The 72089-nt window shown below is 36.4% G+C and overlaps 1 protein-coding gene across 1 annotated transcript; it reads left to right on the top strand.

Annotated features, from left to right (window-relative positions):
• The first annotated feature begins 28539 nt into the window (after positions 1 to 28539).
• Positions 28540 to 51752, top strand: LOC131079276 (protein LEAD-SENSITIVE 1). Its single transcript, XM_058017186.2, has 2 exons — positions 28540 to 28877; positions 50673 to 51752. The coding sequence occupies exons 1-2, from the start codon at positions 28784 to 28786 to the stop codon at positions 51347 to 51349; spliced, it is 771 nt and encodes a 256-aa protein (XP_057873169.1). The 5' UTR covers positions 28540 to 28783; the 3' UTR covers positions 51350 to 51752.
• The last annotated feature ends 20337 nt before the right edge of the window (positions 51753 to 72089 follow it).

Below are 72089 nucleotides of genomic sequence, written 5' to 3'. Positions count from 1 at the left end.
CAAACATTTATTTTTTGGTACCAAGTTTTCCAATATTAAATATTTTTCCCATGTACAACCCACACATAAAATATCTAACCAATGTTATATACAACTTTAGAAGTGGACCCAAATAAACATGTATTCTATCTAAACATGTCTGCTAAGATGCAATGAAAATAAATAATTGTTTGATTTAGTTACAATATTTTTTTACAACAAAAAAATTGATTGTAGATATCTATATTAAAAAGTAATGACAACAATGGTCAAAACACATTTAATTCTAGATAAGTAAACTTTTCCTTTGGATTTCTATAGTGTCGTGTGAGCTTCAAATAATGTTGATGTAATGAATTGACTTTTTCCTAGGGCAAAGGAGGCCTCGGGGGGCCTATTTTATTGCATGCTTGTAATCAATGCAAACATTCTTTTCTATCATAGATAAGATTTTGGCACTTTCACTTATTAATAGTAAATTTATAAGACAAAAATTGAATAATTATTTATATGGTCCATTCATTTTGATTGTAACACATTGAATAATTGAATTTTATGACATTCAAAATTTATAAAATCAAAAATCTTAAGCAAAAGCCAAATCACAAACTCATTATTCTAATAATATTGATCTAAACCAATTAACATACAATATACCTTATTAGCAAGAATTGATCAATAATACATTTTCTGAAAAGAAATTTGCTTAAACAATCAAAACTTATAAATACTATAATTTTTTAACATTTTTTTTCTCATTTAAAAAATACATATTTCAATACAAAGGAAGTCTACATTCTCTCTAATAATTTTCCCATAACTATTTATGTAAAACTTTATCATTATTCATTAAGCAAGTGACATAATATTGTAAAAATATATTTTTAATTAATTAATAGTAAGACAAAAGTTGAAAAAATACTTAACAACATATTTTTATTATTTTTTCTATTTACATATCACTTTCTCACATATCGAGCTGGATTCTTCCTTTGGAAAGCGGCCCCTCCAATTTGCAGATATGTGCTATAACAAACGCAAGCGAATAGGAAAAGGGACAAATACCAGAAGATGAGTTAAGTGTTTCATTTTGCGCGCAACGATTACAGGATGCGCAGGAATAATTCCGAAGGGAACTGACAGAAAAACCGGTGATTAAAAAGGCGCCAGAAAATTTTCCCGACCGTAACGTGAGACAAATTTCCGGTGGGGAGCTTCCCCACAGGGAATAGCCTATCGGCTAATTACAGAATTAATCTTTCGAATCCCTTTCACTTTCCTGTATGTTTTGTATTTCCAATGAATCAAAACCTTTTGGTTAGAACATTATGAGTATAAATCTCATCTAACATATGGCATATGTCAATATTCATATAGATGGGCTATTTGCCTCTTCCACATAGTTCTTGTCAGAATGTATGTTTCTGCAAAAGTTTGATAGAATCTACAACTGTGTATATCGTATTTGAGATCTCATCCATAACATGAATCATTTATGTAGATGGGGGCAGATCATTGATGTAGACTATCATGTGATAGAAATTAATTGCATCATCGAATTTGTCCTTCAAAAGGTATGGTACATCCAAGACTGGCATACGTGTTCACATTCTTTGAACAAAGGTCCAATACTCATCATACAATTTGATTGCTTGAGGGTGTTTATCCACTGCTGAGACAAATGCAATATCTTCGTATCTGAGAGGAGCCTCAATGAGTGACAGGAAAAAATCTCCCTTACCACATATCATGGGGATCTGCTCATTTGTGCTTTGAATATAACTATGGATGGTTTGCATTGGCCTCTGTGATGCCTATATAATATTCAAGATGTTTTTATGAGTGCGAACTAGTGTAGAGCTTTGGAATGATAAATCTGAAAAAAATTGAATTTGGCCAGTTACAAATAGGAGCTAACACTATGGAACATTTTGCTTGCCGTCAGTATTTATTTTAGGATGTAACTTTTGATGAATGGTCCAAGGATGTGGTGTATTATCTCTTGCAAAATCGTTGTCCTGATGGAACAACAAGAACACAATGTTGAGCCTTGAAAATTAAGAGTGGTTCATATATGATCAAGGGTGGCAAGATGTATAAGAGGAATTATCACGGGTTGTATTTGAGCTATTTGGACAAAGATGATGCTTCAACGGTGTTACGTGACTTCCCTGATAAGTATGGTACTGGACATGTGTTAGCAGAAGCCACAACACATCAGATATTGAGGTTAGGTTATTATTGGCCAAATTTGTTCAAAGACACCCACAAACATGTTTGGTCATGCCATGTATGTCAAAAGAGTGCAACTAAAGGAATGTTGTCATGCCCCTACAACCTGTTACCTGTATAGTTGAATAAGTAGTGTATTTTCTCCCTACTAGTGTGCACTATTGGTTTTAGTGTTCTTTACTTTGTTTATTTTTGCTTGGATATTTGAATAAGGTATTTCCTCCCTACATTTCATGTCTTATGTTAAATTTGAAACCTTATGTATAAATTGTTAATGTTTGTTTGATTCACATTTTTGCTGAAGTTTGAAGAAGATGCCCTAATTGGGGATCGAGGATAGTCATACCCCTAACCCCTGAACCTCATGAACACTTAGAATTTTGTTTTCAATACCTATTTCAGGGATCAAGGATGGAACACCCCCGACCCATAAAGCCTATTCAACCACAATCCATGTAGTGCCAAGGATCAGATGTGTTGCTACCCCTCATAGTGCTTACCGATTGGGGATTGGGGATAGCAATACCTTTGACCCCCAACACATACACCCACTCACTATAAAGTGAAGATTAGAGGTAGAAATACCCCCTACCCCGAAAGGCACTAGACATGCTTTAATGTAGGGATCGGGGGTGTTGCTATCCCCAACCACAAAATATGCAAGGTCAAAGAATAATTTAAGGCACTGATTCGACTAGTTTTAATGGTTCAATTGATTGTTTATTTAGTTTCTTTCTTTCAATAAGGTTCTTTCATCAAATTTTCTTTGTCACTTTCTTTAATTCAATAAAGCTCCTAATTCAAGTTATTTTGAGTGTAGATTTGGTGGTGCCTCAACAAAAGGTGGTAGCAATGAATTACAATTTTAATAGATACCTTCCTCCCACAAAGTTACATTCACTGGACATGGAGATTATTGATCATACTGACATCAACCATGTAGATCTCAAGGAGTTATTGTTGAAAATGGCTAGGCCAAGTGGAAGAACTATTTGGGCTATGCCATTGGTATGTTTAGTATTGGTTCAAGCGGTTGGATTTCCTTTGGCACTACAATCTTCAAACTTGATCTTAGCATGTGCAACAAACTATAACTCAAATGAACAAAGAGTCTATAGTCCTTTAGAAGATGTCTTCTTGGACATTTCTCTTGATGCCATTTGTTACCCCCTATCTTTGTACTCATTGATTTTTCTTACATTGGTATATTTGTGTCGAGATAATGTGTGTTTAATTCAGCATAGTTAATTTTCTTAAGTTGTCATCTTTCTACTTTAAGTCTGTCTTGGCCAATGCGTCTTTATGTCTAAGTGTTCACATCTTCGAACCTTTTGTTTGAACATGGAGTTTAGTTCAAGAGTTCATCGGTTCATTGAGTCTTTGTGTGTATTATGCCTTAGTTGCGGCAAGTCTAACTTGTGCAGAAAAGTTCGTGCGGAGAATGAACTTGAACCTTTGAACCTTCATTGATTCAAGAGTTCAAGCTTCAAAGTCAATGCGCAGGAGAATGCAAAAGAAAAATAATTAATGAAGCATACCGTGGGCGAAGTCTGTAATTTTGAACCTTCTGATTAAATCTCGTGGTTCAAGGTTCAACAGTTCAACGGTTCATTCTATTGTCAAAATTTTGTGGGAAATGGAGTTTTTCAGGTGAAACTTATGAATTTTTCTTCTACGTTTAACCTACAAACCAACATAAAAAGGTTCAACGGTTCAATCTGACAGTCCAATTTGTGCACATAGATTCACCAACCCAAAAATACAGTAAAAAGAAAAGTTGCAAATTTTCAAAATATAAAGACAACCCACCTAATAATTGGTCTTAAATTCTCCCAAATTTAATTTTGTGACCATACAAGCTCATATGATGTATTATTTTAATATTTTCTCATTACAACAATATCGTTGACAGGTTCAATTTACAAAGGAAGTACCCTAATTTGGTGAGATGTTAAAAAATGGTTTAAAACCCACTTGTAATTTTAAATATCATAAGTGCTCACAAATTTTCATGGCTCCACGATTCTCGGTTAATCCGTGGTGAATTTAATAAAAAGATGCTGCAGGAAAAATTAAAACTTTCTCAGTTATTTATGTGCAGCAATTTAAAATTTTAATAATGTTTTAAATCAGTTTGAAAGCAACAATTTCATAGGAAGGTGAAAGATTACAAAGAAATATTTTGTAATTAATATTCTTTTCCAAGAATCAGTTACTGAAAATCTCATTGAAAAAGAGAATAAGATATATATGTAATGAAAACAAAGAGCAGAGGATTCTTTTCTTTTCTTTTCTCTTGTAAAAAAAGGAGAGGGCAACGTAGTTTTCTGGACTACACAGTTTTATTTTACAGAGGTGTTGAGTCTATGAGCCCACATTTTGGCATTGATAAAATAAAGAAGATTTTGTTGATCTGTGCATCTGTCAATATTATTTTTTATTACCATGAGCTTTGTTTCTCTTGTAATTACCATTCATTGTCTTTTCTGTTACATCAAACTGTGTATATGCATTTGATTCTGAAACTTTGATTTCAAAAATAATTTGTATATTGGAAAGAAATTTGTTGTTAGCTCTTTGCTTGAGCATTCTGATCCCCCTTGTCCTTTGAGGCATGAGCGAGACTCGATCAGAGTCCACGACATTTTGATTCTATTGGAAAGGGTATTTTCGTGGGTGCGGCTAATTAAACTGTGTTTTACTTATCTTCATTCACTTCATTTTAAATCAGTTTTTCACATCTACTTGCATGGTTATGGGTAGATGTTAGTTTGCCTTTATTGCTTTATGGTTAAAAGGATATTCATAAAACATACATTTTATCTAATGAAGGGAGTCGTACCTTCATATCAAAATTCAGAGAGTACTTGCAAATGCCATTGCAAGTGACTCAATTGTTGGTTCTTTTTTTTTGTCTTTCAATTTGGGCATTGGGAGTCAAGTTTGGAGGTATTTTAAGGAAGACAAATATGTTAACCAACACCATTGAAGATGCACTTCATATTGTCTAGAAGCATGACACATGTGCAAAGGTGAAGGTTGAACATGGACAATAGTACTATCATGCTGAAAATGACCCCATGGAATACATTAATCAGAACTTTATGGAGAAGTCAAAGAAGTTGAATCAACTCGAGAAGATGAAGATCATCCACTGACCCTATTTGCATATTGATGCCAGAGATTACGCCACCCTTCTTAGCAGAGTGGCAGGCCTTCCAAATACCAATGAGTTTTAGCCATGGATGTTGTTCATAAAAACTATCCTCATAAGGAAAGAGTACATAGACTGGTGAAGAATGATAAGTGATAATATTGGAGCAATTTCTAAGAGTAAAGATAGACCCAAAATTCTATATGACCTCATATGTAGTCTACTTGATTTCTGATCAGGCCACTTACCCAAGACTAAGGAGAGAAGGATTCCTTACAAATCCAAATACACGTATATAATCATTATCCTCAATTCCAACTTGAGATAAGTAGAAAGAATCACTATATTGTCAATTATTTCTTTGTATTTGTAGTAATAAGGTCCCTAGAAGGGGATTATGGTAAAAGTTTGTCTCCAAAGGCTTCAAAAGAGATTCATCATTTTGGTAGCTATTTCATTCAGTTTATAACTTTCACCTATATTCAGGTTGTAGGGTGTATCATTCCTCCATATAAGATGCCCTAATATCCATGTGATAGGTTGGTTGTTTTGGAATTATGTAGAAGGATTGTAGATACACATAAATTGGTTAGCATAAGCCCTGCTTCCAACTAACTATAAGAATAGGAGCACACTCATGCTTAGAGATGAAATATGCCCAAAGTATATAGTTGGAGCTATTTGAAGTCTCCTTGAGACAATTGAAGATAGAACGCAACAAGTTTGATCCAGTTGGTACATTTAGTAAGGTTATGGGCTCACATTTCAAACATGAATCAGATATTGAAGATCATTGGGCAAATTGTGTTGATGACTAGGAGGTTAGTGTTAGGGAATTTTTTTGGAATGGACCTTAATTTGGTACAACAATAAAAGGAATTGTGGATATTATGTGAGGTAAGAAAACTATATTGTGAGAATAAGTTACATCCATTGTTTAATGACACAAGGATTTTTTATATTCCCATTCACAATGTTGATCCTAATTGTAGGGAGTTAGAAGATATGAATGGGCAGGAAAGACATGTGAAACATTATACTAATGAATGAATAAGACATCTGTATGATATGTTTCCCATTCCACAAGTTGAAACCCAAATGCAACAAGGAGAGAGCACTTCAAATAATAAGAAAGGTCTCACTTCGTCAAGAAGGCCACCACCTCCTCCTTTGAACCCTACTAGACATGCAAGGCCCTATGTAGAGCTGGTTCCATCAAAGTTGCATAAACAAATGAAAGAGAAGAAAGAAACTCAAGAGACCTCTTCTTCTAGTACTCCTTAATCTGGAAAGAGAAAATAAGCTCCTTCTAACCCTGGTGTACCACCTTCATCTTCCATCCACTAGAGAACTATATTGACTACGGCAAAATATTGAGGAAAGGCCCTAAAGGATCCCCTCCTATAAGAGTAATCAAAGATTGGCCAGAGGAAGAAGATGAGGAAGACCTTTGACCCTAATTGCAAAGAAAGAAGAGAATAGGGCTTGAGGTTCCAATTTAGAATCCAAATGATCAAGCACATCAAGCTTCTACAGTAATTCCTTTTGTACAACAAACCATTTCCCTTCAAGGAGAAGGCCCTTAACCATCTTCTTCAGTAGATGTGCCACATGAACATATATCAAAACAACAACTACCCCAAGGTAGCATCCAAATAGAAGTTAATATAGAGGCTAAAGTTGAGAAGGGAAGTGAGATAGAATAGGAAACACATATCGTTGATGAAGGACTAAGGGTTGAAGAGGATCTCCCTCAAGAAAATGTTCTTATTGAAGAACCTCTACAAGTGGACACTGGAATTCCAACAAGTCAAGTCTAATCATAGCCTCCTAGTGCCATTGCAAAGACTGAAATGTTTGATAAGGCTATTGAAGATGCATTTATTTCCATGCTAGGTAGGGATCTTGAGGAAGATAGAGAACAAACACAAGATGACCCAACATATTGAGTAACAACAAATTAATGAGCCTTTACCACATGAAGAGCAAGAATTTCTTCATGAGTAGCATGAGAAAGAGGAAGTATCAATGTCAATTGATTAATATCAGTAGAAAACACATGCACTACATCAATGGAAAAGCAAGAACATAATGAGGAGTTAGAGGTGCTTTCACATGATAAGGTGTAGGAAGAAGTTAACAACCCTATGATGAGGAGATTTGTTAATATGTGGGAGGTCAAAATGAAGAACATATTGATGATGCAAGAGATCAAGAAAGAGAGGACCAAACTCAAAATAATATAGGACAACAACAAATGGAAACAATTGATATAGTGGGTAAGTGCACAAAGATGGTGGTCAAAAAGGGGGGTATAAGTGGACACTTTTTTCTGAAATCAGGTGAACCTAAACTTGGAGGAAATATTTGAAAGTCATACACTCAAGATATGAAGATAATCAAAGAAACAATATTGTATTACTCTGAATCTAGTTTCCAAAATACTAAACTTTTTCAAAATTGGATAAGATTAAGGGGGTCAAATCCTTCGCGCATGAAAAATAGACCCTGATTTTTTCAAAAAAACATAATATAGTGTTTGACATGCGCATCAAAAAAGTCATATTTAGATTTAGTATTTTGACAAATCCTTTGGTGGAAAGATAGTTAAGAGTGAGCACTAGGAGATGTGTATTTTTTTGTAATTTTTTGTTGAGTATTTTTTTTTTATGATTTTTTCGATCGAGCACATCCTGAAAATTAGGTACCTGTTCGTGCGTGAAGCATAAGTTGCACTAGAAAAATCGAAAAATACAATTTTTTTTTTTAAATTGTAAAGAATCAAGTTCACTACAATAATATATAATTTTTTTAAAATTTGGATAATTATATCAAAAGTTATTAAAAAAATGGTGCACGTATGTCTGTGAGAACTATGCAGACACTAGTAAAAGAAATCCAATAATAATATGTTATTGTTGTTCAAATTTTAAAAAAATTATATGGTTAGAAAGCTCAGAAGATGGGTTAAAATATGGTGGAAATTTTAGAAAGACCCACTTAAGGATGTGTAAACCTAATGATGACAAAGTCGAGAAACCAAGTTGATAAAATAAAACACGCCAAAAAGGAGGGAAATGGAGGGAAATCAAACTTCCAAACCGTAGCTTTGTCATCCAGGCCTATTTCCAAGCCTAAACAAACAAAAGCGCGTACGGGGTACCTATGGTATAAAAAGTGTGTACGAGGTACTTATGGTGTAAGAAGCTCATACGTTCTATCTTAACTATAAAAAGCACATACGCGCTATTTGTACTATAAATAGCGCATACGGGCTAAGTTTGTTAAAATTTTGGTAGTGTGTATAATATGTTATTGTATATATATGTGTGTGTGTGTGTGTGTGTGTGTGTGTACATATAATATGTGTATATACATATAATATATAATTTATATATAATATAAAAAATAAAAAATATATAATATTTATATATATGGATATAATAATATATAATATATTAAATATATATACACACATATGTGTGTATGTATGTGTATTGTCTCCCTCTCTCTCTCTCTCTCTCTCTCTCTCTCTCTCTCTCTCTCTCTCTCTCTCTCTCTCTCTCTCTCTCTCTCTCTCTCCTCTCCCTCTAATATATCTTCTTTTTGTTTGCATATATATAAGGTGATAAGAAGATTGACAAGGTGGTCGGTTTTCTTTTTTTTTCTAAAGAAGATAGGATATAAAGTAGAACTTTTGAAGAAAATGTGCGTATTGGTTTCTTTGGATCATGTGGATGTATTGGTTGGATAATATTTATGGGTCGTAGAGTGTACTAAGGGGTCATATGGTGTATTATGACCCCTTAGGTGTCGTTATGGGTCATATGGTGTTCTATGATCCCTTAGGGCTCCATATGGTGTCGTTATGGGTCATATGGTGTCCTAAAGGGTCATATGGTATTCTATGACCCCTTAGGATACCGTATGATCCCTTACATGTCATTAGAGGTCATATTATTTCCTAAGAGGTCATATGGTGTCCTATGACCCCTTAGGACACCATATGACCCCTTAACACACCATACGACCCATAATGACACCATATGGTGTCCTAAGGGGTCATAGATGCCATATGACCCCTCAGGACACCATACAACCCATAACAACACCATATGGTTTCCTAAAGGGTCATTTGGTGTTTTATGACCCCTTAGGACACTATTTGGCATCATTATAGGTCCTATGGTGTGCTAAGGGATCATATAGTGTCCTATGACCCCTTAGGATACCATATGACCCCTTAGATGTCGTTAGGGGTCATATTGTGTTCTAAGGGTCATATGGTGTCCTATGACCCATTAGGACACCATATGGTATCGTTATGTGTGTTACGTTGTCATATGACCCCTAGGACACCTTATGACCACTTAGGACACCATATGATGTCATTAGGGGTCATATGGTGTCCTAAGGGGTCATATGGTCTCCTACGACCCCTTAGGACACTATTTGACCCCTTAGGACTCCAAATGGTGTCATTATGGGTCGTATGGTGTCCTAAGAGGTCATATAGTGTTTTATGACCCCTTAGGACACCGTTTGGTGTCATTATGGGTTGTATGGTGTGCTAAGGGGTCATATGGTGTCTTATGACCCCTTAGGACTCCATATGACCTCTTACATGTCGTTATGGGTCATGTATGGTGTCCTAACGGGTCATATGGTGTTCTGTGATCCCTTAGGACACCATATTATCCCTTAGGACTCCATATGGTGTCTTAAAGGGTCATATGGTATTCTATGACCTCTTAGGACACCATATGATCCCTTAGGTGTCATTATAGGTCACATTGTTTCCTAAGAGGTCATATGGTGTTCTATGACCCCTTAGGACACCATATGACCCCTTAAGACACCATACGACCCATAACGACATCATATGGTGTCCTAAGGGGTCATAGGATGCCATATGACCCCTCAAGATACCATACGACCCATAACAACACCATATGGTGCCCTAAAGGGTCATATGGTGTTCTATGACCCCTTAGGATACTATTTGGCATCATTATAGATCCTATGGTGTTCTAATGGATTATATAGTGTCATATGACCCCTTAGGATACCATATGACCCCTTAGATGTTGTTAGGGATCGTATTGTGTTCTAAGGGTCATATGGTGTCCTATGAGCCATTAGGACACCATATGGTATTGTTATGTGTCTTATGTTGTCGTATGACCCCTAGGACACCTTATGACCACTTAGGACACCATATGGTGTCATTAGGGGTCATATAGTGTCCTAAGGGGTCATATGGTCTCCTACGACCCCCTAGGACACTATTTGACCCCTTAGGACTCCATATGGTGTCATTATGGTTCGTATGGTGTCCTAAGAGGTCATATAGTGTTGTATGACCCCTTAGGACACCATTTGGTGTCATTATGGGTTGTATGGTGTGCTAAGGGGTCATATGGTGTCTTATAACCCCTTAGGACTCCATATGACCTCTTACGTGTCGTTATGGGTCATATGGTATTCTATGATCCCTTAGGACATCATATGATCCCTTAGGACTCCATATGGTGTCATTATGGGTCGTATGGTGTCCTAAAGGGTCATATGGTATTCTATGACCTCCTAGGACACCATATGATCCCTTAGGTGTCATTAGAGGTCATATTGTTTCCTAAGAGGTCATATGGTGTCCTATGACCCACTAGGACACCATATGACCCCTTAACACACCATACGACCCATAACAACATCATATGGTGTCCTAAGGGGTCACAGGATGCCATATGACCCCTCGGGATACCATACGACCCATAACACCACCATATGGTGCCCAAAAGGGTCATATGGTGTTCTATGACCCCTTAAGACACTATTTGGAATCATTATAGGTCCTATGGTATTCTAAGGGATCATATAGTGTCCTATGACCCCTTAGATGTTGTTAGGGGTCATATTGTGTTCTAAGGGTCATATGGTGTCCAATGACCCATTGGACACCATATGGTATCTTTATGTGTCTTATGGTGTCATATGACCACTAGGACACCTTATGACCACTTAGGACACCATATGGTGTCATTAGGGGTCATATGGTGTCCTAAGGGGTCATATGGTCTCCTACAACCCCTTAGGACACTATTTGACCCCTTAGAACTCCATATGGTTTCGTTATCGGTCGTATGGTGTCCTAAGAGGTCATATAGTGTTTTATGATCCCTTAGGATACCATTTGGTGTCATTATGGGTTGTATTGTGTGCTAAGGGGTCATATGGTTCTTATGACCCCTTAGGACTCCATATGACCTCTTATGTGTTGTTATGGGTCATATGGTGTCCTAAGGAGTCATATGGTGTCTTATGACCCCTTAGGACACATGCATGGATCCCTAGGATACCATATGACCCCTGAGAATACCTTTTGACCCTAGAGAGGGAGAGAGGGGGAGGAGAGGGAGGCAATGGGAGAGAGATACACCTAAGAAAGGAGGAGAGTGAGATAGAGACTAAGAGGGAGAGACAAGAGATAAATGAGAGAGATAAATGTGTGTGTGTGTGTGTGTGTGTGTGTGTGTGTGTGTGTGTGAGAGAGAGAGAGAGAGAGAGAGAGAGAGGGGGGGGGGAGGTATAGAGAGATCTAAGAGGTGGATAGAGGGATTGGGAGAGAAAGAGAGACCTAAGAGGTGAAGGGAGGAAAGGTGAGAGAGAGAGAAAGAGAGGGCAAGAGATAGAGAGAGTCTGAGTGAGAGGGAAGAAGGGGTGGAAGGATATTACAAGAGACTAGAGAGAGAGAGGTGTGAAGAGAGGGAGAGAGGGAGAGAGTTAGAAAGAGAGGTAATGAGAAAGGGAGAGAGGGAGGGAGAGGGGAGAGGGAGAGAATGAGAGAGAGACACCTGAGAGAAGGAGAGAGTGAGATAGAGAGAACGAGGATGAGAGGGAGAGACTTCATAGATAAATAATGGGGGAGAGAGGGAGAGAGAGAGAGAGAGAGAGAGAGAGAGAGAGAGAGAGAGAGAGAGAGAGAGAGAGAGAGAGAGAGAGAGCTAAGTGAAAAATAGAAAGGGAGGTGGGGAGGTAGGGAGAGAGTGGGAAAGAGATACACTTGACAGAGGAGGAGAGTGAGATAGAGAGATAGAGGCAGATAGGGAGAGAGACTTAAGAGAGAAATAATGGGAGAGAGAGAGAGAGAGATAAAGGTTGATAGCCAGAGATGTGATAGAGAGAAGGAGAGAGACTTGAGAGAAAGAGAAATGGAGCGAGAGGGGGAGAGAGAAAGAGAGTTAGAGGGAAAGAAATCCTTGACAAAGGAAGAGAAAGTGAGGGGGAGGGAGAGGGAGAGAATGAGAGAGAGAGACACTTAAGAGAGGGGGAGAGAGTGAGAGATAGAGATATTTGAGAGAGGGAGAGAAAGAGAGGGATATATGAAAGAGAGAAAGAGGGTGAGGGAGATGAGAAATAGACAAAGAGATACCCGAGAGAGGGAAGAAAGTAGAGAGGGGGATGCCTAAGATAAAAAAAGGTACGGGTTAAGGAAGAGAGAGGGGGAATGTAGGGAAGAGATGAGAGACATAATGTTGATATGAGCATGTTGATTACCGAAATTTGACTAAGTCTGAAATTTATAAGAATACTCAAAAAACTAGAATCTGCATTATAACTCTTAGAGAGCTAGAACCACTCTCAAACATCCTAACAATCTATACATAAAATATAACTTAAAGTATAAGAAACTTAAATGCTATATTTTATGTATATATCCTACTGAAAAACCTCATGGAATGGTAAGTGAATTGCTTTTTATTGACAGACAGAACCATGTACGTAGTTAGTATTCTTTAAACCGCGTACGCGGTTAGTATGTTTTAAACCGCGCATGCAGTTTAGCTTTGGTTAGGCTCGGAAAAATGAGCCTAAACGCATATGGGGTTCTTTAAATTTGAAATACCCCGTGTGCGTTTTGGTGTTTTTCATGTTTTTTTTTTGGTGTGTCCACTTTTCTGACCACCATCTTTGTGCATTTACCCTAGACTCTACTCCTACTTGGTTGGGTAGAACCTTCACATGTGGCAAGAAAAAGTACAAGGAAGTTGAAGAATTCAATTTACAATACTAGAGAAAACCTTTCAAACCCTTGAACTAAATAAGTGTGCTATAAAGCTCTTAGTGGTTACTATTGATGCATACAGGCATCAAAAGACCCAAATAGTTGTGCCTATTGTAGACAAACTTGAAAATGAAATGGGGCCTAAAGACTACCAAATTCAAGAAGTGGATTTGGGACAACAAAATAAGGAAGGAGAGAGGCATTTTTTGCACCAAGCAACAAACATAATATTCAGAAGAATGGATAAATAAGAAGAAACTAAAGAGGAATTAAAAGTTTATAATATTGAATTGAAGAAGTACATCATTTAATTCCTCAAGCCTATTGATGCAAGAGCTCTGTCAACAATTATAAAAGTACTTTGACACAAGGGTTGTTAGGAATAAGTTCTAGAGGGGATTCCTTCATTGTACCAACATTGGGTTGGAGTGAAATTGGAAAACTTGGAGATAAAATCATTCGACAAGTCTTGTTTGATTATGATTATCTACAAATTCAATTGACTATTCTGCATGGCTTATTATCCAAAGAGGAAAAGGAAGGAATAAGTATAGATGATTCAATTCTCCTATGGATGATTATCTTTCTACACTCTAGTTGGTGAAAAACACATATGAGTAACTACTACATGATAAAGGGGTTTTATCAGAGGATTTAGATAGGTATACTGTGGTGGAGTGGATTCGAGCAAAAAAGGTGGTAGTTCAAGAATACAAGAAGGCTAAGGATAGGGTTATAGAACAAATTAATGTCACCAATTCTTTCCTATCTTGTGCCAAGGAATTTATTGAGGGTCTTCAGGTACTCTTCCAAACGATAAATTGGAACTTGACAGTGCTCAGCTTATTATACAAAATTTCAAGGACAAAATGTATAAATATTTCTCCCCATAAATAACTTAAGAATTGATGGTGACGAAACAACATATAGAAATAATGAAGGTCAATCTTCTTCAATTTGAAGATAGAAAGAAAAAATCTGTCAAAAATTTGGTAATTAAATTGAAGTATACAAAAAGGCATAGCATAGAAGAATTGCATAATATGGTGGTTAGTTTCAATTAGCATTTTCTTGAGAAGGTGGTAAATTTGTAAGGTCAAGAATATACTTCAAATTTTGACAAAATACAAGTGTGCACAAGTGGAAGACAACCAGTTGAAATAAGAATACTGTCTTTTAGTTACACTACTAGTTAGCTCCCATTTTTGTGTGGGTCAAATGAGCATAATAAGGGATGTTTGTTTTTTTCTTTGTTTTTCACATCCAAAGAACTCCAACAACACCTAGTTAAGTGTGGTCAATAGAAAAAAAAGGAACCCACATTTTTAATGCAAACTTGCAAGAAAGAGAACAACAATTAATGGGAGCTCAAAATGGTAGAAGAGGCATCATTTTTCTTTAGATTTGGCTGCCCGAATTAATTGTGTACCTATTGCATGAAGTTTAGGGAGCTATAGCTTTAGTTTTGGAGTATTTTTAAGGTGTTTTCTTGTTGTTTTTAATAAATTTTAGGTCTAAGTCTTGCTCAAAAACCCTAATTTCAAGTTTACAAATATGTAATTGTAAACTCTTATTTTGAATGTAAAAAGGGTTGGATGATTGATACATACATTCTTGAGAGATATTTATAAAACTTTGGTGTGAATTTTTTGTTTTTGAAGTGTGGATGAAGTATATTAATATTTCAATATCTCTCTTTGTGTTGATGATTCAAACAAATTTATTAGATTTATTCGATTGATGATTCATTCGCAAAGATAACTTAGCTATATCAAAATTTGGAAAGCATGTTATGAATTCCAAAAATTATTCTTCATTTCATTCCTTAGATTATTACATCATGTTTGTTCTATATTGTGTTAATCTAATTTATGCAAATATAGTTTTAATTGACGTGGTTTAATTGTCAAATGCTATGAATGGTATTTTGATTAACACTGTCTAGTAGATTTGATTTTTGAGTTATTTGCTTAACCCTCATCTTTTGCAATTTATTTCATTATAATGATTAGTGTAGAACGTTAGAATAGATTCATTGTTATCAGTCTATTGTTGTGCATTGTTGCTGCTAGGATATGTTGTTGTCATTGATGTCAACACATTCTTGTGAATTACTCAGGTGATTGTAGATTGGGAAGATCTTATGATCTGGTTTTGCAGTTTTGGTGCTTTGCAGAGTTTGGTATTTCCTCCGATATATTCTGGTGTGATCAGGTTTTGTGCTGATACTTTGGGATATTGTTTGGGATGGTCTTGTGTATCTTCATTTCATATGGTTCTTGATTTGGTGCTCCACAAGATATCTTTCTTCATGACAGTTGTTGATTGGCTATTTTCTTGAGTTGCAGATGTTGATAAATGAAGATTTGATAAGTGGTGTTGGTGCAGTTGTTTTTGATGATTACAACATACTTTCAGGTGTTTCATGATCATGTCCTATTTGTTTTGTCTATTTTAATTGATCGTTGTGTGAGTTTTTGGTGACTTTGATGAACCGATGATGACTTTCGTGTTATGTGGTATTCCTGGTGGTGTAGCGTGTTGCGGTTGATCTTGGCGTGATTTTTCAGTGGTGATGCACGTTTGGGAATTTGAATTAGGTCCATGTTATGTATTGTAAATCATTATATTGGTTTGGTATTCAATCTTTGTATTGTGTGATGTAATTTTATAATTGTGAGTTGAGGGTTAGGGTTTAGCCGACCTTGTTGTCAAGGTTGATGAATTGTATAAATAGGTGATGTTTTCATGTAATTTAGGTATTGAGGTTGTGTCTGCATTATCAAAGAGTGGTGTATGTGAGATCAAGTTATTTATCCTTTGGTGTTGAGATTGAGGAGAGATTGGTACGTTGCAGGGCAGACAATTGTGCTTAACTGAAATTGTCATCAGGCATTTGTAGATGCTATCATTGCAATTCATTCCTTCTGGATTGTAGTCTGAATCTTGTTGTAAGTCAATGAGACTTCCCTAAGGGTTTTTTCCTTCTAGGCCATTATATTTTGAGTAGTGAGCTCTACGCAGTGTGCCTGAATGCCTATGCATTCCCCATTCTAATATTTTCACATAATACTGTAGAGTATCATCTTACTGTGGGTAGGTTCCCACCATGTTTTTTCCCATAATTGGGTTTTCCACAACAAAAATCTTGGTGTTGTACAATATTATTAATTTGATTATCTTTATTATTGTTGCAGTTTATCAGATTTGTTTTTGTAGTTGAGTTTGTTAATCCGGTGAAACTGATTCACCCACCCTGTTAGTTTTCCTTTCTTGTTGTTGCTAACATGTTGAAGATATTAATCCACAAAAATTAAAAATAAAGAGAAGATTTACAACATTCAAGAGAAAGAGTATCCTAGTCCTAGCTTTAAAGTGTTGGCATTAAAGCATGCCTCCATGTTTACAATCACATTCACTCCTATTGATCTATGTTGCGTAGCTAAGACCTAGCCTTCCATAATCTTGGAGTGAAGATTTCTCTTCTTTTCAAGAGAGGAGCTCCATTTATGGATCTCATGCCGTTGTTCATGCTAGTACCACAGTCAAAACAATTGATGAGTGTGGAAACTAGAAACAAAAGTTGTATACTTTGAAGGAAGCTTGCCCAATAAATTGAAGACCAATTTTGCATCCTTCTTATCAATGTTGCAATCCTTGATTTATGTTATTAGCTCATTTGCCTTAGTTACATAGTCTTGGATTGTATCAAAATTATTAGGATCTAAATTGGTGAGATCATTATCATGCTTATATACTCTAATCTCATCAACTTTTCCATGCAATTGATCAAGCTTATCCCAAACATCTTTAACTATTCTACACTTGAGCAAGTTTATCCCAAGCATCTTTAACTATTCTATACTTATCAATACTAAAGATAAGATCAGATGATACATGTTTTCTTAATGTTCCAAGAGATAGTAATTTTAATGATCTAATTCATTTTCAAATTAGCATATAATGATTTGGGAATAGAGCCATCATTATAGTGAATTAATTTGTTTTCATAAGTTTAGTTCATGCATTAATCTTTCATGTTGCAAAATTATGTGGAGTTAAAAGAGGAAAATTAGGAGAACCCGTGACTAAAAATATGAAGAGCACAAAAGAGAACTGAAGGCACCAACACATAACTCAACCCCCACAATTCACTCAATCAGAGAACCCCCTCAAAAGAAATGATTTGACACTTTATACTTAGTGTGATTATAATGGCCACTTGCAAAACCAAGGTAGAGTGAACTTCTAATTTCAAAGGTTACAACAACCATAATTATACTATATTAGACTTAGACCAATATGCAAAAGACCAAACTATGATCTATTCATTATGATTGCCAAAATAAGCCAAATAAGTCCATGCATTGAAAGTAAATTATTTTATCACAATGAGTAAAAACTAATAGCACCACTATGAAGTATAGTTAACATTATGCACTTTCAAAAAAGCAACCTTCTAGAAAGGAGATTATGTGAGCCTGAACAAAGCCTCTGAAGTTGCAAAAATTGGGATTACTCAGTAACAAATGTAAAAATCCTAATTAAAAAAAAAACTAGGTAACAAAATTATAAACCACCTTCACCATTGTGAAAAACACAAATTTTAGCCCATATATATATAAAAAAATTGATTACAAAAATAGTACTTGTGTAAGGGCATGTATAGGTACCTTTTTTACATACAATTTTTTCAAAAAAAATTCAAATGTTTTTTTGAATCTGAAAATTAAATAAAAAACAAAGTTTCCTAATAAAATATTTAGCCATCGTATTGTCCTATTTTTTTTATGACTGTAATAGTGATGATAGTATAGTCGTACAAACAACTAATGGAGGGCAAAAAATTTCTTCAAGCTTTGAATGACCTACTTCGATTTTGACAAATTGACCATCACTCTTAGAGTTTTTGGGCCTTTTGAATGTGATGACAAAATTGGTTTTGGCCCAAAATGCTCATAAATCATAGGTGCCTCCTAGATCTGGTAACCACCTCCAAAATTTAGAACTTCATAAATTTGGCTTACGAAGTTCAATTTGGACAAAACAAAATACAATCTTGACTTTCTCAAACCTTCTAAATCCAATGGTGGCATCAAATTTGACCCTAAAAGCTCCAATTTTGAGTTATAGTAGAAATCGACAAAAATAAAACCCCAAAATGCACCAAAAATCTCTCAAAATGACTAACTAAAGGCACTCTATAAGCTTTGATGCCATGCAAGATTTGGATATGGAGATAGCTACTCGAGATATAAAGGCCTAATGGAAAGTTGGTGCAGGAGCACCCTTACAAGATCTCCCTCCTTCTTTGTTTTGTTGGTGTTATGCTTCTTATGAAGCCATTGTACATAAAATAATGAGCCATGTGCTCATAGGTCCTAGTTTGGGTCCAAGTGGAGATCTTAGGGGTCAGAAGTCAAGATTGAGATTTTCTTGAAAGTGGAGGGTATGTGTGTCTTAGTGGTGTTTAGGGGTCCTTCATAGCATGGTCGTGTCCTTAGGTTGGCCCAATGTGGGTCTAGGAGTCATGAAAAGCAACATTGGGAAAGTTTCTCAAAAGTTGCAAAAGTTGCATGACAACTTTTAAAAGTTGTCAAGCAACTTTTCCACTAGGCGGCCAAAATCCTTAGGTTGGCATAGACAACCCTAAATTTGGCACACCGACCGATGTATGGGTAGTATAAGATGTTACAAACCCTAAGTTAAAGGGTTGGATGTCAGACGTTGTACGGCCCAAGGAAGAAAAGCTTGACTGTGACTATTTTTGAGTTACCAGTCAGTTTGAATGAAGTTACCGAGCAAACTAATGGATTGATTTGCGAGAAAACCTGTGTGAAATGTATTATTTTGTGTATATATCTTCATTGTGAGTGATTAGATTATCTTTTTGTTTACCAATTGAGTGTGTTTGTAAATAATTTGTAAGTTGCAGTCTCCCTGTCCAGTTTTGGACTGGTTTGAGCAAATGAAGTCTTAACTCCATTCCCCATTGTGGAAACACCATGAAAACATGGGGAATGGAAGTGAAGACCCTGTACTATAGTCCCATGCAAGAAGGGCCCTTGGAAATGAAAGGAGGCCAAGCAAAGACCCACTCCTAGGCGAGACTGGACAGTGCTCGGTTAGGAGAGGTCAAATTGCAGAGGTCTTAGAGAGTAAGGTTGATTAGTGGAGAGTGCATCCCTTGGAAAAAGTGCAAAGGAGTGAGTGAAGAATCATTGGTGTGAAGGAGGATCCTCCACCAATCCAAACAAGGTGGCTAAAACTCAAAACACTCACTGTGACCCAGACAGACCCTAAAAACCCTCACAAAAACCCTTGAAAACCTTAAAATCCACCTAGGACAGTGTACGAACACTTGGAGGCCTAAAACCTAGAAAATCCTTGAGTCCTTGCCAAATGAATGGCAGTCCATTTTGGGAGTTTGGGTTGTTTGTGCATCGTTTGTGAGAGGGAGCCCTAAAGGACCAGGTAGGAGTCCTAATTTGTCCTAATCCTTGTAGCCCTATTTGAAGGCAAAAACACAAAATAGTGAAATCGGTAAGGGGTTGAAGGCTTGAAACCTCTTGGGGGCTCATGAATGGGTGGAAAGACCATGAAATAGACCTGATACAACCTTGCTAAGACCTTGGAAGGTGTGGAGCAAGCCTAGCCCTTATTAGCCAGAGTAAGGGGTTTTGAGTCTCATGAGTAGGTGAGACCTTAGGAGCAGCATTGCAACTCATTGGTGGGTGGATTGGGCAAGGTCAGGGGATTCCTCAAGAAAAGGGGAGTCTTAGAGACCCTAGGGTGTGTAGAGAACACTAGGTGATCCAAGGAAAAGGATCCAAGAGCATAGACTAGGCTAGACTATCCCTAACCCCATCCCATTAGATTGGTATCAGAGCAAGTAAAAGACTTGTTGGACTGTGTATGTCTCTATATACTGGTGAATCAATAGGGGAGAGTAGAATGGCTACTAATGTAGAGCTGGCTAGAGAGGTAGAAGAGCAGAAGGAGAAAAATAGACTCCTTGAAGAAGCTATGAGCGAGATAAGGGATAAACTGCAGGAAGTGGTGGATCAGAGGACACAAGGACCTTGGGATGAAGACACCAAGGGTAAAGGCAAGAAAACTATAGACATAGATGATATTATACCTGAACTAGATCCCTTGTTCAATGAAGAACCATTTGTAAAAGTTATTAAGGCTTTGAACACACGAAATCTTTTGAAGGATTGCCACATTTCAATGGAAGAATGGACATAGACACTATTATGGAATGGATTGAGGGCATGGAAAATCACTTTGAGTGTGAAGGAGTGACAGAGGCTCAGAAGGTTAAAGTTGCCAAATCAAGATTAAGGGGAGCAACTTTGACATGGTGGAAGTACCTGCAAGAAGAAAGAGTTAGTATGGGGAAGCTACCTATTGCAAATTGGAAGGCCATGGTGAGTAAGATTAAAGAGAAATACTTACCAAAGGATTATGAAGTCCAACTTCATAAGAAGAGACAAGGATTGAAGCAGAAGGATCTTGATGTGGCCTCCTACACAGAGGAGTTTCAAAAGCTATGTCTTAGGTCCAAAGTCCAAGAAGATGAATCTATTAAGGTGGCTAGGTATCTAAGCGGCCTAAAGTGGAACATTCAAGAGGAGATAAGCCTATGGACTCCTACTACTGTTCAAAAATGTCATCAGCTTGCTACCAAGGTATAAGAGAGGAACAAAAGGAAAGGAGACTCCAATAACAGGGGTAGAGGCAGAGGTAGAGATCAAGTGAATCACCGAGGTGGTTACCAAAGCAAGGCAAATGAGCAAAGGAACCAAGGAGAAGCCAAGTTGACTAAACATGGCAATGAAACCAATCCTAGAGGAGGACATTCTAGAGGAAGAGGTGCACAAGGTGGTCCAAGTAGGGGCAGAGGTACCGGCAGAGGTAACTCCTACTTTGCAACAATGAAATACTACAATTATGGACAATTGGGATACCCGGCTTATAGATGTCCTGACAAGCCTACATCATCAAACAGTGGAAAGAGGGTTGCTTATGCACATGAAGACTCTTCAAGCAGCAAGACACCTGAGGTGGACCATTTAGAATCAGAGATTGGAGAAAATCTGATGTTCAACAGGGTCTTGATAAGACAGCCAGAGAAGAATGAACCTAAGCATAGGAGAGCATTGTTTAGGGTGAGATGCAAGATTCTTGGTAAAGTTTGCAAGGTGATAGTTGATTCAGGGTCAACTGACAATATCATATCAGAAGAGGCAGTTAGGAAGCTGAAACTCACAAGGATACCCCACACTAACCCATACAAGGTGACATGGTTGAATCATGAGCAGAGTGTGTTAGTCAATGAACAGACTTGGGTAGAGTTTTCTACTAGAGGATACAAGGATAAGATCCTTTGTGATGTGTTGCCTATGGATGCTTGTCATCTGTTGCTAGGAAGACCCTGGCAATTTGATAGGAAGGTGATCTATGATGGAGAGGAGAACTCCATTTCCTTTAAGAATGACAACAAGACCTTCAAAATTCAGTCCTTGACAAAGAATGAAGAAGGAACTTCAAGAACACCTAGTGTCTTAATGGCTACTGGTAAAGATTTTTTAAACTTGCTACATGAGGAGGAGATAGTGAAGTGTGCCATCTTTGTGAAGCTAAAGGAGGAAGAAGACAAGTTGCAGGCAGAAGTAGCCAAGGAGGTGAAGCACATGTTGCAAGAGTATAAGGACATAGTGAGTGATGGAACACCTGCAACACTCCCACCTAGAAGGTCTATAAGTCATCAAATAGACTTTGTTCCCGGTGCATCCTTACCTAACAAGGCTGCATATAAGCTCACACCTAATCAGAACAAGGAGGTAGCAAGGCAGGTGCAGGAGTTATTGGAACAAAGATTAATAAAGAAGAGCATCAGCCCATGTGCAGTCCCGGTAGTGCTAGCATCAAAAAAAGGAGGTAAGTGGAGACTTTGCACTGACTCAAGAGCAATCAATAGGATCACCATAAGGTATAGGTTTCCTATTCCTAGAATAGAGGATCTAATGGACTATTTAGGAGGGGCTATGTATTTTACCAAGCTAGACCTTAAAAGTGGTTATCACCAGATAAGAATTAAGGAGGGTGATGAGTGGAAGACTGCTTTTAAAACCATAGAGGGATTGTATGAATGGCTTGTGATGCCATTTGGACTCACCAATGCTCCAAGCACCTTCATGAGATTGATGAATGAGGTGTTGAAGGATTTCATAGGTATATTTGTGGTGGTGTACCTAGATGACATTCTCATCTATAGCAGAACCAAAGAGGAGCACCTTGAGCATTTGAGGTTAGTCTTAGAGAGGTTGCATGAGGAGAAGCTATCCATCAACCTAGAGAAGTGTGACTTCTTGAAGAAAGAGTTGGTTTACTTAGGATTTGTGGTGTCTAAGAGAACCTTGAAGATGGATCCAAGCAAAGTGGAGGCAATCTTGAATTGGCCTGCACCTAAAACAGGGACTGAAGTTAGAAGTTTCCATGGATTAGCTCAATTCTATAGGAAATTTGTGAGGAATTTCAGTGGTATATGTGCACCAGTCCTTGAAACCATTAAAGGAGGTCTTAAAACTAAGTTTAAATGGACAGAGCAAGCTGACAAAGCATTTCAAATGTTGAAGCAAGAAGTAGCCACAAAACCTATCCTTCTCCTACCTACGTTTGATAAGCTATTCACTTTGGAGTGTGATGCAAGTGGAATTGCAGTAGGTGGTGTGTTGAGTCAAGAGGGAAGACCTATGGCATTTTTCAGTGAGAAGCTTAATGAAGCGAAGAAGAAGTACTCAGCTTATGACCTAGAGTTGTATGCATTAGTGTAGTCTCTAAAGAAATGGAGGCATTACCTACTCCCAAAAGAATTTGTGGTGTTCACAGACAATCAGGCTTTGAGTTACATCAACACTCAAGAGAAGCTAAGCAATAGACATCTGAAATGGATGGAATATCTCCAATCCTTCACCTTCACCATTAAGCATAAGAAGGGGCAACTTAACAAGGTGGTAGATGCATTGAGCAGGAAGTTGTTGACTGTTCAAGAACTGTAGTTGCAGAGCATAGGAATAGAAGGTTTCAAAGACCTCTATGAAGGAGATGAAGACTTCTCATCAGCTTACAAGGTTTGCAAGGAGTTTGAGAACCATTTCCATGGTGAGTATGCAGACTACATTCTCCAAAATGGTCTCTTGTTCAAGGGTAATCAATTGTGTGTACCAAGAGGAACTATGAGGGAGAACCTCATCCAAGAAAAACATAATGGCAGTTTAAGTGGACACTTTGGAGTCAACAAAACCTTGGATTTAGTACAGAGGTACTACTATTGGCCAAAGTTGCCAAGAGATGTAAAGAGGTATGTAGAGCAATGTGGAGTGTGTCAAAGAGCAAAAGGAGGATCAAGCAATGCCAGTCTCTATCAACCATTACCAGTCCCTAATAGACCTTGGGAATGTATAAGCATGGACTTTGTAGTAGGACTTCCCAAGACTAAAACAGGTATGGACAACATCTATGTGGTAGTAGATAGATTCTCCAAGATGAGTCATTTCATTCCATGTAAGACTACACATGATGCTAGCTATGTTGCACATCTCTTTTTCAAAGAGATTGTTAGGATTCATGGACTCCCTTTAAGCATTGTTTTAGATAGGGACAACAAGTTCATGGGTCATTTTTGGCAAACATTATGGAGGAGACTAGGAACTAACTTGTCATTTAGCTCAGCTTACCATCCACAAACAGATGGTCAAACTGAAGTCACCAATAGGGTGTTAGGCAATTTGTTGAGGTGTTTAACTAAGGAATATGGATAGACATGGGACCTTATCATTCCTCAAGCAGAGTATGCATACAATGACACTATGAATAGGACCACTGGTAGAAGTCCTTTTGAGGTTGTATATGGCAAACATCCAAGGGGAGCATGTGAGTTGAGAGATCTTAGTACTTTGGAGATGAAGAGTGGGCAAGCAGAGGACTTCACTCAAACCATCAAGGAAGTCCAAGAGCAAGTTAAGAAGGCCATCCTTGAATCCACTCAAAAACTGAAAGCCAAAGTGGATGAGAAAAGGAGGGAAGTTCAGTTCAAGGTGGGTGACTATGTGATGGTCCATTTGAGCAAAGCTAGGATGCAAAGTGGTAAGCCTACCAAACTGCAAATGAAGAGGGTAGGACCTTGTAAAATTTTGGCAAAATATGGTGAGAACGCCTATAAGGTGGATTTACCTTCAGACTTAGCCATTTCACCAGTCTTCAATGTTGTTGATCTGGTAATGTACAAGGGAGAGATAGCAGGGTAGATTGAGAACCAAGCCAAGGTACTACAAGACTTGAATGTGAATACCTTACCTCAAGTGAAGAAGCCTATAGCAGAGGAGATTTTGGAGTCAAGAGTGAATAAGTCTACCAAACACCAGGTCTACATGGAGCACTTAGTGAAATGGGCAGATCAACCAGTATCTGAAGCTACATGGGTGGAGGAGAGCAAGTTCAAGAAGCTTGGCATGGACCCGGCCCTCATTTCTTCTTCTATTTCTTAATTGTGTGCAGAGGGGGAGTATGGTGCAGGAGAACCCTTACAAGATCTCCCTCCTTCTTTGTTTTTTTGGTGTTATGCTTCTTATGAAGCCATTGTACATAAAATAATGAGCCATGTGCTCATAGGTCCTAGTTTGGGTCCTAGTGGAGATCTTAGGGGTCAGAAGTCAAGATTGAGATTTTCTTGAAAACGGAGGGTATGTGTGTCTTAGTGGTGTTTAGGGGTCCTTCATAGCATGGTGGTGTCCTTAGGTGGTGTCCTTGGGTTGGCCCAATGTGAGTCTAGGAGTCATGAAAAGCAACATTGGGAAAGTTGCTCAAAAGTTGCAAAAGTTGCATGACAACTTTTAAAAGTTGTCAAGCAACTTTTCCACTAGGAGGCCAAAATCCTTAGGTTGGCATAGACAACCCTAAATTTGGCACACCAACCAAGGTATGGGTAGTATAAGATGTTACAAACCCTAAGTTAAAGGGTTGGATGTTAGACATTGTACGGCCCAAGGAAGAAAAGCTTGACTGTGACTGTTTTTGAGTTACAAGTCAGTTTGAATGAAGTTACCGAGCAAACTAATGGATTGATTTGCGAGCAAACCTATGTGAAATGTCTTCTTTGGTGTATATATCTTCATTGTGAGTGATTAGATTATCTTTTTGTCTACCGTTTGAGTGTGTTTGTAAATAATTTGTAAGTTGCAGTCTCACTGTCCAGTTTTGGACTGGTTTGAGCAAATGAAGTCTTAACTCCATTCCCCATTGTGGAAACACCATGAAACCATGGGGATGGAAGTGAAGACCCTATACTATAGTCCCATGCAAGAAGGGCCCTTGGAAATGCAAGGAGGCTAAGCAAATACCCACTCCTAGGTGAGACTGGACAGTGCCCGATTAGGAGAGGTCAAATTGCAGAGGTCTTGGAGAGCAAGGTTGACTAGTGGAGAGTGCATCCTTTGGAGGAAGTGTAGAGGAGTGAGTGAAGCATCATTGGTGTGAAGGAGGAGCTTCCACCAATCCAAACAAGGTGGCTAAAACTCAAAACACTCACTGTGACCTAGGTAGACCTTAAACACCCTCACAAAAACCCTTGAAAACCTTAAAATCCACCTAGGACAGTGTACGGACACTTGGAGGCCTAAAACCTAGAAAATCCTTGAGTCCTTGCCAAATGAATGGCAGTCCATTTTGGGAGTTTGGGTTGTTTGTGCATCGTTTATGAGAGGGATCCCTAAAGGACTGGGTAGGAGGCCTAATTGGTCCTAATCCTTGTAGCCCTATTTGAAGGCAAAAACACAAAATAGTGAAATCGGTAAGGGGTTGAAGGCTTGAAACCTCTCGAGGGCTCATGAATGGGTGGAAAGACCATGAAATAGACCTGATACAACCTTGCTAAGACCTTGGAAGGTGTGGAGCAAGCCTAGCCCTTATTAGCCACAATAAGGGGTTTTGAGTCTCATGAGTAGGTGAGACCTTAGGAGCAGCATTGCAACTCATTGGTGGGTGGATTGGGCAAGGTCAGGGGATTCCTCAAGCAAAGGGGAGTCCTAGAGACTCTAGGGTGTGTAGAGAACACCAGGTGATCCAAGGAAAAGGATCCAAGAGCATAGACTAGGCTAGTCTATCCCTAACCCCATCCCATCAAAAGCGCAATAATATGAGAAGATCAACATGACACGAATAAATTATATTCCTATCAAGAATACAATAGAATGGAATCAATGGAATGATAATACATAGGATACCCCTTGGTTAAGTAGACCAAGGTGAGACATAGGAAGGCATAAGATTTTGACAAGTACCTTAATCTTATGACATGATACATAAAATGGTAACTTATCACCCACACATAGTGGAAAAGTGATAACGCAATAAGTCCATGAAAGGTGGAAGTTCCACTTAAGGTGGATAAGTGATAATATGATAATACCACTAAAAGTGGGAACGTTCCTATGTGGTCCCTAAGTAAACTTAAGCGATAAGTATAACTAGAACCTAGGTGAAGAATTTACAAGGTAAAACACCTTAATTACACCAATAGGGGTACCTTGTGATCAATGTGTATCACTTAGGTAAGGCTTGGAGCTGATATATAATCACCCCTTGCATTCATTGAGTATCAATTAGTTAGTAGTTGGAGATTTGGAGAAAAAAAATAGTTCATGAGAATTAAAAAAATGGTAACTAGTGTGTAGTTTAGTTTTGAGCTTCATAGTACGATATATAATTATATTACAAGCCTATGACAACATATGAGCCAATTTATAATCTACATGTAGTAGGCAATAAACATTTGTAATCATATTTTTTATTTTGAATCATTATCAAATTTATTTATTATATGATATTTTTGTCATTTTAATTATTGGTTACACAATTGGACAATCCTTTCTCTAAACCCTCCACTCGTGATTGTATCACTTAGTTGTACTACTAGTCATGCATAACCCATTATTTTAAATTTTAGTGTACTTGATAGTTAATGTAAGAAACATTCTTAGAGGGTAATGCATGTTGTTATCTATGATAGGACATGTATGATGTATAATGTTGAGTTGAATATAACTTTGGGGAAAGAATCTTGTTTGAATCTTCAACTACACACAAGATTTTTTATATATGTTTAAGGGATGCTTCTAGATCTCGTATCAATAAACCCATGTAGAGTTGATTATTGACAAATAATTGGGGCAATCCTAAACAAAGGTTTTTTTTTTAAGAGATTATTTATATTGATTTTTTTTTTAGATTTGAAGAATCAAGTAACCCCCATATAAATTATAGTGCAACGGGTAAACTTTTTAACGTGATTGGTGATGGTAACACAATACACCCTTTGATACCATTTGGGTAGGAGGGAGATGATTGAACCTCTTGACCTTGTGCCTACCATAGGAAGCTCTCACCATTCAAGCCAGGCTATTTCTCTTAAATTTCTTGTTTAAATTTCCAAGAACACCCTTGTAAATCTTGCATAGCCTAAAGTGAAGAAGAACCACCCTTGTTACTTAATCTGAAATTACCAACACTCTAATTATCAACTTTGTCACAATAGCCTAGACTTACTTTCATCCCTAAATATAGTTTTGTCTATCCTCTAGGAATGTTGGAGAATAATTTTGAGTGTCACTTCAAACAAACACTTTGTAAGTTCAAATCCACACAACATAGAACAAATTCGCATGCTAGATCAAAATCGATTTACTATATTTTTATGCTAGTTCAAATTGCGACATAATTGTCATATTAAGACAAAAGAGTGACAAAGACGTTATAATAATACTAATAACAATTAATTTAATATAACATCGATATCATTATTCTATCAAAACTAAACCCCTCTATCCTCTTATTTAATTCAATTCAATTATTTTATTTTATTAAACTTTAATTAATATACAATAATTTCTATTTAATTAATTATTTTTATGTAAGTGCAATTAAATCTCTTACGATCGTACACGCCCAAACCCATCATCTCTACTCGCCCTACTAAAGAGTTTAAATTTTTAAATTACTATAAATCTGCTTAATTAACCCAGGTTTAAAAGCTCACGCGTAATACTTCAAACAAAAGGCATGAATAGGAATGGACAGAGAAAGGGAGTCAGCATACTTACGAAGGAAGTAATGAATTACTCGGTATCTACCAGGAAATAATGCAGCAATGTTGGGAATCGGAGTCCCTTTAAAACTAAAGAATGGGAGGGGAAATGGGATTTTCTGAAGCCTTGATCCTCCCTCTGATTTCAATTTAGACAGATCAGTGGAAGAGTGTAATATTGTCTTCAACTATTACAATCTTAATCATGGGAGTGCTTTCCAATAGGATCAGCGTAGAAGATCTCCGATCAGGAGACCATGTTTATTCATGGAGGATAGCCTATACCTATTCTCATCATGGTACCCTCATTTCACGTTGCTTTTCCAATCTCTTTAAGTATGTTTGTTTATTTTTCATCATCAGTAATGGGCAAGGATCTAAGAACATTTCTTTTTCTTTTTCCTTCCCTCAATGTATTTTGTCTTGAAAATTTTCTTTTCTTCGTTATCAGAAGTAGATAACAATCAAAGAAGTTAAACATGTGCATATGGATGCCAAGAAAACAATGTTGACATTCCCTGCATAGTTGCAGGAACATAGCCAAATATGCAAAATGACGATGCAATTCGAAGCAGGATGTCATTTAATAATATTACGATATTATTTCAAATACCTCTTAACAATAAATTTAGTGGGTTCTTCAAGTTATATTGAAGCAACAAGTGCTCATCTGAACTGGCCCAACTCATTAGCAGAAAGAATACGGATACCCTCAAATCAGAAAAAAGAGAATTGAATATAGTGTGCAAAGTGTTTCATGGTAAGCTATGTGGTAGTTTCCATCCACATTTGTATAACAATGTGTGAAATTGTAGGGCATGACGGAATATATAGGAGCGATACACACTGAACTAGTCATGCAGAAGAATGGGTATTTTATCAATCATTTTATTGGTAAATTCACCTGTCACGCTGCCGATCTATTTTAATTGTGACGACTGAGTGGTATCTCTCCTGTCAAATTTACTTATGAATAGCAACTGGACTATCCTGCTGAGCAAGCCACACTCACAATTGGATGTGGTAGTCGATTCCCCCAAACATTCAACATGTGTACATAGCTCAGATGTGATGATTGAGGGGGTATCTTTTTAATCATATATATCAAAAACTTGCGACTGCCCTCATTCTGTGGGTAAGCCTAACCGTGATTTGGATGTGATAGTTTACTTGATTAAACAGTTCAATATTTGTATGTATACACTTAACATATCTCTTGGGGATTTGAATATATACTCCATTAAGAAAACCAAGATGATTTACTAGTAAAGTTCATTCACGTGATAGGGGCATTTTATCATTATTGGATTGCTGAGTATATATCTAAATGAGTCAGAACCTGCACTATGCAAACAGAATGGGCTGTTACTAGCTTCCTTTGTTATAATTTGCTAGAGCATCTTACAGTATTGTACTTTTCGGAAATTGTCAAGCAGAAGTTAGGTATTCATTCATTGCCACTTGTCTTAGAGAGGATTTCACCTTTGGGAGACTTGGACGATCACGTACAGTTGCAAATCATATGGCACTCAGTTCTGTCGGTTCCTGTGGAAAATTATATGGTACTTGGTTCTGTTGGTTCCTGTGGAAACTAAGGCGTAGATCTGTATTTCATGAGGATTGATCCCCTTAGGAAACTCGGGCATTTGAGTTAGTTGTTGTTGACTTGGCTGCTCAAAGTTAATTAGAAGTCTTTTTTTAAAGAAGTTGATTCATTTCCTTTTGGGGCACAGACTTAAATGTTAGCTTTTGCAGCTTTTTTAGGAAGAGATTTTCCATGTAACCATATTTTTAGTTATATGTAAATTTTTATTTTCTGAAGTAACATTAGACACATTTCTATAAAGTAATTGAGGAAACTTTACCTTGTTAACTCCTATTATTCTTTATTGAATTGTTCATCCAATGAAGTACTTGAAAACTTCCCTTGAGGATGTGAATAGCTGGTGGGAGGCAAATCTATTCATGCAAATTAAAGAATACATGAAAATACCACTTGAGGATATGCATGGCGGGTGAGAGGGGTATCGATTCTTGCAAAGTTGCATGCAAGCAACCATTTAGGTCCTTTGCAATTTGCCAGATCAGACCTCTGTTGGAGTAGTAGCCATGATTCTTTGACTTCTCTAACAGCATTGAACATCAGAAGGGATTTTATGTAAAACAGTTTACTAGGTGCTTGATTAAGAACAACAGAAAATGCTATATGGTATCTGATCATTACTTTTGTTTGGCAAGACAATGTAAACTTGGTGTGAAATTGGAGAAGATAGTGAACCAAGTGGTGATTTGAACTCTTCAGATGATTGATGAGAAGGAATAGTAATCAATATTTTAATGTGTCCACGCTTGAAAAAATATTATGCAAGTTCAGAAAGTAGTGGATGTCGAAAGGAATATGATAATGATTTGAATATGAAATATTTAACACCAAAGGATCTCAAAATGCATTTGAAATTCTGGATTACAAGGCATTGGACACATGGGCAAAATTATTTAAGTGACTATTTGGAGGCTACTACAGTAATGAACAAAGGTAAGAGACTGGAATCACAAATATGTTTTTTGTTCTTTCTTTCTTATGATGATTGGGTCACAGAGAAAAATAATATGGGGCAACTTGATGCTAGATATATATACAACCATAGTTGCTAGAAAATTCATTGTAAGAATGTGGACCACGTTTGTCCCCATATCCACCATTTCTGGTGACCACATTTATATATAATATTAGCTGTCTCCTTATTCTTTGATTCATTTAAATATTTATAGTCACAAGCCTTGGGATGGATTGCCTCCATTTTCAATTCCTTATATTGTCTTAAATAGTAGGTTCTTGTTATGATATAATGATACTATTCAAAAAGGCAGTGTTGATATCTACAGAATCAAATAGTCCTAAAGAAAGAACGTCTTTCCAAAAATTTTGAATCAAATAAACTTTCAAAAGATTACATGTGGCAAAAGCATGGCTATGTTGTTTGCAAGTGGTGGCTAGTGAGTCTATCTCCACAAGTTTAGGGTCAGTTCATTTTCAGGTCATGGTAAGCAGATTCTGCACTCAAACAAATAATCCTACACAACCTGAAACTTCAATCAAAACAATGGAGCTAAGTATGATAATGTGCACAACAGACACTTAAAACCTGTTGTTTATTAAACTGAAACTGAATTAGACTGAAACACTCTTCTTCTTATGTATTCTATATTTTTTCTGCTTCTAAGTTTTGTGCCCAAGATCTCTTTATATACCAAGAGAATCTTCCGGGTTTTACAGTCTTCCACACATCCAACTCAGTTGGAGCACCAAATTTAGTAGAATAGGCTTCTACAATTAAAAAAAAAACACCAAATCAGAAAGCTAAATAAAACAGAAGACAAAGCAATTTATGTAATTTTATACCCTAGGTATGTTAATCAGATTTATATAATTGATTATGCCCTAGATTGTAATCAGATTTGCAGTATTTTAATAAGCCAGTGTTCAGTAAAATCAGAAATAAAAACAGTAGACAAACAGGCATACCCTGGGAAAACCTCCAAGGAGGAAAAACCCAGCATGAAAGACCCACAGGTCAGATTGTATATTCTCCTCTAAATCATAAGTACAAATACTTAGCTTAAATCTGATCTTCACATATCAGATCTGTCCCTTTGCATGCTTCAAAACTGCATCAAAATACACTATGTCCTCTTGGACAATTTCGCACAAGTCTGGGAAATTTCGCACCCTTCCTTGAAATTTCGCACCTTAGCAGCAGAGCTAAATTCGCTGTTTGCTTGAGATTGAATTGGTGATTATGGCTTGAGAAATGTTCTTTATATGCACTTGTAACCTTTATTTCAAGTCGGCCTCCTTTAGGTTTTGGCGTCAAATTTGTTAAGGCGTGAGTGTTTGAAGATAGCGTGGGAGAAATAGGGCTGGACCTAGACTTGGGGTCATGTTACCCTTTAGGGCCCAGACCTAAAGGGTTCGGATGTTGCCTTAAGGCAATCCGAACCCTATAAATCCCTAGTTATAAACAACACTCCCTCTTAAATAGGGAGGAGGAGATTACATAATCTGAACCTTTAGAGTTCCATCTAGCACACAAGCATAGAATGGATCTAGCACACAAGCATAGAATTACATCTTCCACCTAGCACACAAGCCTAGGATGGTTCTAGCACACAAGCATAGGATGTGTAATACACAAGTGGATCTTTACATAATTACAATCATCCATCTAGCACACAAGCATAGATTGGACATAATTCATTCTTGCACACAAGCAAAGGATGATTCACAGCGCTGCAGATAGAGTCACTGAGATTGCAGCTCCATCTCAATCAGGGTCCCGTTTTCCACAACACCAAGCCTGTCTCTGAAGTATTCGAACTTCACTCTGGATAAAGGTTTGGTAAGGATGTCCACAATTTGTTCATCTGTGCTAATGTACTTAAGATGAATGGCACCTCTTTGCACCATGTCCCGAATAAAATAATAGTGAGTTTCCACATGTTTGGACCGATCATGGAATACAGGATTTACTGACATCTTTATACAGCTTTGATTATCACAATGAATGGTGGTGGGATCACTAGCTTGACCAAATAATCCAACAAGGAGCTTACAAAGCCACACTGCTTCTCTGGATGCAACAGATGCGGCAATGTACTCAGCTTCTGCAGTGCTTAATGCTATCGAAGATTGCTTTCTACATGCCCAAGAGATCATTGCAGAGCCCAAGTTGAAGCAGATACCTGAAGTACTTTTCCTATCCTTGACACTTCCTGCCCAATCTGAATTTGGGTAGCCTTCCAAGAGGATTGAGGTATTAAGTGAATACTTCAGCCCATAACCAATCGTGCCACGCAGGTATCTTAGAATGTGCTTGGCAGCAACCAGGTGAACAAGTTTAGGTAAGCTCATGAATTGGCTGAGAGCATTCACAGCATAGTAGATATCTGGCCTTGTATTGACTAGGTACATCAAGGAGCCAATCAACTGCTTGTACTCAGAGGGATCTGCAAAATCAGAATTAGTTGCAGAAACACTTAACTTCTTTAAGTTAGATTCCATAGGGGTATGCATAGGTTTACAATCTAACATTCTAAATCTTTTCAAAATATCAATAGTATATTTTCCTTGACTTAGAAAAATTTCATCAGCTCTTTGCCATACTTCTAACCCTAAGAAGTAATGCATTAGACCTAAGTCCTTCATTTCAAATTATGAGGCTAATTCCTTTTTACATCTTATGATTAATTTACTTTAACCAGTGAGAAATAAGTCATCCACATACAAAACTAAAATAAGCATCTCATCATTGTAAGCTTTCAAGTAAATGTTAGCATTAGCATCATTCTTGGAAAATCCTAAAGTTAGTAAGTACTTATCAATTCTTTCATACCAAGCACGAGGAGCCTGTTTGAGCCCATATAAGGCTTTCTTCAACCTGCAAACATGAGAAACTCTTTTATGGATTACATAACCTTCTGGTTGCTCAATATAGACTTCCTCCTCAATGACACCGTTAAGGAAAGCTGTCTTAACGTCCATTTGATGCAGCTCCCAACCTTTGGCTGCAGCAATAGCTATTATAGATCTAATAGAAGTATATCTAGCAACAGGGGCAAAGGTTTCTTCATAATCTATTCCTTCCTTTTGAGAAAAACCACGTGCTACAAACCTAGCTTTATATTTTTCAATATTACCATCAGCATTATGTTTAATTTTAAACAACCATTTAGAGGAAACAACAGACTTACCTTTGGGTCTGGGTACAATATCCCAGACATCATTCTTGATGATAGACCCATACTCTTCATCCATGGCTAATTTCTAAGCATGATGGGACATAGCTTCTTCGATATTGTGAGGTTCAGACTCAATTATATTGCACATCCCAAAAATGTAGTTGGCGTGATTTTGGAAACTCTTGCTATTTCTAAAGGTTCCTCTGGGAGCAGCAAACCCTTCAGCATCTTGAATCGTGTTTCTAACCCAAAGTGGTCTCTTCTTGCAGACCACAATATCCTGAGGTATATTGGTAGAGTGCATGGGTTCTGATGGGTCATTCTGAGCTTCCTGATCTGGAAGGTCAGTAGACTCCTCCTGTAACTCAGGGTTAGCATCAACTATTGAATCTTGATTTTCAATCACCATATCATTATTGTTGGTTAATGAACCTTTAGATCTTTTGAAAGCAATATCTTCTTCAAAAGTTACATCTCTACTTACCTCAACATACCTTTGACCTGGAATGTAGATCCTGAAGGCTTTGGAAGATTTGTTGTATCCTACTAGGATGCCTTTCTTTCCAGATGGATCCAACTTGGTTCGTTTTTCTTTAGGCACATGAATATACAAAGGGCTTCCGAATATCCTTAGGTGACTGATGTCAGGTTTGATTCCTGAAAAGGCTTCTTCAAGTTTCACATCCTTTAGGACGCGATGAGGACATCTATTCTGAATATAAATTGTGGTTTTGGATGCTTCTGCCCATAGAAAAGGTTGCAAGTCTTGATCATGGATCATGGCTCTTGCAGCTTCAACAATGGTCTTGTTCTTTCTTTCAGCAACTCCATTTTGCTGAGGATTGTAGGGAACGCAGAACTCCCTCTTAATTCCTGCGTTAACACAAAAGTCATAGAAACTACCTAAGGTGTATTCACCCCCATTGTCAGACCTCAAACATTTAATTCGATTTCCTGTAGTATTTTCAACTAAGGCTTTGAATTCTTTAAATCTATTTAGGACTTCTTCAGACTCTTTAGATTTAAGAAAATAGATCCATGTTTTCCTAGAGAAATCATCTATGAAGATAACATAATATAGGAAACCGCTAGGAGATGCTACAGACATAGGACCACATAAATCTGAATGAATAAGCTCTAACCTTTCTTTAGCCCTACTATCACTTTTATGAAAATGATTCTTTACATTCTTACCCATTGCACAACCTTTACAAGCATCATCATGAGATAAACTGAGTTTAGGCATACCTTTGACCATTTTACCGAGAGTGGGAAGAGCTTGAAAGTGAAGATGACCCAATCTTCTATGCCATAGCTCGCATGATTCAGGGGTCTCATGAATGAGAGCTTGAATTGGATTAGCTGCAAGCTTATATAAACTATCACATCTATTTCCAATAATACGAGCAGATTTGAAATTAGATTTCTTAGGCCAAGCGAGTACTTTCCCTTCAGAAAATGCTATTTGTAAACCCTTATCTTCTAAGGCAGAAATGGAAATAAGATTTCTTTTAATACCAGGTACAAAGAGAATATCACAAAGTTGTAAGGAGATACCAGAATCTAGTTTTAAAGAGGTAGTGCCAGAACCTTTTACCGAGTATCGAGCATCATCACCAATTACTACATGAAGATTGGTGTCCTTTTCAATCAGATCTGAGAGATGCTCACGAAATCCTGAGATGTGTCTGGAGGCACCACTGTCAAGTAGCCACGTATTGCTATCCGTAGGAACATTGTTGGATAGAGTAGAGATAAGAAGGCAATCTTCACTTTGTTCGGCAACTTCATTTAAATTGGCTTCCCTTTCCTTTGGGTCATTCTGACAATCTCTGGCATAGTGACCATATTTATCACATCTGAAGCAACGAATGTGAGAGGAATCTTTTGACTTTTTCCTTGGATCATATGAGGAGGATCTAAAATCTTTGCTTCTCTTCTCTTTCTTCCAATGACCACCTTTCCTAGATTTAGTTAAGAGAACATGATTATCTTTGAGAGAGTTCTTGAGTTTTCCTCTTACCTCAATTTGAGATTCCTCTTCGATGCAATCAGATTGAAGACGCTCAAAGTTGGGACGATTGGCTCTTCCACCAATGCTACGAATGAATGGTTCCCATTCATCAGGTAGACCATTTAATGCAATCATCACAAGATCTTTATCTGAGATTTGGCAATCAAGAGTGCTTAGCTTGTCCTTTAGTTCATTGATCTTCATGAAGTAGGCTATGATTGAGTCTTCTTCTTTCATTTTCATGTGAAGAAGCTGTTGTCTTAGAGCAAGAGCCCTGCTGAGATTGTTGACTTCATACATCCCTTCCAAGTGTTTGATCATTTCTCTGGCAGATACAAACTTTGATATGACAGTGACAAGATGATTCTTGACGGACTCAATTATGATCCTTCTAGCCTTGAGGGAATCTTTCTTGAACAGTTTCAGCTCTTCAGCATCTTCTGGAGGAGACAACCTTTCTTCTTCTACAAATTTCAGTAGATCATTCTCTTCAAGGATCAATAGAATATGAACTTTCCAAGCAGCAAAATCAATGGCTCCCTCAAGTCTATCTTCAGCCTTCAAACCTGACATTTTTAATCTGAAAACAAATAACAGCTATATGCAACAATTGATTTGCTAAATCAGAAGTTAGTGACACCTTAGCTCTGATACCATGTAATTTTATACCCTAGGTATGTTAATCAGATTTATATAATTGATTATGCCCTAGATTGTAATCAGATTTGCAGTATTTTAATAAGCCAATATTCAGTAAAATCAGAGATAAAAACAGTAGACAAACAGGCATACCCTGGGAAAACCTCTAAGGAGGAAAAACCCAGCATGAAAGACCCACAGGTCAAATTGTATATTCTCCTCTAAATCATAAGTACAAATACTTAGCTTAAATCTGATCTTCACATATCAGATCTGTCCCTTTGCATGCTTCAAAACTGCATCAAAATACACTATGTCCTCTTGGACAATTTCGCACTAGTCTGGGAAATTTCGCACCCTTCCTTGAAATTTTGCACCTTAGCAGTAGAGCTAAATTCGCTGTTTGCTTGAGATTGAATTGGTGATTATGGCTTGAGAAATGTTCTTTATATGCACTTGTAACCTTTATTTCAAGTCAGCCTCCTTTAGGTTTTGGCGCCAAATTTATTAAGGCGTGAGTGTTTGAAGATAGCGTGGGAGAAATAGGGCTGGACCTAGACTTGGGGTCACGTTACCCTTTAGGGCCCAGACCTAAAGGGTTCGGATGTTGCCTTAAGGCAATCCGAACCCTATAAATCCCTAGTTATAAACAACAATTTATTCCAGAAACAAAAAGAGCTTATCTTCATGAATTTAAAATCCCTCAAAATACCTGTGTTCCACAGCATTTTGGGGAGGGAATGGTAGTCCGAGGACCATTTTTGGGGGATGGCAATATATATGAATTTTTCAAAACACACAGACATATATACAAGGTAATGAACAGCAATAAATATTAACAACAGTAAAATTGTAAATTTAATCATGACAGCAGTATAATAGTAGTATTACAACAGTATATTATATAGCAACATTACTTGATTGTCCAACGTTTAGAAATTGAAATTAAAGTTAAAACTCAAAGTCTCAAACTTGAAGATATAATTATGCCTCATCTAGGCTATCAATATCAAAAGGCTTAGAGCTATATGTGTCACTCTATGGTTGAAGTTGTGGTATGTCTAATGGAGTCTCAACCAATGCCGTTTGCACCTCTTCATCGTCAATTTTCAACATCCCAATGTGTTCTTGTAGTCATTATCTTGAAGTCTCAAAGCACTATGAATTGCAACTAGCTTTTCTGCTCGTTTTGGGGTAAGCACATTCCTCTTTGTAATGCCCCTTTCTAGAACATTTCTAATTTTTGCCCTAAAACAATTAAACTAACTTAGAATCATAATTGCATTATATTTATAACTTTATCTAAAATGATGAAATTTTATTATAATATTTATAATTCTATGAATAATTCTGAAAAGAGAACTTATCTGGGTTTTCTGCTATAATTCTCCTTCAAACTGTGATGATTTCCTCTTGAATGTCTACTTTGGAAGTGCTTTCAGATCTGCCTGAATCAGGGATTTTTGCCCCTAACTCAGCAATGGAAATATTAAGGGTTTTCGTTCTTAACTTGCTAAGAGAATTTAAGGGGTTTCATCTTTAATTTTCTAAGAGAATTCAAAGTGTTTTGTCCTTAAAACTCTTGATTTCTCCTTGGAGGGTTTGTATCCTCTATCTGCTGAACCATGTTCTACATTCCACAAAAAATGAAAATCAGATATAAAATATATTTTCCATGATGATCTTCTTCCCCTTATTTGATCTCTTATATATAGGATCTTCCACCAACAGTCACAACTCTTTCAATGCCCCTGGAGGTAAACTTTTAATTATAGCTTCATAATATTAATTAATCCTTCCTTTGGCTCCCACAATTCAGTTTATTCTTATTTTGCAGCTTCTTCTTATCTGCAGGCTGCCTATGCAATTTACTGCTTCTTTAATGGTCTCCCAACATTTTTTTGGGCAGTGGATCGTTATACCTTTGTTAGGGAATCATTTTTAATATTGCATAAAGTATCACGACCATGAACTTCATTAATGGCTAGAGGTCTCCTACATGAAATAATCTATATGAAAAAAGGACATTTGACAACTTTTTAATGGATCTAAAAGGAGCATGGGAATCCCACAAACCCTTCCACACCCCTTATTCGCCCTAATACACAAAACAACAATTGAAAGCATTCGTTCTACTTTATAATTTTATTGTCATTGACTGTATATTGGAGGCTGTCCTACCCCTCAAACTCCCATCCTTGAAAGTGTAATATTGATCAATTATGTCTCTAGCAGAAATGGCATATAGCCTCTAGTGCACACTCATTTACAATAAATTATAGAATATAATAAATGCTATCAATTATTATTTTGTATATTAGGGTGAATAAGGGGTGTGGAAATGTTTGTGGGACTCCCTTGCCCCTTTAAACCCATTTAAAACTTGCCTCTTCTTTTTTTAAATTGTTAAATACAGTCTACTTTATGTACGATATGCCTGGCCTGGCTATCCCTGGGATGGTTGAGGGACATCTGAGACATCCCCAGTCGCCCCAGGTATAGCCAAGCATCCCCTAAGTATTTCCTATTGTCTTGGATTATAGAGATGTTTCTTGAATATTTTAAAATTTTTTCAATTGGGGTGATGGCCAAGAGACGTCTCCTAGTGCCGTGGCACTCCTAAAATGTCATAGGGGATGGGGACAGTGGTTTGAGAGGTGGGGACGCATACCCATACCACACAACTAAATACACAAGAAGATAGAAAAACTAGAAGAGTCCGACACTCAAACTAAAAATAGACAAAAGAAAAACGAACAAACTAAAGCTGCTTTCAACACCAGCTGAAGGACAAGAACACCAAAAAAAAATTTGATTTCTTGCACACAGCTGTAAGTGAACAATTGCTAAGCAACAGTTAACATCAATCTTCCTTAAAGGCATTCAAAGGTTTGACTAGCCACTTTTTTAATGAATCCAAAGGTAAAAGCTGGCTACATATTATCCATGCTAGGCTAGATAGTGGGTCACTAAAGAAGTGTGTGATGCAGAACAAAACCCTAAGTTTAACTAGTTACAATTTGGTACTATGGCATGTTTTTCCCCTTGGACTCAAAGAAGGTATTTGCATGTGAAAAAAAAAATTAATTTATTCATGGATTCAGTGATCTCATTAAGATCTATAATTTTCATTTCCTTATGAGGTGGTGTTAGGATGACAATCGAGAAAGATTCAGAAGGACCAAATGCAATATATTGTGTGCATTGAACATAGGTGAAAATTACTTCTTTGCTCCCAACTTGCAACCGCTATAGTTGTTCCCATTGTGAATCCTTTTGATTTTGGGTGGCAAATTTCTAAGAATGGGACAAGGAAAAAAGTGATCATAAATGTCCTTCTAGACAAAACAATTGACTCAATATTGCATCTCAACATAACCAAGGTCAGCCCTTTTAGAAGAACATATTTTAAGAACAATACTATGGTCAATTTTCTGTGGATCATCAAATATAAAATTTAGAGTACAGAAGTCCTTTTTGATGTATTGAGTGAAAGCTTATTAGTGTAGCTACCCTCCTTTTCCCATCAATCTAGCATCTTGCAATCTAAAATGGCAGAGATTTCTTCTCATCAGATTGGCCATTTGCAAACACAAGCATGTTTGCATGTTTTGAGACTTCTCATTATGATCTGATCAGGGATGCATGAATAGAAGCTGTTATGTTCGTTTTTTGCTTGTCTTCAAACTAGAAATTAAGCTGCAATGGATCTTGAGAGATATTAGGGCCACATGGTTGTAGCAGATAAGTCTGTTGATGTTCATTTTTCTCAAATGCAGAATTACTTCCTCAAAATTTAATTGATTATCAGGATCTTGGGACGTGCTCCTCAAAGCTGGCAGAGTTGCTCAACTAATTTGTAAGCATAGAATATTATTCTCCAAGTGAATAACTTTAAGTATGGTTGTCTATTAGTTTCATATCTTAATAGTATTTCTGAAGTTCATCATCTGATATTAATGGGAACCATCAGTCTGGTTACAATAATTTGAATGTTTGATAACTTGTTATTCATATGACAAGAGTAGTGTAAAAATATCAAGAAGAAAATTGTTTCCTCCTTAAGAGGAAAAAGTTAATAGAATTCCAATGCATAGAAAAAATCTACAAGTTGGTGGGTGATCCCAAAAAAGAAAGAGTTGCTAATACCACTTGCATGTCAGAAAGACAATGTGTAAGTATGAGCAATTAGTATTGTTTGTAAAATCTGGGAATGGTGGAGATGATTATAGCTTGAACTTTGCCACAACTTCTAATGTTCTAAGGTCAGTTGAATACTGCACATACACTAATAGAAATCTCTAATAACAAAAAAAATCTTTAAGAAGGATACACATTTGGACATTCATTGGCCTAGAGGCAAGCAGAAAGCTTTCAATAAATTGTGTAAAGAAGCAAAAGAGCAACAGATTTGTTTTGTTGTTGATAAATATTAATTACTCCAATAGAAGTGTAGCTTACCTGCTTCCAACAATCAAAGATTCTAATAGGGGTTTTAACACTATTTAGCTAGAGCCAGATTCAATACTATAATAAAACTGACTAACAGCCATCACGGAGCATAAAGGTAACCCACATTTTACTCAATTTATAATGTTAATAACTAGGAGAACAGAGAAATTTGCAGGGGCAAAATGCAGCAGCTTGAAAGTAGTGCTAAAGATTACACTTGTAAGATTAACTTGATACAACACTTATTAAGAGAGTATATTACTAGAGTTGTTAGGTAGTTTCCTAGACAGACCGACTTTATACTTGAACAAGAATTAATGGCAAGTTTAGTGTTAGAGGGTTTATATCTTTTTCTGCCTGCAAAACACTTAATTTATCTGATTAAATCATGTTTCCTGTACTTAAAATGACTTGCACATTAAGAGAGTATATTCCCAGAGTTGTTAAGTAGCTTCCTTGACAGACCGAGTTTATACTTTGAACAAGAATTAATGGCAAGTTAGTGTTAGAGGGTTTATATCTTCTTCTGTCTGCAAAACACTTAATTTCTCTGATTAACTCGTGCTTCCTGTACTTAAAATGACTTGCACATAAAGAACTTGACTAATAGGAAAATTTGCATGCCAATACCTAGCATGGATTGCTCGCTTGTGATTCATGAGGATTACGTTGAACTATATATGTGTTTGGATAGTGATAGTGGCAAATGAAGACTGGAGACTTGGGCACGGGAGAGAATGCTGTTGTTATTCAAGTGTCTGCTGTCTACTCCAGTGATCTTTCTGTAATGAGGATCTCACTCTTTGAGATTCAGTTTATCTTGTTTGTAAAGATATTTGGAATTGCCAAGGTTTGACGTCAACACAGAAACAGACCATGTGCATCCTATAGGGTTGATGTACTTCTGGTGCTCTTGACTAACATTGATACAAAGACTAACATGAAGTAATTATATTGTACAAAAGTGTTCTTCTCTCAATTCATTCGTCTGGCTTTGACTTTCTAAGAACTACAAACCATGCACAAAATAAAATAATAAAATAATTAATGAAATAAACTGTTAAAATATTATAATGCAGTTCACTCCTGTTCCTGGGACTTTGTACCAAGACATTTGCGCCTGCATGTTGGCAAAGGGTTTCACTAGACCTCATGACCACCATTAGCAAGAATGCTTGACAAGATCTCATCCTAGATGCAACATATTAAAAGGATATATAATGTACAATATTAATGGCATGTTGTAGAGCGGTAAAGAAGCACATAAGATTTGGGTTGAGTTTTAGGTGCTAATAGTTGAGAAAATGTTTTGCTCATCACATAATCATGAAGAAAGCATATTATCAACTCGCAATTCTTGCTTTCTTATATATTGAGGATGAGCGGTGCTTATCAAGGAAGATTTTTGTTACCTTTTTAGTGATTAACAATTTGGGAGCATGATCAGCTCAAATAGAGGATGCACGGTTTGTAGTTCTCAAAAATTTGTAATTCTTTTGTATGTCTTTGTTGTTGTTTGTATGTAGTGAAAAGGAAAGAAACTAATATTTATCAGAGAGATTTAAGTTTTTAACTATGCTTCACCTAGTTTCTAGGACAGGGACAGCAAGGGACGTGGGAATGCATTTCTGGGACAGGTTCTTTGTAAGGCCATTTTTTTGGGATGCCAGGGGATAGCTATTAGGCATTCACCGTAGACTTAATTAAGCCTTTGTAAGCATGGGTAATTAAATAGGAATCATGATTCTCTATCTATCTATCTATCTATCTATATTGTAAATGATGTTCAATTTACAATTCAATATGCAAGATGTATTCTAATTTGTATTCTCTATATCTATGTATTATCTATCTCTATTATAAATCTGACTATCTTCTTTGTTTGGCAGGTGAGAGGAGTATTTATTGATTTCAATATTCTCTTCACAAATATCAATTGATATATATATGCAAGAGGGGAGGATCAAGCAGTGCCTTGACCGGTCATGTCTTATGGACATGACTGATCAAGACACTACTTGACCGCACCCTTTGATATATACTATCAATCGGTGTTTATATTAATCACCAGCCCGATACTAATCGGGGTCTACGTAACTTAGTGTTCATGCCAATCGGTATTCACGTGGTATGCCAATATGGACATGACCGGTCAAGGCACTGCTTGATCGCACCCTTTGATATATACTATCAATCGGTGTTTATATTAATCACCAGCCCGATACTAATCGGGGTCTACGTAACTTAGTGTTCATGCCAATCGGTATTCACATGGTATGCCAATCAGTGTTTGCGTGGCATATTAACCGATGTCAATCGGTGTCTAAGTTAACTGATATCGATCACTAACTAATGGTTATATATATCAAGCGGTGTTTACTTTGCCACCCGATAACAACTCGATAATCATTATTTGTTTATTGCTGAGAACATATCCGATATAAATCGGGATACATGGTTAACCCGATAATCATTGGTGATCACAGTTATAATGCAAACCGATATGCCATGCTATAATATGATTATCGATATTGATCGACTAAGTAGATTTGATATATAAATGAGGAATGATTATCAAATGAAATAGCTTGAAGTTTTCCTGATAGTTTATCGATAGGATAAATGATTGAATGAGAGACTTCATTTATCTCTCATTCAATCATTTATCTTACCGAAGCTACCATGCATTAACACTCCCTCTTAGCTAGGTAAGATAAATGAGAACAGTGTATCAAGCATCACAATTCAAATGATAGTTAGCATTCTTTACACAATCTAACTTTCTAGGAAATCATATCACCTAATCACATGATATGAAGTATCACCTAAACACGTGATACAAAATGTCCATCATGTCAATCTTGTGATGACAGGATATCACCTTAGCATGTGATATCAGTATTGCCTAAGCACGCAATACTTAAGGATAATCATATGAGAAAATATTCAATTCTCATCTTTATCAAGTTGTGGTAGGTGCACTAACATCTTATACAAATGTTTTACCACAACACAATCATGGCTCATCCATGACACATCAGAGATCCAACATGATAACTGGTTTGGACATTATAAGATCGTCACCTCTTAGATATGAACCCAGGGGATAAAATCCAAAATGTCCTATCATGACAAAGAAGTTTACACATTAAACATTTTATTGATATGTAAATACAGATTACAAAGCAAATTACCTTTCTATCATACCTAAACCTTTTCTGAAGTGATCAACCTTCACTCTGGAAAGAGGTTTGGTCAGAATATTTGCCGTTTGATTTCCTATACAAACATATTCTAATTGAATCACATTTCTGTCTACCATATCTCGCACATAGTGGTATGGAATCTCAATATGCTTGGATCTGCCATGGAACACTGGATTAACTGAAAGTTTTATGCAGCTCTGATTGTCACAATGTATAATAGTGGGTTTCATAGGTTCTCCAAACAACCCCACAAGCAACTTCCTAAGCCATACTACCTCTCGGGCAACCATAGAAGCTGCAATGTATTTTGCTTTGGTGGAGCTTTGAGCTACAGAGGACTGCTTCCTGCTGATCCAAGATATCATGGCTGAACCTAGACTGAAGCAACACCCTGAAGTGCTTTTTCTGTCAGTTACACTTCCAGTCCAATCTGAATCTATAAATCCATGTAGGTCTATATCAACTTTCTCATATTTGAGACCAAGGTTTAGGGTACCTTGTAGGTATCTCATGATGTGATTTACTGCAACTAGGTGTATCTCCTTAGGTTCACACATAAACTGACTTAAGGCATTAACTGCATAACAGATATCTGGCCTTGTATTCACCAGGTACATCAGGGACCCAATCATTTGTTTGTATTGAGTAGAGTCAGTGGGTTGTGACTCTGCTGCTGCTTCTTTAAGTTTGTGTAAATTTGTTTCCATAGGAGAGGTCATGGGCCTACAGTTTAGCATTCCGATTCTCTTCAAAATATCCAAGGTATACTTTCCTTGGTTTAGTATAATGTTGTCAGAATTTTGCCATACTTCCAATCCTAGGAAGTAATGAAGGAGTCCCAAATCCTTCATATCAAATTCTTTGGATAGATCTTTCTTGCATTGATCTATAAGATGATCATTTCCTGTGATTAATAAGTAGTCAACATATAAAATCAACATTAGCATATCACCTTTATTTCTTTTGTAGTAGAGATTAGGATCTGCATCATTCTTAGAGAAGCCTAGTCTTGAGAGATAGGTGTCAATTCTTTCATACCAGGCCTTGGGAGCCTGTTTAAGCCCATAGAGAGCTTTCTTGAGTCTACACACATGAGACTCTGCATTATGAATTTCAAACCCTTCAGGTTGCTCTAGGTAGACTTCTTCTGAGATCTCGCCATTTAGAAATGTTGTCTTAACATCCATCTGGTGTACCTTCCACCCCTTAGTTGTTGCAATGGCTAATATAGCTCTTACTGATGTATATCTGGCAACAGGTGCAAAAGTTTCTTCATAATCTATTCCTTCCCTTTGTGAGAAACCTCTAGCTACAAATCTAGTCTTGTGTTTTTCAATACTACCATCTGTAGCATGTTTGATCTTAAAAAGCCATTTAGATGAAACAATAGATTTCTTAGTTGGCCTAGGAACAATCTCCCAAACATCATTTTTCATAATGGACTGATACTCTTCAGACATGGCATCCTTCCATACTTGATGTTCAAGAGCCTCTGATACATTGTTTGGTTCGGCTTTAGAGAGATCATTCATAAGAGCAACATAGTTTGTGAGTTTGTTAGGCCTTTTGCTTTCCCTGAAGTTCCCTGAAGGAGCAACAAACTTCTGAGCTTCTGCTACAATCTTGGTGGCCCATGGTGGTCTTTTCTTGAGGTTTTCTCTAGGTGGACTTTGAGTTTCACTTATAGTTTCCTCAGGATTCTCCCTCTGAAGCTCAGGAGTAGGATCTCTATCTATGCTAGGGGTGGGGATATAGACTTCAAGGTCTAGAGAGCTTTGGGCTCTTTTGAAGGCTAAGTCTTCTTCAAAGATCACATCCCTACTTGGTTCAATATTCTTTTGACCAAATATATAGATCCTGTAAGCCTTGGAGGTTTCACTATATCCTACAAAGATTCCCCTTTTTCCAGAAGGCTCTAATTTTAATCTTTTCTCCTCAGGTACATGAATATAGACAAGGCATCCAAATATCCTAAGGTGGCTAATATCAGGTTTTGACTTAGTAAAGACTTCCTCAAGGGTCTTATCTTCAAGATGAGAGTGGGGACATCTATTTTGAATATATACAACAGTGCTAGTTGCTTTTGCCCAAAGATTGACATTTAGATTCTGATCAAGAATCATAGCTTTGGCAGCTTCAACGATTGTCCTATTTTTCCTTTCAGCTATCCCATTTTGTTGAGGGTTATAAGGTATTGTTAACTCCCTCTTAATCCCTGAATTTTTACAAAACTCTTTAAATAATTCTGATGTGTATTCCCCCCCTTTATCAGTTCTTAGGGTTTTAATTTTATTTCCTGAGTAGTTCTCTGTTAGTGATTTGAATTCTTTAAACCTATTAAGGATCTCTTCTGATTCTTTACATTTCAGAAAGTAGATCCAAGTTTTCCTAGAGTAGTCATCAACAAATATTACATAATACAAAAATCCCCCCAATGAAAGTACGGACATAGGTCCACATACATCAGAATGAACTAACTCTAAAATTTTACTTGTTTTCCTAGTACTATTCTGAATAGCACCCTTAGTGTTTTTACCTAGGGCACATCCTGTGCATGCCCCTGAATGATATTGCTTTAACTTAGGTAGACCTGTGACAAGGTCTCCCATTGATGATAAAGCTCTAAAATTTAGGTGGCCTAGTCTTCTATGCCAAACTTCATTAGCATCTGTAGTTTCATGAATTAGGGCCAAGTTGGGCTCTGTGCATAGCTCATACAAGTAGCCTTGTCTTTGACCAATTGTTTTAGCTTTCTTGATGGATGAGTTCTTTGGCCAAGCCAATACTCTGTTGTCCATGAAGGTTACTCTGTATCCATTGTGCTCCAGTGCTGATATTGAGACTAGATTTCTCTTGATGCCTGGAACATATAGTACTCCTTTAAGTTGTAATGATACACCCGACTTTAGTTTGATGGTGCAGGTTGCAACTCCATTGACTGCATGTGTAGAGTCATCTCCGATAGTTACTTCCTCATCATTCTACTCTTTGATGTAGTCTAGTACTTCTCTGAATCTTGTAATGTGTCTGGATGAGCCACTATCGATCACCTAGGAGTTCACTTTGTTTGATGCTTGGTTTGTGAGTGTTGAATAGAGTACATACTTCTCGGGGTCCTCTTCCCTTTTAGATTTTCCTGTTTTGGCAAATGTGGCTTGCTTAGCTCTTTCTGGACATTTGGCAACATAGTGCCCAAATTTGTCACATCTGAAACATTGAATCTGAGAAAGGTCCTTCTTGAAGGTGTTCTTGCTGTGATGACTTTTTCTCTTCCTGAATTGTTTTTGCTTGCTTTTCTTGTTTGAGTTCGTATTTAGAACTTGGAGATCTTCATCTATATTCTTTTGCTTGATCCCTTTCTTATTTTGCCTTGATTCCTCTTGGAGACAGACAGCTTTTAGCCTATCGAATTTTGGGAATTCATCCCTTGCACTGATGCCTTGGACGAATGTTTCCCATATGCTAGGTAACCCATCTAGAGCAATGAGGGTTAATTCTTTGCTTTGGATCTTATATCCAAGGGTTGTCAGTTCATCCCTTAGGGCAAATATTCGCATGAAGTAGGCATTGACTAATTCTCCTTTTATCATGGCTATGTGATTTTTTTCTCTTTTTAAAGCCAAGGTTCTACTGGCATTAGATATCTCAAAAGCATCTTCAAGTGCTTTGAACATGTTGAAGGTTGTTTCATGTTTCCTTATGATAGGCATAATATTGTTTCTCACCCCATCAACTATGATTTTAATAGCCTTTTCATTTCCCTCTCTCCAAGTTGTTTTGTCAGGTTCAGTCTCAGGTTCTGCAGTTTCAGTCTTTACAAATGATTCGACTTTATTTTCTTTTAGAATCATTTGAATTCTGAACTTCCATGTTGAGAAGTCATCACCTCCTCGGAGTCTGTCTTCAAATCTGATAGCGCTAGCCATTGAAAGAATTGTGATGTTGAATATATGCTTGATTTGAATTTTCCGTAAAATTGAACAGCCTCAGGTTCGATTTAACTTGGCTTTGATACCATGTAAATGATGTTCAATTTACAATTCAATATGCAAGATGTATTCTAATTTGTATTCTCTATATCTATGTATTATCTATCTCTATTATAAATCTGACTATCTTCTTTGTTTGGCAGGTGAGAGGAGTATTTATCGATTTCAATATCCTCTTCACAAATATCAATTGATATATATATGCAAGAGGGGAGGATCAAGCAGTGCCTTGAACGGTGGACATGACTGATCAAGACACTACTTGATCGCACCCTTTGATATATACTATCAATTGGTGTTTATATTAATCACCTGCCCGATACTAATCGGGGTCTACGTAACTTAGTGTTCATGCCAATCGGTATTCACGTGGTATGCCAATCGGTGTCTAAGTTAACCGATATCAATCACTAACTAATGGTTATATATATCAAGCGGTGTTTACTTTGCCACCCGATAACAACTCGATAATCATTATTTGTTTATTGCTGAGAACATATCCGATATAAATTGGGATACATGGTTAACCCGATAATCATTGGTGATCACAGTTATAATGCAAACTGATATGCCATGCTATAATATGATTATCGATATTGATCGACTAAGTAGATTTGATATATAAATGAGGAATGATTATCAAATAAAATAGCTTGAAGTTTTCTTGATAGTTTATCGATAGGATAAATGATTGAATGAGAGACTTCATTTATCTCTCATCCAATCATTTATCTTACCGAAGCTACCACACATTAACATATATATCATGTTCTGTTGTCAAATTCATTAACAAAGAGAGATGGTTATTTAAAAAGATAACTGGTTATGTTCCAGTTTGACCTCAGCTGGGATACTAATAGATGGGATTGTTTCAAACTTCTATGAGTTGTGTGTCCAAAGCATGATTGATACATTTTGCATTTTGAAAGTGGCTTTTCCTTCTGACAATGACTTAACTCATATTCAGCAGTATAATGATTATAGGGTGCCAACTTTGTCTGTCGCAGTCATTGTGTATTGAACTAGCTGTCCAATGTATGAAACAAAATAATCCTTGACTATGACTTTGACTGTGAAGATGCAGAGATCTACAACAGGGGATGTGCATTTTGTAGATTTTGTGATGATGATTAATCATTAGTCTGTTATTGGTTAGACTTATAGTTTTGTGGCAATTTGGTGGCAACATCTCTAGTGGGGTCAAAGGGTAGTGCCCCTGGTGTGCTCTCTGTCATGATATAGGGTAGGATTGAGGGGTAGAACCCTTACCACCAAGCCCAAATGAAGCCCTTCAAAACTACAGAGACTTTTGTGGTGCACACCATTTTCATAATTTTTTGTATATCTTAGATGGGCATGTCATAAACCAAACAAACATTTGAAAGTTTGTAAGTTTCTTTTTGAAAAAGTAACTAAAATGTGCCTGGGTGTGTTAGGGATGGCTAGCTGCCCCCAGGACAAATGGGGGACATTTGGATTTGCCAGGGATGGTTAGCTGACCCCTAATGTACCCTACAAATTTTTAATGTCCCAGGGATGTTTCTGAAATTTTGAAAAAATGGGGATGGGGTGGGGACATTTCCTACCTATCCCCAGATCCTTGAAATCTCCCCTATAGGAGACAGATCATTTTGGAGAGGGGCATAGACTTTTAACCATTGTATATCTGGCATAAATTTACATTATAAGTAGTTTATTGTTCGTGTGTAAAATAATCCCCTACTATTTAAATATATTAGAAATGGTATGAACATTTGTATTGTTCTCAGCGTCATACAATTTTGTTGGTCTGATGCAAAAAATCTCACAGTTATTTCCAGGAACGCAAATTTTTCATCTATGTGGGCTGTGGAAAATCATGTCTAAAATTGTATTGTTCTCATTGTCACAATGTTTCCTTAACTCTCTGAATTCTATTTTTGAAAATAACATGCTAGCCATATTTTTTGCTCTTACAGATAAATGTAAGCAGTGATATTCTCATGTTTTCATGCACTTTGTGTCTGGTTACTTTCTTCTATTTAGTTTATACTTAAAATTCCAAATGCATTGCAGGCATTTATGTTGGAGACAACAAGGTCATTCATTTTACCAGAGGAAAAGCTGAATCGGAAAACAATGCACTTCTTGATCTGCTTTTGATAAGCTCGGGATATTCTAAGACTACTAAAGCATGCGAGGCATGCAGGCATCAGCAAGGTATGGATGGAGTAATTTGCTGTTGCCTTGACTGTTTCCTTGATGGAGGAGCATTGTACCGTTTTGAATATGGAGTCAACCCAGGCTTCTTTCTTGCCAAAGCTCGAGGAGGAACATGCACACTTGCAGAGTCAGACCCACCTGAGACAGTGTTGCACAGGGCAACATATTTACTTCAAAATGGATTTGGATGCTACAATGTCTTTAAGAATAACTGTGAAGATTTTGCTGTTTACTGCAAAACTGGTTTGCTTGTACTTGATGGACTAAATGTTGGTAGTCAAGCAGCATCAATCCTTGCTGCAGTTGCTGCAGTGTTTTCATCCCCTCTGCGCTTTTTGACGACCAGCATACCTGGTATAACAGCAGTTGCAGGTGGAGTGTACTGCTTCAGTAGGCTTGCTGCTGATATTGGTAATCGCAAGGATGCAGTCAAAGTTCCAGTGGAGAGCTTGACAGCAAGACTTGGCGTAAATGACTTGCCAATCATGTCATCTATTAGTGCAGAACCAGTGTTGCAAGTGCAAATGTAAAGTATTATTCTTCGGGGATGATCTTAAGAGAAATATTTTTGTTATGAAGCTGTAGCTTCTGAAATTCAATATTATAGGGTTTCAGATATTGGTTTGAGTACATAGTGGATAGAAGTTTCATATTGGGTATTACACCAATCTTGTGGATATAGCTTGTAGGAGAAATTCCACCTTTTGTGGTCTTATCTTGCTGTTGCATTCCACATTCGGTGGGTCATCCACCTCTTGCTCCTACCTACTCTTACTTTTTCTTACCTACCCTTGTTTCTCATTGAGCCATATGTCATGATTGTGTGCTCACATATCCATTTAGCCTTGCCTATATATGCAGGCCTATATCCATTGTATTGGTTAATCGAGTTGATCATTTGTATATTGATGAGAATATAGTTTGTTCTTATCATACTATTGTCTCTTTTATGTGCTTTTCATTGTGCCCTTGATCTTGGCAAAATCTCAGAGTATTTGTGGAAGAAGTGGTAATTACCATCGGTTGTCAATATTTTCAAAATCTAAAGATTCAAAAAACTATTATTGATTTTCCATTTTAAATATAATAGGGATTATGATTGATGGAGAGAGCCTATTGTATTGCTGATGACCATCAATGCTAAGTTTTTCTGATGTCTTTTACTTGTTGGCTTTTCCTCCCTTTTTTATTTTTATTTTTAAATTATGAAATTTCAAATTAGAATAGCAGCTTTTGTCAACAAACACACACATGTTAGTTATATCGATTATCTTTGGTTAAGATCTTTTAGATGAATGATCAAACAATGTCTCCAACTTTGAACTGTTGTGGAGTGGCAAATGTGAGGCTAAACTATAAAGAGACAATGGTTGAAAATCTGATGGGTAGCAGCTGCTTATTTGTATGCAGATTAGGTCAAGTGCATGTCCTGGGTGGATTCTGATGAAATTAAGATCCATATGCAGGATGCGATACATCCCCCTCAATGAAGGGTTCTTTGGATTTCCAAATCTACACAAAACTAAAAGAACAGGCCTCTGATCCCATCCTGTTTTATTCTGAAAATACAACTGGCTTAAGGATTTCAGAAGGAATGATTAAAATTGTCCGCTGAGTAGTACTGCCCTGTACAGTAATTTGGAATTTTGAGAAAATTTTAGTATAGGAATGAGCTTAAAAAATGAATAAAATTTAAGAGGCAAGAGAAACAAAAGACTGGGTTACTGTCCGATAAATGACATTAGGAGTCTGGACTGGTGGTTTGATATTTCAGCTTTCCTCCCATTGTGTTGTTTTGTTGTCACAGAAGCATCTTCAATGCTTGTATATGTGAATGATAATTAAGAGATTGGTCAAAATCAGAAATTCTTAAAGACAATATATGAAAAGTGTTAGCTAACAGAGCTATGGCTGCCTTGGTTATGACATTTGTTTCACCTCAATTTCTGTTTGTTGAAATTTTCTTATCGAGATGCTCGAGTCCTCTCACTGAATAGAACTTTTATGAAACCTGTTTCTAGCTGTATGTTTCCAAAGTACTTGATTTTTAGTAATTGGGTTATATCAAATAAATGTTTTGTATGATGTTCTTGTATCCTCTTGTATGCACTTATATGCTCGTGTAAGCTATGTGTACTTTATATGCAATTTGATGCTTTCTCTGTGCGAAGGTGAAGTCATGTTATGTTTGCCTCTTGGAATAAATGTGATTGAGATGGAACTAATATCTCAAAATGATTTTGGATAGTTAAGAAAAGATTGTCGCTTTTGTCTTTATATGTATATTTTATGCATCTTGTGTGCCCAAGATGTCATTACGTTAGCGATAGAATGAATATATGTCATACTGCACAAATTCCACTCTTTTGCTAGATTTGCATTGTTAGTCTTCCTTGTGCTAGGTTGGGTATTTTTCGTGTCATGAAAGAGTTTGGGGAATTGTAAATACTTCAAGGTAGAGTGGAAACACTTTCCAACGGTGTTCTCGCCCGTGGTATGTTCGAGGGAGGCATATGTCGGAAGTTTCCGTCATGGTGGTCTTCATGATTTCTTCATAAGCATTCAATGGCCTATTGTAAAAAAAAAGGAATATGTTTCCTTATGTTCTTGTATTGTTAAAAGCTTATGTACTAAAACTTTATGTCGAATTTGATTCCATGTCTTTATTCTTTTGTATTTGGGTATGTTGCTTAATTAATAATTAATTATATGTAACTTATGGCTTTTTATCATAATAATATGGAGGTCTTTACACTATAATTGTTACACAAATCATAGCATTTCAAAGATCATGTATAGAAAAAGAGAAGCAATGATATAATCATAAAGAAAGATAAGTAAACCATAAATCTAAACAATATGAGGATTTTAAAAGAGTTAGCTTTTTTAAATTAAAAAATCCTATCTAAGCTAGGATTTCACCCAAAATTGGGAGATTGCTAGAATGAAGCATCGAGTTTCTTTTTTCTATCTTGCTCAATCATAAGAGCCACAAGCTCTCCCACTATAGGCTTCTTCGCAAGAACAGAGTAGCCAGATAGACTTCTAAAAATCATGCCACATCTTGTCGCATGAGACCTATAGAGCTTATGAATAAGAACATAGCACGTTAACTAGGGGTACTAAGTATAGGTCATGTCCCATCTAGTAGGTAATATATTGTAAATTATGATCACCCGTAGTAAGTGAATATAGTGAAATATATAAAGGCATAAGGAAAGATAGAATAGATTAAAGGAGACACATAATATGAATGTATGAGGTGATATGGTGCATATAATATGCTAAATGAATACAATCAATACGATTAATTTTGGGTTTCAATCATGTGTTGTGTATGTTCTTTATTTTTTGTTAACTAAGCAATCAATTGTTTGGATCTAATTCCCTTTCTTTCTTAATAGGACTAAGTTCAGGGTGTAAAACTACAACATTAGAAATTCATTGGGGCTTACAACTCTAGTCTGTGTCCCCAAATTTTTTGCTAACATTTCCCATCTCGAAAATGAAACTTCATACACAGATTCAATTCATTATCATCTAAAGATATGATTTGCATGCCAGTATTAAAATCTCCTTCCATCAAATCTTTGTAACAAGAGGCTCTACTTGGTAGTTGCAATTCTAGAAGCTTAAAAATTGTTGTGAGTGTCTTATGTAAAGAGACAAGAAAAAATAATTGTGACTACCTTCAAACTCTATCTCATCATCTCCTATCGTAGCTTGATAGAAATTCAATCTTTGATCCTTTCAACAAATAGAAGAAGCTCACAAATGGCTCTAGAAGTGTCTCTAAAAATGCCACAACCATCTTGAAAAATAGGATTCTAAATAGTGACTATTGATTGTCCACTCTACTTATATCATTTACCTCCCCCAATCCTTCTTGAATTAATATTGAAACATGTGGCTTGTAAAGAGCAGCATGTAGAATGCATAGCCTCACTAAAAATATACATGACACGAAGCTAAGATGCAAGGGCTTATAGGACCTTAGTATTACTGACATTTACAAATCAACAAATATGGTGGAAACAAGTGAGTTCACAAAATTTGACCTATTATTATTATTATATAATAATATATAATGTGATAATTAGGAATTTGTTTTACTAATTTATTTGTCATGTAAGCATAATTATATATACTAAAATAATTGAGACACTTCACAATTGGTTAATGTTGATGAGATCTATTATAATGATTTTAGTTTTAATGCAATTCATATAGAGAGGGATTTATGTTTAGGTTCTAATGAACAATTTTTTTCATAGTGAAATGAGGAAATAAAGTCACAAGGGTTTTAATGGGAGTAATAGAAGTCATTTCTTATGTGATATTTATGGTGGAGAAGTTTTTCACATGGTTGGTTTCCTTGAAGTTCAAACACAATTTGAATATGGAAAGTTCATTCAAGTAAAGCTTCCTAATATGCATGAGATTGGTCAAATATGTTGGCACCCTTCAATCTCTTTAGTGGTAATATAAATCCATATAATGTGTGAGGCCTCGTATACTAATATTACATAAAAAATTTAATATTATTATTAAACAATTTTAATACCATTATGTTGAGTAATCATCATAATCAATAATACATATTATTTAAATCTTATTTAATATTCCATAATAACTTGCAAATTAATTTAAGATTACTTTATAATTAAAGTTATAATCTATCTCTCTTTTCTATCCATACATCTCTCTCTTTCTATCTCTATCTCTCCCTCTCCCTATCACACCCTCCTTTTGTCTCTCTACTCTTTCCCTCTCTCTCTCCCTTTCTCCCTCCCTCTCTATTTATCTACATATCTATCTCCCTCTATATCTCTCTCTCTCTCTCTCTCTCTCACATATATAGACAAAACAAACACAAACTCCCTATTTCACCCTCCCTATCTCCATCTTTATCTCCATCTCCATCGCTATTTATATCTCTCTATATCCCCCTCCCCTCCCACCCTCTTTTTCCTTCTTTCTATATTACTTGTCTTTTTCACCTTCTTTCTCTCTTACTCTTGCCCCCTCTATCTCTATCCCTATCTCCTTATCTCCCTCTCTCTCCATCTCTAACTCATTATCTCTACATATCTCTTATTTTCTCTCATGTACATTGTATCTTTATCTCTATTTCTCTCTCCCTCTCACTCCTCTCTATCTCTTTCTACCCATATCTTTTTCTACCTCTATCTCTCTATCTCTCTAGGTCTCCATCTTTAAATATCTACTTATCTCCCTCTTCCTCTCAATTTATCTTCATCTTTACCTCTATCTTCCTCTCTCCCCCTCTATCTCTAGACATGTCTCCTCTCTCTCTCTCTCTCTCTCTCTCTCTCTCTCTCTCTCTCTCTCTCTCACACACACACACACACACACACACACACACACACATCCTTCTCTCATCTCTTTATCTTTCTCCCTCTCCTCCCTCTTCCTCTCTATCTTTATCTCCTTCCCCCCCCCCCCCCCCCCCCTCTCTCTCTCTCTCTCTCTCTCTCTCTCTTCCCTATTGCAAACCTAACATGACCTTGTTGGTAATGAAGCCCAATTATCTTCTAGATGCATAGTTGATTTGAAGCTATCAGTTCTCTATTGAGACCTTTCTTGCACAAACAACATCAATTGATAAATAACCTACCAATTGACCTAATGTACTATACAAATGTATGTTAAAAAAAGTTTAAAATTTTGCCTAATTGACCTTCCACATTGTTAGCACATGCAAATTTTGCACATTTGTAGCGTATTATGTGTTGGCAATTGTTGTAATTGATGACTATATGTTATCAATAATGTTAACCCTTAGCCTGTGTGTTGTCATTGATGATATATTGACTGTTGAGTTGTGTGTTGAATTGTGGATAAATTATTCGCAAATATTGTGATTATATAGAATGCAGATAGATGATATTCTTGGTTGTGGATGTCCACCATCTTGGTATTTGATGTCTACACTTGGTATGTATTAGTACTTATGATGATTCAATGATAGCGTTGATGTTTATGTTTGGATGTTATGTCTAGATGTCGATGATATCATATTAAGATTAGGATTAGAAGCATTGAGATGAGAATTAGAAGTATTAAGATGAGGATTAGAAGCATGATGAAGTGATGTGTTGTTGATGGTCTCATGCATACTACAAGATGTTGTACTATCTTTCTTGATGCTCCTGAGTGAGTGAATGATGATACAAGGATATTCGAATTGGTGCAAGTTGACGAAGAGTATCAATGCGAGAAAGTATGTTGAAAGTTAGCCTGTAAGAATTCTTTGGATTCCTCCACATTTGGTGCTATGATCTTGTGGTTTAAGATTTAATGTTTATGCTCTATGGATGTTGTACTCTTATCTTTTCAGGGCCCTGTTGTTGCAACTGTTATTTTAGGTAAATGTAGTAATTTGGTAGTTTGGTGGGTTGTTAAGACTAGTCTAGAGAATGCTTGGCATTGATGTTATTGTTGCTACAACTTGAAGGACATGCTTATAATGTTTGTGTAGTGTCTCATTTTTTTTATTTCAAGTGATGAAGTGTTCTACAAGTGTGTCTATCAATGTCTTAACTCATAATTATGTTTCCTCGCATTCTGGTAACAATCTTATCTTAGCTTGATAGTATGAAATATGTATCTACAAGTGTTGATGAATGTTCAAATAATGTCTCTATGTGGTTTGCATGATGTTGGTTGATTTGTTTGGTGTTGCATTGTGTCTAGTGTTGGATTTCAAAGTGACTTGCAATTCTTTGGCTGATAGGCATTGTTCTTTTGCTTGCGTTTTGATTCTAGAGGCTTGTGCCAATATTGGAGGTTGTGTTGAGTTGCATTTGGGTCTTGCTATTCCTTGGGGGGATCCATATTAAGTGAATTCATTTGGAAGATGTGTTTTTGGGCTGATTGGTTATGTGCTACAAATTTCTTCTACACGTTACCCTATTGCTAACATCAAAGGATGTGCACTACTGTGGTTGATGCTTGGGGACAATTTGAATGATGTGTTAAGTTTTATTAGGTCCTCTCTATCTCTTGGATTGGACCATTTCAATTGCAATTGTGTTTTTAGGCTGACCTATTGAGTTTACTGCTTGTCCCTATTTGGCCAACCTAATTTCGGTGTTTTGATTTCTTGTGGATGGTATATATAAAAGATCAAATCAATTGCAAGAAGTGTGGATGTGAGTGGATTGAGGAAGATGTGAATTTGAGGCAATGGAAGTGTGTGGTGAAATTTTTGGAGCTAAATTGCCAAATGGTTGCCTGAGACGACGAGTCAAGAGCAACTACAATCAAGGGAGATTGTTGGATGCAGTTGTAGCATCATAAATTGTAACCGATACAATTTACACCTCATTTTTGTGCTCCTACTTTACATTGTTCCATTTTCATTCCCCCCAAGGCTCATTTAGGCCCCATTTTACTCCAACCTTGACATCACCTATTGACACCATTAGGTGGCCCCCATCTTGAAGGTTGTCCTCTCCTATTTCCTAATTAGTTGGTCCCATTTTTTAAGGACCAAGACATAGAGTGCCTTGGTCATGGACTAGGGCACCCCAAAATGCCTCAATCCCCCTTAAACAGACCCAATTTGAAATGGGTAGAGAAAGCCCCCAATGGAATTTGGTCCACATGGCTACACTTGACTATTGGAGGTCGGCCTAATCAGTAATTTACCTAGGAAACCCTACATAAAGACATCCTATCAATTCATTTTAGATCCACTATCTATCCATAATATCAGTGCAACCATTATCATCAATCATTTTCAGAGATTCAAAACAACATTTCATCTTTCAAGCATTATGGAGAAAAGTTACATCAATATTCATACAAGCATGCGTGTTTAGGTCTTCTAAGCTCATGTGTTTGTCATGCCATTGCATTTGACACTTGTGATTACATTCAAAGAGAATTGCATAATCAATCCTTCCATCTATAATTGCAAATATGAGGTATATCTCCTAACATTTACTTCAATATTTACATTATTCAATTCAAGGTTAATTCCTAAACTGGGGTTTGACCTAAGGAAAACTCTTATCCACAAACCTATTTCATTTCTTTTTGTGTCCAGGGAACATGCTTAGGAGTTGTACTTAGGGAACAGGTTCAACTTTTGACAAAGCAAAATTCAGAGGACCAGGGAAAATTTGTACTACGTGGTCCAAAAAAAATTAGAACAAACTTCTAGGAACAAATTCTAAACATCTTCTTTCACCTAGATCTCAATTTGTGGTTTTGTGGGATATCTATAGTAGTTTGTTTTTATCAATCTACTTCAATTATTCATTGTTTTACTATAATTTCACAATTATCATCCAATTTCAACTAAGAAAGAGGGCAACAAATAAATAACCAATGAATCTAATCAAAATTCCAACCCTTTTCATATTTGGATTATGGCTAGATCTTTTAGATTCATCCCTCTTTCAATGTAGTGGTCCCTAAGGTTAAATTAGTGGTTTTATTATCTTAATTGGTGAAATCCTGGTTTTACCACCATTACAATATTAATGCTAAAGGCTTGTTCATTGTAAATCATATTTTCATGTATTCTCCTTGGAGATAGTGAGTCTCCCCATCAAGTCCTTTGTATCTTTCCCTAAGGAAATGAACCTCAACCTACAAGTCCTTCTAGGAAAAATAAGATTCCTTGGACAATGAGTCCTAAAACAAGCATTGCAATAATTGTTCATATAGCATGAGTTAACTCTCACCATGGTTTTTCCCTTCTTGGGTTCTCCACATAAACCTAGTGTTCTCTTGTGCATGTGTGTTCATTTCTTTATCTTTCATTGTTTCTTATCAGATTAAGATCATGGAATTTGAATTGTGCTATAAGGTTTTAAGTTTTATTCAAAGACTGATTCACCCCCCCTTAGTCTTCAGGTGTGTTCAACAATTGATATCAGAGCTAAGTTCCTCTGAGAATGTTTAACCGCACTTAGTAAAGGTCTAAGATTGCACAAGATGGATCACACAAGGCACCTAAGTTTGATGGAACAAACTACATCTTTTAGAAAGTTAGAATGGAAGGTTATTTGACCTCTTTAGGGGTTGGAGTTCGAAACTCAATCAGAGATGGTTATACACATGCCCCCACTCTTGCATATGCAATTGTTATCAAGTGTTATGAGAATAGTGGCAAAACAAGAAATCCGATCATGAGTGGGTTAGCTAATTCAGAACTTGTGAAGGTGATGCACTGTGGTACAACCAAAGAGATGTGGGAAAAAATGAACATCTGTGAAGGACATGATAAAGTAAAACAAATTAATTTGTACAATCTCAAGGGAAATTTTGAGAATTTGAAGATGTATGATGATGAAGATATTGCTAGCTATATGCTCCAGGTTGATGAGGTTGTAACTAACATTAGGGGTCTAGGTGTTGAATTGAAAGAAGACGAAGTTGTGAAAAAGGTATGTAGATATCTTCCTAAATATTCTAGTCATAAGGTGTTTGCTATTGAGGAAATTAAGGAACTAAATAAATTTCCAATGGATCAACTATATGGTGCTATGACTGATTTTGAGATGAGAGAGTTTGGTAAAAATGCTCCTAAAAGAGAAGTTGTATTTAAAGTTAGTAAAAAGAAAGAAGATGAATGTGCTGATCAACTTGATGGCTTTGATGAAGTTGAAGTAAAGTTTGTGAGAAGATTCAAGAAAGACACTGACAAATACAAAGATAAGTTACCTTTCAAATGTTTTAATTGTGGAAGAATTGGTCATTTTTCTTCTAAATGTATGTTCAAAGACGAAAACAATAAGAGTGGAGAAGACAAATAAAAGAGAGAAGTCTAAAGGAAGTCTTTATTCCAAAGTTTCTATTCATCTAAAGATGAGAATTTTAATGACCCAAATGATGAAACACTATGTATGACTCTGAAATTTGATGAGAAAGTGAGTAATGTTGAAAAACATAAGAAGTCTAATACTCTACAAATTGATAAAAACAATAAAAATTAAATGATTATATGGACTACCTTTCATGTTAAAGAGGAACCAAATGCTTGGGTGATTGACAGTGGATGTTCCAATTACATGAACTGTAATAGAGGAAAGTTTATCAATCTTAAGATGTGGAATGGTGGATCAATTAAGTTTGGTGGTGAAGATTTTACACAAATATATGGAAAAGGAATGATGACAATTGATGAAAGAACACAGAGGATGTTCTCTATGTTAAAGGACTCAAACATAATCTTCTCAGTGTTAGTCTGATGTGCAACAAAGGATGTAAACTCACATTTCATGACAATGGTTGTAAAAATAGAAAGGAAGCTCAGGAAGACTAGTTGTAAAAGGAACAAGAACTAATGGAAATGTTTATCATATTAAAGAGGCTAAAAAAAGAAGTTGTCTAATGGCACATACCAACAAATGTTGGGTATGGCACAAGAGGATGGGTCATGCCAACTTTTATAACATTGTGAAGATCATCTCTATACATGCAGTGAGAGATATACCAAAGATCATCAAACCTACAAACACCTTATGCAAGAAATTCCAAATGGGAAAGCAAATGAGGACATGATTCATGAATAATGAGTATTCTACTACAAGACCTTTGGAGCTGATACATACCGATCTATGTGGACCAACTAGGACAAAATGACACAATGGTGAAAGGTACTTAATGTTTCTTATTGATGATTATTCTAGAATGACATGGGTTACATTTTTTAGAGAAAAATAAGAAGCTCTAGATAAGTTCAAAGCCTTTAAATCTATGGTTGAGAATTAGATAGATGCTAAGATCAAATTTCTAAGATATGATAAAGGTGGTGAATTTATTGCAAATAAATTTAAATTTTTTTGTGAAGATAATGGTATTAGGAGACATTTGTCTACTCCTAGGCTCGCTCAACAAAATGGGGTAGTAGAAAGAAAGAATAGAATATTCCAAAAAATGACAAGAACAAAGTTAAATTATGTTTATCTACCTGATGTGTATCAGAAAGAAGCAATACATACTTTTGTCTATATTCTAAATAGGGTGCAATTGAGGGTCAACGATTCCAAGACCCCTTATGAGCTGTGGTATGGAAGATCTACAACAATCAAGTATTTTAAAAAATTTGGCAAGAAATGTTACATTAGAAGAGATGAAGAAGACCTTGGAAATTTTGACTCAAGAAGTGATGAAGGGATCTTCCTTGGCTACTCAACAAGAAGAAAGACCTACAAATGTTACAACAAAAGACTCCAGAAGATGGTCAAAAGTACAAATATCAAAATATGTGAAGATTGTAATCAGATTACACAAGAACTTGATGATTGTGGATCAGAAGAAGCTCCTTGCATTGAAGAAGAAGAAGAAACCCCTAAAACTCCAGCAAAGTATGTTCATAGGAACCATTTAGAATATCAAATTATATGTAATAAGAATGAAGACATGCAGAGTAAGAGAAGACTTGCAAATGAAAGTGAGCAAGTGAACCTTTGTCTTATTTCAAAGGTAGAGCCCAAGACCTTTGTTGATGCTAGAAAATATGAAGGATGGTTGAAAGAAATGGAAGAAGATCTTAATTAAATTGAGAAGAATTGATTAGGGATGGGAATTAGTCCCTAGATCTGTAGATAAGAATGTTATAGGAACAAAGTAGGTGTTATAGAACAAGCTGAATGAGGAAGGAGAAGCAACAAGGAAGAAAGAAAGGCTAGTTTGCAAGGGATATTCACAAGTGGAAGGTATAGATTTTGAGGAGACATTTGCTCTAGTGACAAGGATAGAGGCTATTAGGATGTTACTTGCCTTTGTAGCTCATAATAAATTTAAGGTATATCAGATAGATGTCAAGTCAACTAGATGTCTACATAGAGCGACTTGATGGTTTTCAGTTATTAGAAGATCCAGGTATGGTGTGCAAACTCAAAAAGGCCTTGTATAGTCTTGAGCAAGCCCCTAGGGCTTGACATGCAAGGCTGGACAAGTACTTATTTCTACAAGGATTTAAGAAAGGTGCCACAAGTAGCAATCTTTACATTAGGGTTGAGGAAGATAGTTTTTGATAGTTGTTGTATATGTTGACGACATTATCTTTGGTGGAGATAATGATGTGTGTAAGAAATTTGTAGAAGAGATGCATAAAGAATTTGATATGTCTATGGTTGGTGAGTTGTCTTTCTTCCTCATACTTCAAGTTTCTTAGCTAATTAATGGTATCTTTATTTCTCAAGTCAAGTATGTTAAGGAGATGTTGAAATTTTTTGGTATGTAGTAATCTTAAGCAATGAGTACCCCCATGGACACTAGTTGTCACTTGACAATGGATGATGAGTCTTCAAGGGTTGATCAGACTCTTTATAGGTCTTTGATTGGAGAATTATTGTATTTGATTTCTTCTAGAATTGATATTATGCATGTGATGTGTTTGGTTGCAAAATATCATGCTAATCCTAAGCAATCTCATGAGAAGGCTATTAAAAAGATACTCTAATATTTGAAGAGCACTCCAGATTATGGTTTGTGGTATAAAACGGATAATGACTTCTCTTTGAAGTCTTTTATTGATATTGATTGAGCTAGATGCATGGATGACAAAAGAAGTACATGTGAAAGTGCATTTTTCTTGGAGACAATTTGGTCTCTTAGTTTAGTGAGAAACAAGATTCGGTATTGTAGAGGAGGAGATTTGTCACCTTCAAGATGATGAATCTTGGAGGACAAACCAATCCACCACTACCTCACTCAAACTGGCGCTAAGATGAGCGAGGGGATAACAAATTTAAACGTATGCTAAGGCATAAGTGAATATCAATTTTAAAGCAACAGAATGACAAAATACGAAAATTTGAATTGACAGAATAACACATAACCTGAAATAGATCATACCACAGAGTCAGGAAACTCTTGAGTTTCGGATGCTAGTGCGTAACATGGACGACAACACGACACGCTGTCGTCTGTGTTACTGGAAAAAATAGAAGCATCTTGAAGATCAACAATGACTTCTCTCTATTACACAAAACCTATTCGCCATCTACACACACAAAGACAAGGGAAATTTGTTGGGGTTGTATAGGTGCCTGCCTCAATCAGATCCCTTGTTTAGGTGTTTCCACTGCCACAAACAACCAGATAGATACATTGGAATAAAGATAATTGGTAAATATGCAAATAGAAACTATACTCCGCTTAATGGAAGCAAACCCCTATTGCAAACAAATAAATTGGTAAAGTTGAATGCACCTAGATAATAGATACACCTAAAGACGTAAAAGATATATTGCATGCACTAATAAAATAGAAAGTTAAATGATGGAGGGAAGACAAGATGTATAGCTAAACCCCCCTTTTCGAGATACAAGCATGACAAAGTCCGAGATGAGTGCTTATTGGTAAGATCGTTGCAATATGATTGCGAGATTGTTGTGGCTTGGTAGTGTTGGTAGAGCCTTCAAGAGAGCATCAAGAGATTGAGAGCCAAGAATGAGAGCTGCGAGAGCCAAATGAGAACATAGCATGTAGAACCCAAAAGAGAGAACCCCTTCGAATGAGAAAAGAAGAGCTTTTAAACTTGAAACAAGCACAAAGAGTTGTTATGACCAAAGATGAGCTAAAAGACACAAATCGACCAACGTTTGATTCTCCATAAGATTCAAGATTCCATAGGTTTATCGGGATATTAGCGCAGGGCGTGAATGTCGATGCGGTGCACTATCGTCCTACCAAAGATGAGCCCAACTGGGGTCTTAGGCTAAACATAGGCACTTTGTCTTTGAGGTTCATGATGTCAAAATGATGGGATTTTGATCATGAGACATCATGAGTGCATCATTAATGCACTGGGGGCTAAGTATAAGTGTCATAAGTGCACTAGGCACAAATTAGGACACTACAGGTATCTTTATCAACAATAAAGGTTAAGTATATTGTTGCAACATCTTGTTGCACCCAAGTGTTGTGGATATGTATGTGTATGTGTATGTGTATGTGTATATGTATATGCATGTGTATGCATGTATATATAGATGTATGTGTATATATATGTATGTATGTATATGTATGTATATGTATATACATATATACATAAATATATATACATACATATACATACATATACATATACATACATATACATATACATACATATACATATACATACATATATATGTATGTATATGTATATATATGTGTGTATATATGTGTGTATATATGTATACACATATACATACATGTATATATATACACATATACATATACATGTATGTATATATACATATACATATACCTATACATGTATGTATATATATACATATATGTATGTATATATATGCATGTATGTAGATATACATATACATATACCTATACATGTATGTATATATATATATACATATATGTATGTATATATATGTATATGTATATGTATATATGTATATTTATATGTATGTGTACACACACACACACACACATATGCATATGTATATGTATATGTACATATACATATACATATACATATACATATATGTATATGTGTGTGTATGTGCATATATATATGTATATACATGTACATAGGCATACATATACATATACATATATATATATACATATACATATATATATACATATACATATATATACATACACATAAATATATACATATATATATATATACATATATATATATATACATATATATATATACATATATACATATATATATATATACATATGTATATATATATACATATATGTATATATATATACATATATGTATATATATACATATATGTATATATATATATATATATATATATATGTATGTATGTATGTATGTATGTATTTAAATAGTTATATGAACCCAAATGAAAATATCTAAGATCTGGGCTTCGGCCCTAGCTCACCCGGTCGTGGATCGCAACTTAAGGCGTGGGTATGCTCCCCATGGTCTTGAGTTCGAGTCCCCGGCTGTGTTAACTCTGTGTGTGTTGCTACCTTGTGAGTGGGTTGTACACACTGGGGGATTAGTCTTGCTTCGGCAAGGACACCTCCAGATTCCACGATAGTGAATATAAAAAAAATATCTAAGATCTTACATACTACAGCTTAGAAACTTCAGTTTATAGAATTTTGTAATGATTTCTTCCAAAAATAAAAATACTCTAATTCTTACAAGCAAACCTAGCTAAATAATTCTATTGAATTCTGAAAGAAAGAATCAAACATTCAGAAGAAGGAAGTGAAATATAAAAGATAAAATATGCCTAGATTAAAATCTAAATCTGTGCAACTCTAACAATATGGAAATACCCTCTATCTGCTTCGTCCCCAACAAGCACAAAAAAATATAAAAATCTCTAAGGCACTCCCTCTTCTTTCTCTATTCTTTTCCACATATGATAACATAAAACACATATATCTTCATAAAACACAACAAAACTAACTTTTCTTTCCCCAAATTCCAAAAGTGTCTACCTCCTCCAAATCCACAAATTTATATGCAAGGAAGAAGATATAAGATTATAAAATGCTTAACCACTCCCCATGTAAGAAGGCATAAACCTCTTACTCTTTCAAAACAAAACGTGAGCAAAGGGAAATAATCAAAGTTTCTTTTTAAAGCAAAGAAAAGCTTTCTCATAAACATCAACCCCCTCTATTATCTCCAAAAAAGTAAGAAAGAAATGAATGAAAATAGTTTTGAAATTGAACCACTAATATCCGTTTATGAATGACATTAAAATATCAACCATTCCCCATGTATACCCCACTAACAAACTTGTTTTAATAACCTTTTAATGTGGGTCGACTAAAACTGAAATAGCCACCAAATAACAAAGACCACATGTATCATTAAATAGGGCGTTGCATTTTGTTTTAAATGCCCATAATCCCTTAAGAGAAGGGTGCACCACCTTTCATGGTGGTCACCCCCCTTCCAACTACCACTACGTAGTATTTAACCATGCCTTCTTTTATTTTTAATGACTTTTAAAAACAAGATACATAATGCTATGATTCCATTTTTGAATAAATAAATATATATTTATGTATAACACATTACAGAATTGATTCATAAGAAAAGAATTAAGATATAATAACATATACATAAATATACTTATGTATTCCAATACACACATTGTAATGCGGTGAAAATAGGGGTCATTAGCAAACTAGGACTTTTAGGCCTATTTCCACTTTGATTACATTTAGAGGGAGAATGATCCACTTGGCCCAAGATGTTCTCAAGCACAAAGTGGGTTTAATGGTCCCTCGTGGGGTTACTTGAAAAGGAATCTACATATTAGGAATGATAATGCAAGGTAAGGTGAGAAGATAGCATTTTTTTGTGTGTGTAGCGTTGTTATAGGTTGAGAACTCGATTCTAAAAGAAGATACAAATCACACTCCAAATTTGAGGCAAAATTGTAGGGACTGGGCCGCCCTGGGCGACTTGTTCCCGAGACTGGGGTGTTGTGGGCAACCTGTTTCTGTTAGAAACTACTTCAACAAATTGCAAAATGTAGATCTTCACCTGATTAGCTTGTACCATTTCTGCAGGTGTGCCACCTATTCTTGCACAACAAAAAAGAGGAAAATGTTTGGTGGAATTGGGTTTGCCTAAGTCAAACCCCAATTTTGGAATCAACCTTGAAATTGAATTGAATTGAACATGAAAGGAAAGTGTGTTGATATGTAGCAGAGAGGCTAGATTTGAGAACATAAGTGTCTTGTACCTTGATAATGCAAATGTTTCTTTGAAGATGGTCACAAATGTTCATTGCAATAACATGACTCCACATAAAGGACCTAAATGGACATCATTAAAGACATGCTTGCATGAGGGTTGTTGAAGGTTGCCACATTGAAGAATATTGTGGGACGAAATGTCTTGAACGCTAAATACTTGAATGGCTTATCCTTCGTATATTCATCTTACCCATAATGGGGGAGGATACCTTGCTTATATATCTCTCCCAACCATTTTGGGGTGCAAATCTTGAAGCAAGCCAACACGAGAAAATATTTTCCTACTAAACCTAGTTGAGCATGTCATGGTTTAAATTTGAGGCCAAACATCGAGGAGCAGGGTGCCCTGGGTGACATGCTCCTAGGAGTAGGGTGCCCTAGGTGACATGCTCCTGGGAGCAGGGTGCCCTAGGCATCTTGCTCCCCCCAATGTGGCCTTAAATTGGGACCTGAGGTCCAAAATGAGGAGAAGCCAAAACAACATATGGAATTGAGTTGCACGATGAATGGGACTAGAGGCTAAAGGTCATACATGCCAAAATAGGGCCTAACTGAACAAGAAATTGAATAGGGATGCAATTTAAAACACTACACATACATACATATATACATATTCCGTTACATATATATGTATATAAACTTGTAATATATATACATATGCATATGTACACCCACATAACAAGTTTACATACATACATACATGGAAAAGTTCATATACATATACATCTATATATGTATATCACACACACACATATATCATACATATAATGTGTGTGTGTGTGATATACATATATAGATGTATATGTATATGAGACAAAGTCTCTATAGTTATACAAAATAATGAAGGAAATATTTAATGCCAAGTAAAAGACTGGCACAAGGTCAAACATTAAGGTTTTACGATGACAACATACACAACATAATTGACCTTTCATGAACTAATGAAAAAATGCAAACGTAAATGTGTGTGTGTGTGTGAAGGTCTCAAGACAACATTGAGATATTTTTTCTTTGTCTATACTCCTCTCTCAGATGATACTCTCCCTCCTCTTTTGGTAGGGTGAACCTAACAAGTTCCTTCTTGAATAACACTTGGACAACCAATCATGTACTTAGTCAAGTTTCATTTGAAACATCAAAATCCATAATAAGAACTTTTAAAATAATAATGCTTGCATTTCAATTTCAACACATAATGAACTTCTTAATTCATATGTTTCAAAACAAGCATCTAAATTACATTTCATATTATACCAACATCATAATATGTTAATAATGATGATTCATTCAACTTCATAGTAATTCTCTCTCACTAACATAAAACTTAAAAGTAAATACTAATCAAAACTGGAATGACATACTAAACAAATTGGGATGTAACAACTTGTGTGTTGTCATTGATGATATACTCAATGTTGTGTTGTGTCTGAGATTGTGGAGAAATTGTTGGTAGATATTGTCATTATGATGAATGTAGATGGATGATTCTTGGTTGTTGATATCCACCTTAGTATTTGATGTCTACTCTCAGTATGTTGTATTGGTACTTGTGATGATTCAATGATGGTACTGATGTTTATGTTTGGATGCCATGTCTTGTTGTTAGTGAGAAAATATCTTATCATGATGATACCATATTAAGATGAGGATTAGAAGCATTGAGATGAAAATTATAAATATTAAGATGAGGATTAGAAGCAAGATGTTGAAGTTATGTGTTGTTAATGTTCTCAAGCATACTACAAGTTGTTGTAGTATCTTTCTTGATGCTCTTGAGTGAGCAAATGATGTTACATGGATATTTTGATTGTTGCAGATTGATGAAGTGTGTGGATGTAGGAAAGTATGTTGACGTCATCATGGAAGAAATATTGCTCTATATTCCTTTATATTTGATGTTATGGTCTTGCAGTTTGGAATTCAATGTTTATGCTCTGTGGACATTGCAATCCTATCTTTTTAGGTCCTTGCAACTATTGTTTTTACAAAATGTAGTAGGTTAGCAGTTTGGTGGGTTGTTAAGATTGATCCAGAGAATGCCCCACATTGATGTTTTTGTTTTTGCGTTTTGGAGGACATGCTTATAATGTTTGTGTAACGTCATAAATTGTACGCACTTGCTAAAGCAGTACAATTTCACACCTAGTTTAGCACCCGCCTTGGCGCAGTTGCATTTTGCATTGCATTTCTCCTTTGGCACTTAATTAATCAAATTAATTAGGTCTAAAGGTTCTATTTCATCATCTTCCATATCATAAAGTCGGGCCCTTTCATTAAAGCGTGCCCCTTTCATTTTATTCCTCCAATACATCATCTAATCAAAAACCCTAATTAGGCCCTATTCTGAGCTTGGGGGCTTGATTTCGGGGGTCAAAACATCTCGAAATCACCTGTAACTTCGGGATTCTCTCTAAAATCATCATATCTGACGGCCTTGAAAATTTGGTGAAAAGTTGCCAGGACCATGGTGCCCGAAGTGCACACGGTCCCAGACATTTTTCTCAAAATTTTAGGAGTGCGATCCAATCATAAAATAAAGCTTAACCCCAAGAAATTGGCGGGATATTCAATCTCTAGGTCGGCCAAAAGTTGGAATTAAGACCTAGGGTTTCATACATAAGAGCTCTCTTTCTTCATTAGAAAGGATCCGAATTTTGTTTTCAGGAACCTCATATGCAGCGAAAGAGCAGATCTTTGAAGACTTCAGCAACTCTCAACATTCATCCTCCAAGCATTCATCAAATCCATTCATTCACTTAGGGCTTTGAAGGCATTGAAGAGCAATAAGGGATCACCGACTGAAGATTGGCTTGTACTCCTCCCCTGGGGTTGGGTATGATTTCATGTTGTTTTCATGTCTTTGCATAAGCCTCATCATGTCACTTACATTCATGCTTTAGATCACTTGGCATCTTGATTTGGAGCATTTACATTGTCATTTACAAGCAATTAGGGTTTACTTTCTAGGTTGCTCTAGTTTGCTTACTTGCATTTTAGATCTTGCACACACACAAGGTCTGCACACACATTACTTTTACAATACAACTTGGCTATTCATGGAGGTGGAAATCACCGAAGCGGGGGTTTGACTAAGGCAAAACCCTATATAGCCGCCCAAACACCTTTTTCAGATATAAGTGCAGATTTCGGGATTCAGACGACGCCGCAAGTTGCAGATTCGAAAGAAGCAGACGGAGACGGAACCACACACCAAGTTTCAGAGCAGAAGAATAGGACAGGGGCATGGGGCGCCCTGGTCCTGCTAGGACAGGGGCGCTAGGCGCCCTGGTCCCTGGGACAGGGGCGCTGGGCGCCCTAGTCCTCCTTACAGACATCAATTTTTAGCAGTTCAGACAGTTTTCCAGGTTGCAAAGTGGCAGTTTCAGGTGCAGTTTCAGGTGTAGAATCAGGACAGTGGCGCCCACGCCCCCGTCCCAAACATTTTCACTCAGATTTTGGCTCCAGGTACGCATTTGCATTCTTGTCTTGTCCTTGTGTTTGCAGCTTTCCATTGTTTAAGTTCAATTCTGCAATCTTGTTATTAGTTCATACTTGCATTTTGGGGTTAAGAATTGAACTTGCATAATCTTACCTTTCAATTACAACAAAGGAATAGAAACCCTAATAGGTAGCCCGTGGCTCTCTCTTTCACTAAAAAGAAGTAGCCAATTGTGCGATACCTCTAGGCTCTTTCGTATTCCGTAATGTGTGACAAAAGGTAGGATTAGGACATGTTAGCCTAGTCTCGCTTTTTCCCCCACACAGTTTGTTTAGTGCCTTAGTTTCAAATTTAGGCGATGAAGTGTTTCACAAGTGTGTTTGTCGATGTCTTATCTCATAACTTTGTTTCTTGGCATTTGAGTAATGAAGAACTCTATATTAGTTTGGTTTTGTTAGCTTGTCTTAGCTCAACAATATGAAAGATGTATTTAGAAGTGTTGATGGTTGTTTAAGGAATGCCTCTATGTGGTTCCGTGATGCTGGTTGATTTGTTTGGTGATGAATTGTGTCTAGTGTTGATTTTTAAAGTGATTTGCAGTTGTCTAGGCAATAGGGATTGTTCGTTTGCTTGTGCTTTGATTCTATGGGTCTACGCTAGCATTGGGTGATCCCACAATATTGAGTTACACTTTTTGACCAAACTTGACACTGAAATCAACATTTTGCACCGGATCTTCACTTTCTAACACTTATAACAACTAAACCATTAAGAATTTAACGATGAAGTAAACTATTGATTTGTGAGATTTTTTGTGTAGATTCTAAATGTATTTAAAAAAAAATAGAAATAAAATGTGGATATTTTTATGTAACTTTTAATAACTTAATTTAATAATAATCGAGATTTTTCATAAGTGATGTTTATGATGTCACACATAACATTTTTTATAGAAAGAAATAAATTTTAATTTCAAAAATATATATTTGCCACATCAATATCTATTGTATGGATTTTTTTCATATTTTTTTGTTACATATATATATTTTAGTTAATTTTTGAAGTTAGAGTAATTGTAATTTGGATAGAGGTGTATGACATCATGCATAAAATTTTTTGTATGCATTTGAATT

The sequence above is a fragment of the Cryptomeria japonica genome, chromosome 4 (genome assembly GCF_030272615.1).
Source record: "Cryptomeria japonica chromosome 4, Sugi_1.0, whole genome shotgun sequence".
Classification (NCBI taxonomy): domain Eukaryota; kingdom Viridiplantae; phylum Streptophyta; class Pinopsida; order Cupressales; family Cupressaceae; genus Cryptomeria; species Cryptomeria japonica.
The sequence above is the reverse complement of the archived record's forward strand: the minus strand, read 5'-3'. Positions and strand labels throughout refer to the sequence as shown.

Excerpts from the sequence above, each read along its gene's own strand:
- LOC131079276 (XM_058017186.2), top strand. The coding sequence starts at position 28,784 with ATGGGAGTGCTTTCCAATAGGATCAGCGTAGAAGATCTCCGATCAGGA. Across the intron at positions 28,878-50,672 it reads CTATACCTATTCTCATCATG|GCATTTATGTTGGAGACAAC; the intron begins GTACCCTCATTT and ends AATGCATTGCAG.